The sequence below is a fragment of the Oreochromis aureus genome, linkage group 11 (assembly GCF_013358895.1).
Source record: "Oreochromis aureus strain Israel breed Guangdong linkage group 11, ZZ_aureus, whole genome shotgun sequence".
Taxonomy (NCBI): Eukaryota; Metazoa; Chordata; class Actinopteri; order Cichliformes; family Cichlidae; genus Oreochromis; species Oreochromis aureus.
The window spans coordinates 22529923-22598329 of NC_052952.1; the positions used below are offsets into that span (position 1 = coordinate 22529923).

At 40.2% G+C, this 68407-nt stretch overlaps 7 protein-coding genes across 12 annotated transcripts; 3 read left to right on the plus strand and 4 right to left on the minus strand.

The window, feature by feature from the left end:
• The first annotated feature begins 513 nt into the window (after positions 1-513).
• On the plus strand, positions 514-10613 carry trpv6 (transient receptor potential cation channel, subfamily V, member 6). Its single transcript, XM_031744290.2, has 17 exons — positions 514-605; positions 785-926; positions 1023-1120; positions 1208-1330; positions 1921-2061; positions 2246-2344; positions 5530-5705; positions 5802-5948; positions 6056-6135; positions 6241-6376; positions 7821-7907; positions 8002-8078; positions 8168-8333; positions 8486-8552; positions 8651-8919; positions 9014-9120; positions 10079-10613. Exons 2-17 carry the CDS (start codon positions 796-798, stop codon positions 10308-10310), a joined length of 2136 nt encoding a protein of 711 aa, XP_031600150.1. The 5' UTR covers positions 514-605; positions 785-795; the 3' UTR covers positions 10311-10613.
• Positions 9252-16074, minus strand: si:dkey-26c10.5 (uncharacterized protein LOC563797 homolog). 2 transcript variants are annotated; one of them, XM_031744259.2, is made up of 7 exons: positions 15920-16074; positions 15573-15671; positions 12528-12635; positions 12115-12243; positions 11595-11746; positions 11362-11459; positions 9252-11026 (listed from the first exon to the last, which is right to left on the minus strand). In XM_031744259.2, the coding sequence occupies exons 1-7, from the start codon at positions 16005-16007 to the stop codon at positions 10897-10899; spliced, it is 804 nt and encodes a 267-aa protein (XP_031600119.1). In that variant the 5' UTR covers positions 16008-16074; the 3' UTR covers positions 9252-10896. The 2 variants fall into 2 exon arrangements, with proteins under 2 accessions (XP_031600119.1, XP_031600121.1); XM_031744261.2 differs by lacking the exons at positions 15573-15671; positions 15920-16074 and adding an exon at positions 12716-12910.
• A 3455-nt stretch (positions 16075-19529) lies between these two features.
• zgc:92606 (uncharacterized protein LOC100000242 homolog) lies at positions 19530-23678 on the minus strand. Its single transcript, XM_031744288.2, has 5 exons — positions 23496-23678; positions 22437-22526; positions 21742-21820; positions 20806-20924; positions 19530-20016 (listed from the first exon to the last, which is right to left on the minus strand). The coding sequence occupies exons 2-5, from the start codon at positions 22524-22526 to the stop codon at positions 19951-19953; spliced, it is 354 nt and encodes a 117-aa protein (XP_031600148.1). The 5' UTR covers positions 23496-23678; the 3' UTR covers positions 19530-19950.
• Positions 23679-30127: 6449 nt separating this feature from the next.
• Positions 30128-42129, minus strand: arhgef5 (Rho guanine nucleotide exchange factor (GEF) 5). 3 transcript variants are annotated; one of them, XM_031744163.2, is made up of 16 exons: positions 41398-42129; positions 40292-40856; positions 37435-38866; positions 36635-36680; positions 35871-35920; positions 34809-35170; positions 33778-33938; positions 33285-33437; positions 33031-33160; positions 32862-32936; positions 32635-32724; positions 32323-32465; positions 31998-32141; positions 31835-31905; positions 30928-31032; positions 30128-30828 (listed from the first exon to the last, which is right to left on the minus strand). In XM_031744163.2, exons 2-16 carry the CDS (start codon positions 40832-40834, stop codon positions 30686-30688), a joined length of 3648 nt encoding a protein of 1215 aa, XP_031600023.1. In that variant the 5' UTR covers positions 40835-40856; positions 41398-42129; the 3' UTR covers positions 30128-30685. The 3 variants fall into 3 exon arrangements, with proteins under 3 accessions (XP_031600023.1, XP_039475380.1, XP_031600021.2); XM_039619446.1 differs by having other exon boundaries at positions 37435-40856; positions 41398-42127; XM_031744161.2 differs by having other exon boundaries at positions 38101-40856; positions 41398-42120.
• A 6241-nt stretch (positions 42130-48370) lies between these two features.
• Positions 48371-54407, plus strand: m6pr (mannose-6-phosphate receptor (cation dependent)). The gene is made up of 7 exons (XM_031744257.2): positions 48371-48719; positions 50266-50438; positions 50628-50791; positions 50960-51069; positions 51437-51567; positions 51653-51779; positions 51882-54407. Exons 1-7 carry the CDS (start codon positions 48714-48716, stop codon positions 52002-52004), a joined length of 834 nt encoding a protein of 277 aa, XP_031600117.1. The 5' UTR covers positions 48371-48713; the 3' UTR covers positions 52005-54407.
• A 762-nt stretch (positions 54408-55169) lies between these two features.
• phc1 (polyhomeotic homolog 1) lies at positions 55170-62213 on the plus strand. Of its 3 annotated transcripts, none has more exons than XM_039619101.1 (14): positions 55170-55355; positions 55971-56182; positions 56316-56429; positions 56525-56590; positions 56935-57078; positions 57416-57556; positions 57665-58423; positions 58521-58653; positions 58757-58935; positions 59035-59098; positions 59186-59273; positions 60601-60772; positions 60986-61217; positions 61303-62213. In XM_039619101.1, exons 2-14 carry the CDS (start codon positions 56066-56068, stop codon positions 61452-61454), a joined length of 2361 nt encoding a protein of 786 aa, XP_039475035.1. In that variant the 5' UTR covers positions 55170-55355; positions 55971-56065; the 3' UTR covers positions 61455-62213. The 3 variants fall into 3 exon arrangements, with proteins under 3 accessions (XP_039475035.1, XP_031600037.1, XP_031600036.1); XM_031744177.2 differs by having other exon boundaries at positions 55173-55355; positions 56061-56182; XM_031744176.2 differs by lacking the exon at positions 55170-55355 and adding an exon at positions 55397-55586 and having other exon boundaries at positions 56061-56182.
• A 54-nt stretch (positions 62214-62267) lies between these two features.
• Positions 62268-67229, minus strand: styk1b (serine/threonine/tyrosine kinase 1b). Its single transcript, XM_031744228.2, has 10 exons — positions 66853-67229; positions 66001-66056; positions 65604-65771; positions 64665-65000; positions 64393-64574; positions 64153-64227; positions 63683-63891; positions 63451-63491; positions 63108-63204; positions 62268-63000 (listed from the first exon to the last, which is right to left on the minus strand). The coding sequence occupies exons 2-10, from the start codon at positions 66053-66055 to the stop codon at positions 62808-62810; spliced, it is 1356 nt and encodes a 451-aa protein (XP_031600088.1). The 5' UTR covers position 66056; positions 66853-67229; the 3' UTR covers positions 62268-62807.
• Between the last annotated feature and the right edge of the window lie 1178 nt (positions 67230-68407).

A 68407-nucleotide genomic window follows, 5' to 3' on the forward strand; every position in this document is an offset into this window, starting at 1 on the left:
GAGGATTTTGCTCATTCGTTAAAAAAAGATGCAAACTAAACCACAATGCCATAAAGCGAGGTATAGAACAGCATGCTTGCAATTTCCAAACAGGTTTTCTTAACAGTTCACTACAAGTGGTGTGTTGACTGTCATGATCTTGCTGAATTTTCATAGTGGCCATGCAGGTTTCGGTGGTAGTCAGAGGAATGCAGAGGCCTGGTGATTGCATAGATTTCTGCAAACTGGGGACTGGACCATTGTCACTTTGCTTTTAAGGAGACAAGATCAAGCCAATAATTTTAGATCAGCATGACAAAGGAGTTCCTTGTCAACAGGGAGTTGAAGCACAGCTTTCTCTGTGGCACCTCTGACCAGTGAAAGTCTCCTTGCTCATTACTGCGTCACTGTCTTATTCTTACCTGTCAGCTTTCCACGCATCCTCCTTCTCCACCCATTCGCTCTCATGTCTCCTCCCTCTTGGCTGGGACATATATATATTGGTGATGCCACAGGGATTTCATCTCTCCTCGGGGACATTTTTAAAGGTGGTGTGTCCACTTTTGAGTGTTTCTCTCAGTGTCACCAGAGATTGAGGAGCAGCAGTTTCATTCCTTAAGGGTGAGGTAAGACTGAAAAGATTTACTTTAATTTTATTAATAATAAAAAAAAGCTACCAAAATCAACAAATAATTTATTTCCACCTGTGGATTTAGACTCCATAGCATTTATTTTTCACCCACTCTACTTTTGTCTTTCTTGTGTTTCTTAAAAACATTCCTAACTCTTCATTTCACACTTCCAGTCAAACCTCCAATGTCACCGTCTTTAGCCAGATCCGCTCCGAGCGAGCTCAACCATTGGTGGAGCCAGCTGAAGTTTCGCCTTCAGAACAAAAAAGGATGGAACGAAATGCTGGATGAGACATTTCTGCTCTACACAAAAGGGTAAACTTCTGCCTGACGCCACTTTCCGGTACATTCAGTTCTATTTAAAGTTTTACCATAAATCTGATGTCTTGTTTCTGTCCTTCTGTCCCTCAGTGTAAATGACATTCCTCTCTTCTATGCGGCTAAAAACAACAGTGCTGGTTGCATCAAGAAACTGCTAGGTTGTGCATCCACGAATATCTTTGAGAGAGGTACGACTGAACAAGGAGTTTAAACCTGACATTGCTGCCTTTTTGGTGTGTTTTCCGTGATTTTAGAAGGTGTATCTTCTTGTTCAGGCTCCCTGGGAGAGACGGCTCTTCACGTTGCTGTTATGAATGATAACCTGGATGCTGCTGTGGCTCTGATGGATGGAGCTCCTGACCTCATTAACGAGCCCATGACCTCTGAACTTTTCCAAGGTTGATTCATAACTGCAAAACACCAATGCACATCATGCAGACTGAATCCTGTGTGTAACTGTATAGATGTCAAGTTGTCAGCTTTTCGGTCTGCAATTCAAATAATTCAGCTTATTAGCAAAATCTGCGGGATAAAAGTGCATGTAAAAGCCTAACACAACAATTTAAAAAAAAAAATAATCTAAGGACCTTAGAGCGTATATGAACTGAAGAAGCTCCTCGAATGAGAGTTGAGAAACGTCTTCAAGAAACTTGAAGAAGTCTTAGTCACTTTCTTTCTAAGCTCCCTAAACCATCATGACCTGGATGACTGAGAACCTCCACCTTTTAGAAAATATTTTACTCAGTCAAATCATATCACTGAGGTTTTTTTTACTTCATTATTTCATTCATCTAACAATAAATCAATAAGAGGCAACAAATTCCAATTATGAGGCCTCATCTGCTGCTTTTGGAGAGCAAACCCTGTTGGGGTTACAGTGGTGGATAAAGCAAAAGCAGTAAGTGTAGGTTTTACCAAAGCTGGTGAAACAAAAACCAGTGTGTTGGCAGTGAACTGATGTACACTTTCTCTCTGTGCTCCGCCTCAGGGATTACTCCTCTCCACATCGCTGTGGTGAATCAGAACATCGACCTGGTTCGTCATCTGATTAGTCGCGGTGGTGACGTGTCCACACCTCGAGTCACTGGTCTGTATTTCAGGAAGAGGATAGGAGGACTTATGTACTGTGGTAAGCCAGCATGAGTGAACTTACGTAAAGAAATGTATCAGCCATTAATTACAAGGCCAGTGGCAGGACAATAAAACCCCAAACTGGTCCCGACATATGTGATAAAAACAAGTCAGAGAAAAGCAATAGCCATGTAAATGTATGGTTTTTGTGCAAAATAACAAAACGCATGGCTTTTCATCAGGCGAGCACATCCTGTCTTTTGCTGCTTGTGCTGGGAATATGGATATCATCTCCATGGTAATCGATGCAGGCGCCAGCACCAGGATCCAGGATTACAAAGGTATGAGCCCTTGAGTGAGAGAAGATCAAGTATTATCTTACACTGCTAGTTAATTTGACTGTGTGACTGCTTAAGCCACAAAATATTCTGCAACCCATGTGTTATTAGGGTCTTATTTTTAATTTGATTTATCACAGCATTGTCTAAAATTCTCACCACTAAAGGACAGAACCAACCCCGATCGGTATGCCACTAATTGCAGCTTTCTGGCGCTGGTCTTGTAATTTAAACTCAAAGAACCTCGAGAATTACTGACAGGCTGAAACCAGAAATTATCTTATCTAACCAACAGCTGAAAATGCAAAAAGAAAAATTGACATCAGCCTGAAAAGGTAAAAGTTTCAGGCTCCTTTTTTGTCAAAGCTAAATTATATTGATGAGACTGTTCATATCAAAGACACTACTGAGGCATTATACAATACAATAAAACTTTATTTGTATAGCACACTTAAAACCAGAGGCAGCCAAACTGCTTCACATAATCCAATAAAACAGTAGTAAAGTACAAAGGCGGTTAAGATAGCAGGTGGGAGGCATTGTTTAAACAAGCATACAAGTATAAAAATACGCAGATAAGCAAGCAAGACTTAACGATAAAAACAATAAAACAATATAAGTAAAAGAGAGGAACGGGAAGGGCAAGAAAGTAAAATTAAAAGGCGTGCTCCAGGAGGCCGGGAAGGCTAAGCTAAAAAGGTGGGTTTTCAATCGAGACTTGAAGGTCTGGATAGAGTGAGACGCGTGAATAGTATGAGGGAGGTTATTCCAGAGGTTAGGTGCGACTGAAGCGAAGGCATGGTCACCTCTGGTTTTCAGCCGTGACCTAGGTTGCACCAAAAGTCAGACGATCTCAGTGTTCTACTGGGAGTATACACGCTAAGGAGATCAATAAGGTAGCTAGGTGCAATATTATTTATGATTTTATAAGTAAGCAGTAGGATTTTGAAATCAATGCGGTGTTTAATTGGAAGCCAGTGGAGGCCAGTGAGAATTGGGGTGATAGACTCAAGCCTACAAGTACCAGTTAGAAGGCGAGCCGCGGCGTTATGGACGAGTTGCAATCTATGAAGAAGGGCAGAATGAAGCCCAGTGTATAGGGAGTTGCAATAGTCTAATCTGGATGTGACAAAGGCATGGATAAGCTTTTCTAGATCCTCACGTGGTAAGTATGGCTTGGCCTTAGAAATTAAACGAAGTTGATAGAAACAAGATTTAATAACAGAGGACACATGCTTGTCAAGCTTAAAGGAGCCGTCCTGGTAAACACCCAAATTACTTGCAGAATCAGAAAGATAATCAGCAAAGGGCCCGAGGACACCAGTTAGATGGGCTCTAGGGGTATGACTGTCAAAGATTACAATTTCTGTTTTCTTGTCATTGAGGATAAGGGAATTGCTCAGCAGCCAGTCTTTACCCACATAGCAAAATTGGTATGGCCCGGATCTGGCCCACACAATGTGCTTACACATGGCCCACATACCGCAAAGAACGACGGCCCTTTGGTGGCCCAGATCAGGTTTGCCAGATGTGGCCCACACATGGGCCAGCACAAGGCCAGTTGCAGACACACTGGTGGTCCTGTGCTGGCCCATGTGTGGACTACGTCTGGCAAACCTGATCTGGGCCACCGAAGGGCCGTCATTCTTTGCGGTATGTGAGCCATGTGTAAGTTGTGTGCAGCCACGGGCCAGTTGTAGACACACTGCTGGCCCTGTGCTGGCCCAGAACAGTTTCAGCTCTGGCCCCAGATGTCAGCCTAATGTGTACCTTAATCAAGCCAATAACAACATGTACCGGAACATATTAGTAAGTAACATGAGGAAACTCTGTTCAGACAGTGAATGGACTTCTTCTTAGATAGCACTTTTCTACTCTCCCGGATTACTTAAAGTGCTCTATGCAACATGCCACAATCACCCAATCACACACACTTTCTCTTAACTGAGTGCTTCCTAACTCCATTCATACACATTCACACTCTTAACATGCAGACTGGATGAGCCAGGGATGGAACCACTAACCTTCCGATCACTAGGTAAGCTGCTCTACTGCCTGAGCTACAGCCACCCACTGGCGAAGATGAGTAAACCGTCACTAGGGTTTGGATAAAGTGTGCACTCACAAACCTGTCAAACCTGCATTTGAAACGTTAGCTACAATAGCAGTATCGTATTGCAACATGGCATTTGGGTCTTCTAACTAAAATAGGAAAATAGGAACATAAATAGTGCCACCATTGCCAGACCTAGCCCACATTTGGTTTACATACACCCTGCCATGAAACCAGTCAGGTGTCAGTGGTCAGTCAGAAGTGCCAGCTTGATGCCAGATCCGGGCCAGACATGTTTTCTATGGACCTGGGCCACATAAACCAAACCACAGTCGAGCCAGATATTGCATCCTATCACATAGACAGTGCCATCTATGCCAGGCCTGGCCCATATCTGGATGACATATGTCTTTACATGCCAGAAGTCAGCCAGCAGTGCCGGCTTGATACCAGATCCGGGCCAGACCTGCTTGCTATGTGGGTAACTTCACTTATACAATCGAAGAAGCGAAGCATTGATGAGTATCACCCTCAGTCAATTCAAAATAAATTTGAATGTCGTCCGCGTAGCAATGATAAGAGAGTTTGTACTTTTCAATAATACGACCAAGGGGTGACATATATAGAGAAAACAGCAAAGGACCCAGCACAGACCCCTGAGGGACATCGCAGGTAGCGGGGGCAATGGAAGAGGAGTAGGTACCCATTGTGACAGAGAAGGACCTCTCCGATAAGTAGGAATTAAACCAACCAAGGGCCATACCCATAATGCCAACCAGATGTTCAAGCCTCATTAAGAGGATGTTATGGTCCACCAGATCAAACGCAGAGGACAGGTCCAACAAAACTAAGGCCGCGGGGCGCCCAGAGTCAGTATTAAAAGAAGATCATTGAAGACCCTCGAGAGTATAGGTTAAAAATAAAAAAAAAAACATTTTTAAATGCTAAACTAATTGTTGCCAGTTTTTGCTCACGTAGCTAAATGTTTCAGTCGCAGAGTAGTGACTGATTTCTGGTTGATTGGGACCTTCAGGAGGTTAATCCAGCTGTGCATATCTGAATATGAGCATCTTATTAATAATTAATAGCTTTCTCCTCTCTTCTTCTGCCTCCTGCATACACACTCTCCATCCAGGCAACACGGTGCTTCACATTTTGGTCTTGCAGCCCAACAAGAACATTGCCTGCCAGGTCATTGACTTGATTATGGCACGCGATGCAGAGCTGGACCAGCAAGTGCCCCTTGATATGGTTCCCAACTCCCGAGGCCTTACACCTTTTAAACTGGCTGCAAAAGAGGGAAACGTAGTGGTGAGTAGAGCCTTGGAAGATTCACATGGTGAGAAGCCAACATGAAAGGTGGAACAGATTGTTCCTAATCTTATCCTAACCCCCTGTCTCTTAAAGATATTCCAGCACCTAGTTAACAAAAGGCGTGTAGTCCAGTGGAGTCTGGGCCCTTTGACCTCTCACCTGTATGACCTGTCCGAGATCGACTCGTGGGCCGATAGCATGTCAGTGCTGGAGGTCATTGTGGCCAGCCAGCAGAAAGAGGTACAGAAGAATATGTAGATAGTATTCGGGAGAAAATGCCAATTGTTATCAGGAAGTTAGTTCTGACTCTGAGATTTTTTTTTTTCTCTTCTATTTTTGCTCTCCAGGCAAGGAAGATCCTGGAGGTCACTCCTGTGAGGCAGCTGGTTAGTCTGAAGTGGAACCTGTATGGGAAACATTACTTCAGGTAAGATTTTGTTAATTTTGTTAAATCTGAAGTAAAATACTTGAATTGTACGCATGTCCAATAGTGTCTAACACATCGGGTTTCTTCCTCCCTTTTTGTTGTCAGGTTTCTGCTGTTTCTGTATCTCTTGTACATCGGGACTTTCACACTGTGCTGTATGTTTCGCCCCCTAAAGAAAGCTCCAGAGAACTACACAACGTCAGATGCAGACAAAACTGTCTGGGTTCAGAAGACGCTCAAGGTGGGCCAGAACTATGAATTATCATAGACATTAGAAAACCTTAAACAGATCTCAACATTTTACTCACTATACTGTTTTAAATATTTTTAATGAGATACCTAAAGTGAAATTTTTATGTTCAATGTACTGACTGTTTTTGAACTATCCCAAAAATATAATTTAATTTTTATTACATCACATTTATTTTAAAGTGTCATATTTCAGATTAACATTTTGGAAATAAAATATCAACATTTATAAAGCTGGCTGCCTAGAAGTAACATTAAAGCAGCTCTCACGTGTTAGTACAAATTATTATGATCCAAATAGTCGACCGAATCTGCATAATGAGTACTTTGATTTAGTTTTCCACCCTTTTCTCTTTGTTTAATTTTTTCAGTTAGCACTTCTATTACACGAGTTTTATGGAGTTGATGTTTTGGGTGTAGATGTTTAGGTCAGTCCCCACTACTTATTCACGTTTACAGTAAAGAAGAAAAATAAATATTTTAGTTGAGAAATGAGTGTACTGCAGCAACCAAAAAGAAAAAAGAAAGAAAAGATTTGATTCAATAACAAAAACTAGATATTATACGATAAGGAGTGAAAAATGAATGTGAGTATTGTGGTACGATGTGCTAAAGATTTTTTCTGTTCCTGTGGCGGCAAGTGTGAGTGCTGCTTTAGCTCACTTGGTTGTGGAGGCCACCCATATTCTGAAAGGCTGCAGTTGCCTGGGTTCAGTTCTGTGCTCAGACTATTTCCTGGGTATTCTTCAGCATTTGCATTTCAAAGAAAGCCTGAAAACTGCCTTTAAAACAATTTTTAGGAGAATTTTCTGAGCTTTATTAAGTGAGGAAATGCTCGTCTAATAAAGGGGACTTAGCTCTTAGTTAACAGGAGATAGGAAAGGAGGAAGAAAGAGGGTTTAGAAGACATATGGGTTCACAAGCCAACCCAGGCTGCTGCATTTGGCCTGGTGTGGTGGAGATGTGGTCATCTGATCAGCCTGAGCTGAGCTAAACCAGTGCCCTCCCCCACAACAAATGCTTAGCTGTATGTCCAGTAAAGGAATAGCTAAATAAAAATCAGCACAACAGAATCAATAAAGCTTTCTTTATTTAACTTTGCCTCAAAAATTCAGATTCCTCTAATTGAATCCATTATTACCCCCTAGTTTCCCACTCCCCACCTGCACTGGGGCCTGCTACACATTTTAGGAAGGCAACACTTTCATAGCGTGTCACTTCTACTTTGGTAGTTAGTACTTCCTCAACTACTGCACCACCAGAGGTCTTTTTGCCCAAAATTGCTTCAGCCATAACTTACGTAAAAAATTCAAATGAATATGATCCACTGAATGCATGTGTAAATGCCAAACTGTACACCTACATAAGTTACACAGTCAGACAATAATAAGATTTTAATATTTATAACAGCATTATTTCCTCTTTGTCCACCTCAGGAGAGTTATACAACACATGGGGATAATGTGCGGCTGGCAGGAGAGATCATCAGCGTCATTGGAGCTTTTGTCATCCTTGTGCTGGAGGTGGACATTTAAAATATGCTTTTTGTTTAAAAATATGCAACAGTACATTACTGTGAGCTGTTCTGACCTCATGCATCCCCTGTGCTCCTAACAGATCCCAGACATTCTGAGAGTTGGAGCAAAGCGCTACTTTGGCCAGACGGCACTGGGAGGCCCTTTCCATGTTATCCTGTAAGCACGCACACCCTCTGAGAACCCAAGCAAAGCATAATGTTTGGGAACACTGCCTAACCTTGCTGTTGCTGTTTTTTTTTTACCAGTATCAGCTATGCCTGCTTGGTGGTGCTGCTGTTGGTGTTCAGAGTCTGTGAGGTGCAGAGGGAGGCCGAGGTGATGGCGGTGTGTTTGGTCCTCGGCTGGTGTAATGTCATGTTCTTCGCCCGTGGCTTTGAAATGCTTGGCCCTTACGTCATCACGATACAGAAGGTGCGGATGGGTTTTTACACGAGCTCCATGAGTAACAAAAACATGAGTTTGCTCCGCTCACACACCTGCGCACACATGTTTTCATTTGTTGTTTTGGTTTTTGAGGTTTTACATTTTCAGACTGAGCTCGCTTGTGTCTCATTTCCCCCTAGATTATATTTGGAGACCTGACAAAGTTTATGTGGCTGATTTCCATTGTGCTCTTTGCCTTTTCCACCTGTGAGTATATTGTTGGCAATAAAAATAAACACAAATATCACAAGACATTCTTTAAAGGAGACCTTCCTGCTCTCTTACAAACATTTTTTTCTTCTCAGCCCTCTGGATAGTCTACATGACTCAGGAGGTAGATTCCCTTCCTGCATATCGCTCATATCCCATCAGCCTCTTCTCCCAATTTGAGCTCAGCGTTGGCCTCATCGATCTGCCTGTGGACCACACCATCCCTATACCTGCGATTGTCCATGTGTTGCACTGCACCTCCTCTCTGGTCTCCCACATCCTTCTGCTAAACCTGCTCACCGCCATGATGAGTGACACACAATGGAGGGTGGGCCAGGAGAGAGATGAGCTCTGGAGGACTCAGGTAACAGGGTTATTACACACACATGCGTAATCACCTCTTCAGCATGCGTTAAGCATTGCTGTGTCATGTTTACAGCTGCAATGTTGTTATTCAGGTGGTGGCCACGACGCTCATGCTGGAGAGGAGGCTTCCTCGCTGTCTCTGGCCTCGACTTGGGGTCTGTGGGCTGAACTATGGCCTGAAAGAGTGCTGGTATCTCAGGTAAGATGCTACCTTGTGTCAGGAACAGAAAAAACCCCCACAGAAATCAGCTAATATAGCAGAAAGGGAGGTTATCTTTAAAAATAAAGTCAAACAGGAAGTTTGTACAGAAACTACAGCCACAGCTCATGCTCAATTCTTATTTTATTGTAGTTCTTATATTACTTTCACACTTCCTACAGTCAACAGTGTGGGAAGTCTGTATGTTTTTCTTAGACTTCGATTCTTCTTCAGTCGATTCTTTTCATTTTTGTGTCCGTATCATCAAGGTTAAAGTGGAAAAACAATCAGCCTGGCTAACAAAAGCTGCCTTTCAGTACAAATCTTATCAAATCAATTCAGTCTATTTCTCAAAACATCAAATATTCATTTGATTGTGTTTTTTATTATTTTATCTCAACTGGTGAATGCTCATATGAAAGAAAATATGAAAAACAAAAGCCAAAAGCTTGAACTTCGAAGTGCTGTAATTCAGTTTTTTTAAGTTCTTTCTTCTCTTGACATACAACTGTGACTGCAAGCTCTTGCAGTTCAAAGCTCCTGTTTGTGAGGGCCAACCAATCAGAAGACAAGTAGTATAAAGTGAATTGGACAAATATGAGCTGCTCTAAACCCCAGTATAAGACTAATAAGGATTATTTTTAACTACGAGCTATGGAAAGCTACTGTAGAACAGTCAGAGAGGGAAAATGTGCATAACACACACTTTTAAGTGTAATAGTAGGTTATATATGTATAAGTAGGGGGAAAATATGTAGTATTAGTAATACAATGAGAATGGTGCTTGTCACTGCAGGCACAGCATTACCCATGCGTGAAGTCCATCAAAGGCTTTCATTTAGTGTCAGTGAGCAATTTTTTTAGGTGGGGTCCAAAAAAGCTGGAAACTAAAAAGAAGAGTGTAACATAATTAATTTTGAAACATGTGTGACATTTTCTTTATTCATCTTCTTTGCAGGGTTGAGGAAAGAAATGATTCTATGTTGCAAAAGATGAGGCGTTACGTAAACGTCTTCTCCAAAGAGGATGAAAAGGAAACGGAGGGAGAGGAGAATTCTGACTTCAAGGGAACCTTGAAGCTGAGACTTAAAAACAAAGGAGGATGGTGGGAGCTGGTTCGACACAGCGCTTTAGGTTTGGAGATGGAGCAGGATGAGGCAGAGGAGGAACAGGACATTAAATATGTTTAGAGAGAGATGCCGTCTAACCCAGAAGTTCCTTCCTATCATCAACTTTGAGTCACATACATATTAAGTAGATGTAAAGAACTGCTGAATTTCAGTGACCTTGGGGTGAAAGAACCACACTATCTTGATTTTTCAATATAGTAAACAGTGCAATTATTTCCGCAGTATTATGCCATAGAACAGACTGTGATTTTTATAGAAATATGAAAGATGTCCAGCAGGAATATATGCTAAAAAATATAGAGATTCATCTTATCATGTAGGTAATGAGTAATTTTATATGAGAATAAAACTTTCTTGAAACAGTTTCACTGTCTCTTCATTTGTAAAGCAGGCAGCAGATAATAAAATCCTACAATACAAAGGAGCAAGGCACTTACAAAGCTTTACATCCAAATATAAGAGCAGAAATTATTCCACACAATGCTGCAAGAAAATCTACAGTAATTAAACTGCTAAGTGTCAGACTTAGCAACTGTTACCTAAAAAGCTTGTTTATATTTCTTTGCTTGATACTGGAAAGAGATGTCTTGACATGTTATTGTTGAATTTGATGCTTGCTGGCCGAACAGATTTGCTCGCGGTTCTTTTACAAGAGCGGCAGCTGACAGATGAAGTAAGTGGCGACGTTGCAGGAAGCTTTAATCCAGTTTCTGGTGGATGGTCCTGTGCTGTCGAGGATCCCACAATCCCCAGTTCTTGGATCTTCTGCCCAATAGCTGCAAAACAAAAGGAAGAGTCATTAACTATTGTTCTGCAATCTATATCTGGATTTTTTTTTAATTTGAACAAAGTGTCCACTTTATTAGGTACACTTGCAATTCAATTTGACAGCTGTACAATAAATGTTTTATTTTATAAGCTTACTAACACATGTATATTTACATATAATGTGTTATTATGATGGATCTGTGACCAAAAAAACCCAAACACCAATATGCACAGTGCAATAGTGGCAAATCCCACATAACCCTGATATAAATCACAAACAACTATGTCTAAACTAGTGTATTAGTCAATTGTCTGTTTTAATAACTATTTATAGAATAAAGACCTCTCTTGCAGCTTTGTGCCGTCAACCCAGGTCCATTCAGTGCCTTTTTGAATGGTGCCCATCCAGTATTGGAGATTCCCTCTCTGTGTCAGAAAATCCTAAAAGAAAAAACACCATTGATGCGTAACTATTAGCAATTATTACCACTTCATAAACTGCTTGCTTGTAATATATAAGCATATAGTTAACAACTCAAGGAAGGAAGAGAGCAGCATAAAAGGTATCAGATTCACCTGAACGTCTTTGCTTGTAATAACAGCCAGAGATCCCCCTCTGGAGGTGCAGTTCTGCTGGCTCTGGTGCCACTTCAGTCTAAAAGTCGACAGGAAAAAGCAAGATCGGCCAAAGGTCATCCACCCGTCACCACACAGCCGGCAGCCATGATCTGGAAGCAGAGAGAAATGAATAACAGGAAAAGCATATTTAAAAAACAGGTTAATGAAAAAGTAAAAAGCTGTTAATCAGACCCGAAGCTTCCCACACTCTTTTTTTCCTTTGCATATTCAAGGGTTTTGTTTGTGATTTAATTTTCATCATATTTTCATCTTTATGCATGTATTTTTTCAGTTGCACAGAAATCTAAAATAGTCTCAATGTTTCCTGTTTTATAAACAAAAAAAAGAACACCAAAGAAGAACACGAACTTGAGTCGAGACTTGTTTAAAAACTAATTTGAATCATTATGAAAGCAGAACTATTGCTAAAAACAAGGTGACTAAGAAAGAATCCCCCCCACTTTTTGTGCCTGCTCACGTTTAATGTGAATAGCTGGGAAGCGGGCCTGGCAGGTGTCGAAGGAGCATCCTGGATCAAACGCAGGTACTGCTTCTTTAGCTGTTGCACTTTCCTCTATCACCGGGCAGACTGCGGGTCCAGTTTGCACTAGAAATCAGAGCACAATGGGAGGAGATTTGAGAGAAGGAATAATGCCCTGAGGCTGCAGCAAAGCAATAAGCAATAGTTTTACTCCTTTGTTATGTACTGTTATGAGAAATAGAATTTAAAAAATCCATAGCTGAAAAAACACTGTGCACCATTTTGATCCTGCTCTGCCAGGACCTTCAGTCTTACGTAATCTGCTTTGGTGTTATGAACGTAATGGTGCCAGGAAGGGTTTGTTATCATAGCACTGACATGAATTCAGATCCATGGCTGCAGCTACTCACATTTCAGGCTGAGGACAATGACAACCACCAGAAGGACGATGCACAATAAGGTGAGGAAAAGGCACACTGCACGGTACAGACGCACATTTCCTCCAGTCGGTTCTTTGCCTGAGGAAGACGACATCAGATAAATGTTAATGAGCACAACAAAGACCGCCATGAAGCCTGCAAAAGCTCCGTCTTCCTACCTTTCTTCCCCTCCAGTTCAACCGATAACTTGGGTTGCAAGTTTTCATCAGCCTCATCTTTCTTATCCTCACCGTAACTGCGGCAGAATTTAATGTACATCGAGAAAAATGTCCTGGTATTTGAGAGAAAGCTTGTTTGCTCTGTTCTGCTCCGTCTTCCTCTCTGCTGACTCAAGTCTGGCTGCAACAGTGCAGTTATAGGACGCCCCCTCTGTCTCATCACCATAGCAACTTGACCTTCATAGATTCCTAAGTTATTCATGGAGCACAGTGCCTGGCTTGTCCTTGCATGACCCAAACTTTAATCTCTCTCGCTGTCTCTCTCATTTTAAACATTAGTGTCTGTGTTTGTGACAAAGTTCTGAGAAAAACACAGACACAGCAGACTTTCTCCTTCAAAACAGCAGATAAGTAACTTCAGATCAGTATTAATGTCTAATGCTTTGGAGATATGGAGGATGCACACGTCACCGATGCAGATTTAAAACATTCGTCTGTAAATATCATGTTATAGTACAAGGTTTTGCAAAGAAAGAGGACGTGGGTGACGACTTAATGAAGCACAAGAGAGCAAGACTTGTTTGTTTGTACCTCAGCAATGTAATAAAAATATCTTCCATTAATCTAATTAACAAAATATTCTTGTAAACAAAACCATTATTTGATTTCACCAAATTGCAAAAAAGAACATGACTCATGCTGCGATAGCTTTAATTGGCTTTGTTGCCTTTTTGTGGGTTAGTGATCATAAAAACGTTAAACACATTGCTGTGCCATGTTGTCATGGCACAGCAATGTGTATTTATTTATTTATTTATGCAGCTGTTGTTGTTGTCTTCACGGCTAAACTGACTCACTACAACAATAAAGAACGATGGAAGTTCAACATGAAGGCCAAACTACAACAGATTGTGAATAATGTGGTTAGAGGGAAGTTTAGTTAAAAATTGTTCTCTGTAAAGACACACAACAGACAGACTTCCTGTCAGACCGTTTTCCCTTCAGGGTGCGGGCGAATTTATTCGACTGGGTTACATTAACAGCACAGCAACCTCAAACTACATGTGGTCTTATCGTAATGGTTGCACGCAAATTGGATTAAAATGATGTAACGGATGAAGAAAAACTCATGAACTAAGCTTAATTAACCAGCATAAATTATAGCAGTAGCATTTCGTAACACAGCCCAGATCTTACAGAGTAATTTCACACAATTACGTAAGTAATTCTTCTGGACTTAGGATGTAATTTGATTATCTAAACATGCTTACTTTTAATGATACTTAGCATTTACAGTTGACGTACGTGAAATTTAATTACTATAGGTATTCTGGACACATTGGCCATTGTTTTTAGCTTTCCAGTATATACCTACAAAGAGAAGAGTAAAGAGAAACTATTATTTTCTTAATTTATTTTTTCAGTATTCAAATACCAAAAAAATAATATATAATTATAATGTGGTAAGGGAGGTTCAGACCCTTTACGATATAGCCAGTACCTTTGATACTAATGTGTAGTTAAAAGGTAATTATTAGTAAAATATTCTATATCACATATAACTCTATAAGAGACATGAAAATGAGTGCTAAACAAATCATTAATAAAGAAAATATTTTTGTAATTAATTGTATGATAACATAAATGATTATACAATTAAAAATCTAAACAAGAAGAGGACACAATAAGTTTTTCTCTAAAGTATCCCAAAGTACACAATAAATTAAAAACAATTTCTTCTTTCCATTAAAACTGAAGAGCCTGAATCCCGTGTTCTGCTGAGCCTGCTTATAAGCATTTTTAGAAACTGCAAATTGCACAATTTCCATGTGATTTAGAAGAATTACACAGACAGTTCTTGACAATTACACCATAAGTTGCGAAATAATGAAGCGCTACCAATATATCTAGTTCTATTTTCCTGTATATTACTCTTTAATGGTGAGATTTATTAGCAGTGGCAGCAGTATTAGTACTGCTTCTAATTATATAACAGCAATATTTCAAAGTACCTTATATTTCAGGTAAACTTACATTATTACTCTGCAGTAATTTTCATTTTCTACTTTTTAACACAAATTCTTTTTTTATATATTGCAAGATCTCCATATATTAGTAAAAACGCATTTTCTTGATGCATATCATTAGCATTATAAATGCATGGAAACAACTGAGGGGGCTTTTTATGCTGAAACAATTTACTTTGGACAAAATGGTCAATAAATTCATTTGTTTTGAAAAGCAACAAATAATGTATTGCATCTTAAACAAAGATAATTGTCTTTGTAGAGAAATTTGCCTCTACATTGTAAGTTTTAGTGTAAAACAAGAAAACAACAACAAGAAAACACTAAAAATAAAAAGACGGTCACAGCCCTAAATACTACAAACTGAAACATTTAATACCATATATTAAATGTACAGTACTATATTTATTTGATAATACTACAAAAACAATAAAAAAAAATAGTATTACACAGACTCTACAGTAAATTTCTCTTAGATTTAAACATGCACAATATCACTGCAATGGTCACTATTATACACATTTTACTGTAACTGGTAATGCGGTCTGAAGATTACCAAAAAAACACTTCTGCTTTTTTTTTTCTTTTCTCTTCTCTTTGGCTGAATCATTTTTTGTGAGAAACCAAAATATTTACTTCTTTAATTTATCTCCCAGATGGTAGATTATAAAGACAAAAAGCACATTTATTATTATTGTGTATAATAATGATACTAAATCCTGTGTTTTACTTAAAGCACGTACTGAAACAAGAAAGAGTAAGCACCATAATGGGCAACAAACTGGGCAACCAACCAGCTGAGGACACAAATATTTTGTGTAAAACTGTACCTAGTATTGGTTTTCTTTCACCAGCAGCAGACAAAGCTTCTGAATAGATATCCTCAGATGCAATTTGCAGTTTGGCGTAGTGGTCTTGTTCTGCTTCCTCTAAAGATAAAAATACAGACGGACACATTTTAGCAAGAGAAATGAACCAACTGTGGTCAGCTTTCAAATAATCTGGATTCTCTAAAGTAAACTTTTTTTAAAAAAATCTCAAACCTTTTAGGATTTTTTTTGTTAAACAAGTTTTGAATCTTTTGCACGGTTTACTTTATATATAACATTTGCATGACTTGCACACATAATTTTCAGTTAGACTTTGGTACAATGTAAACAGCTTTTTTTTTTTTTACCTTCTTTCACCTCCAGCATCGGTTCGCTCGGTCCTTCATCCCCTTCTTTGCCTTTTTCTGTCTCTTTGGGGATCTCTTGCATCTCCATGGCTTCCCTCTTCTTGTTTTCTCAAAGTTTCGATTTTGCTGGAGCTTTTCAGACCTGCCTAGTCAACTGACAATGAGCTTATGTAACTTGTCATGCAGTTGCACAGACACTAAGTGACTGAGAGTTGGAGTTGGACTTAGACCTTTTATTGTCATTGTACAGTTGCTTGCACAATGGAATTACGTGACAAGACCAAAAGGTGCAAAAGTAAAAGACAATATACAAAAGAAGAAGAAAAAAATATATATAGGAACACTATGTACACTAGAATAAAACTAATAAATAAGGGTGGAAGGACTATGGAAATTGCACATCTGCCAAAATATTGCACAAAAAATACATCAACATAATAAATACCAAATAGCAGCAACAGAATACTAGTATGATCGCATGGAAGGCAGCTGCTCACACTCTTAATTTGAATTAAAAGTTCTGACAGCCCACGGGAAGAAGCTGTTCTTTAGGCTGTTGTTTTGCACCTGATGGATCTGAACCTTTTTCCAGAGGGCAGGATGCTGAATAGGTGGTGGTTACGATGGAGGTGGTCTTTTATAATTGCCCTGGCTCTGGAGAGACATCTAGAGCTGGCAATGGAGTCCAAGGTGGAGAGTGGACACCTTCTCTGCAGTTTTGATGACCCTCTGGAGTTTCTTCTTATCGGCTGATGTGCATCCAGCGTACCACACGGGGATGGCATGCACCAGCACACTCTCGATTGTGGCACGATAGAAGGACAATAAGAGGTCAGTCTGCAGCCTGTGGCATCTCAGAATCCTCAAGAAATGGAGGAGCTGCTGGGCTTACTTCAGTTGGGCTGATGTATTTGTAGTCCGGGATAGGTCCTTGGAAATGTGGGTACCGAGGAACTTGAAGGAGGACACCCTCTCCACATAGTCACATTTTATGGAGAGGGGACAGGTGGTTTTCCTGTGTTTAGGGTAAGGTTATTGTGGTCACACCATTCTGTCAGACCCTGGACCTCATCTCTGTAGGCGCAGCGTCAAAGTTGGTGATGAGCCCCATCAGGGTGGTGTCATCTGCAAATTTAATGATGTTGTTGCAGGGATGCGAGGGGGTGCAGTCACTGGTGTAGATGGTGTATGGGAGAGGACTCAGCACACATCTCTGTGGTGAGCCAGTGCTGAGTGACAGGGAGAATCTGATGACAGATTGTGATCGGTCTGTAATAAAGTTTTTGATCCATGCAAATGTAGCGGGGGGAGGAGTCTAAGTTTACCAGCTTGGCTATAAGGATGTCTGGGATGATGGTATTGAAAGCCGAGCTGAAATCAATGAAGAGCATCCTTACTGAAGTCCCAGGATTCTCCAGATAATGCCGAGCAGAGTTTAGCAGCTAATCAACCTCGTTGACAGGCTATGACAGCGTCCTTATGTGCCGACACCGTGTTTTAGCTAGGCTGATGTGGAGTGAAGCCACGTTAATGACAACGTGGACAACCATTGGAGATGTGAGCAGGACAGACGGAACAATTAAAGGAAAAAGTGTGGACTTTGTACCAGTTTTTAAATTGTGTTGATAGGCCACTAAAACCAGAGTTATGATTAAAAAAAAAATATATGCACTGTTTGTTTTTTTCCTGACTACTATATTTATTTATAGTCATTGCGGAAAAAACGGTTAAAAAAAAGCGTTATATAAGGAAAGCTCTCGAAAGCACTCTCCACCTGTGAGCAAAACCAACACCAAAAAAACCCCACCCTTTCCTATTGGTGGAAAAATGTACCATGTCGACCAATCAAAAAATGATATGGTAACATGGCATTTAGTTGCTTAGGAAGGGGGGAAGTTTTAGGAGTGACGGCAGTGTTTTGAGATGTGAGAGCTTTTAGCGTTTAGCGTGTTTGGAGTCTAAAGTTAGTGTGTTGCCTTGCGTAGTTAGTGTGTAGTGTAGTCAATAGTTATGTTGTGTGTGTCAGAACAATGAGGCGACTGCTGAATGTTACAGGTGTTACAGGAGTGATACATCTCCTGTTGTCTCTTGCAAGTATCAGGCTGTTGTTCTCCTTTATCTCATAGTGGACAGAAATTATTTTTTGGAGTGGCAAAAATAATTTGTGTGGCATCAAATTTGATGCAGAACACCTGATTGTTCTGTAAATAGTTTGAAATGTTTATTTAAAAAACCGCCTTGGCTGCATTTTTAGGTAAATAGCTGCAAAATACTTTGTTGTTTGCAAAACTCAGTTTTTTGAAGAAGTAACTATATAATTAATTGCCCAACATTGGTCATTATATACTGTATTTTGCAGACAGAGAGTTACAGGACTCTCTCCCAGAGAGTTAACATACTACACAGGTCTCAAACAATTTTCATTGTAAGTGGGCTAAAGCACTTAATTAAAAGTAGTCTAACATAAATGTAAATGCTGTAATTTGATTATTTTAATAAACCATGTAACTTGGATGGATTCGATGCTGGCGTGACCACAGTGCACACGTCTAATGTTGCTTACAGTGGTCCAAGGGGCCGCTCAGGGAATTTGTGTGTTTGCTCAGACACGTGAAAAATTAGAGGGAAAATTGCTCCCAGGTATTCCCTCAGGGCAAGCGGCTTTTCTCTGATTAGTCTCTGATTTCTCTGATTGCCCCATTGCCTTTGTAGTTTGTGATGTGTTTCAGGCCCTCCCATACCTTCTTGGAGTTGTTATCTGAGAAGTGATCCGATAGTTTATTTGAATAGTCCAGTTTTGCTGCTCTGATGCCTTTTTTAAGGTCTGCTCTTTCTCTGCTCTACATATCCTGGTCCCCAGATTTGTATGCAGAGTTGCGTGGCTTTAATAATGCCTGAACCTTACTTGTCATCTGGGGTTTATGGCTGTGGTAGACCCGTACCCGCTTTTACATGGTGACAGTGTCCATGCAGTGCTTGATGTAACCTAGCACTGCAGCAGTGTGAGTCTCTAGGTCGACATGTTCGAAGACACTTCACTCTGTGAGGGCAAAACAGTCCTGCAGCTGAGCCAGAGCTTCCTCAAAAAAGGTGTTGATAGTTCTGATGGTGCCCTTTGTCCTTTTCCTGAGTGGTGTGCATGCCAGGACAACAAGTAGAGAGAGGTGGTCAGACATGCTCAGGTGGGGGAAGGGAACAGATTTGTAGGCTTGGTTAATATTTGAGTAAACATGGTCCAAAGTTTTATTCCCTCTCGTAGGGGATTTCCCATGTTGAACAAATTTAGGCAGCGCAGTTCTTAAGCATGCTTTGTTGAAGTCCCCCGCGACAATGTGTACTCCTCTGAATATGCCCGTTGCTGTTCAGAGACCGACTCGTGCAGATAGACAAGTATATACATATTATAAATATTATTATTAAAAATAATAATAATGTATACTTTATTGATCCCCGTGGGGAAATTACTCTCTCTGCATTTAACCCATTCACTCAGTGAAGCAGTGGGCAGACAATCAGACGCCTGGGGAGCAGTGTGTAGGGACGGTACCTTGCTCAGGGGTACTTCACGGTAGCCGTTCAGTTGCACACAAATAAGAAAAGAACGCACACAATGGATGGCATTTTTTTTTTATTTTCCACAAAAGTTTATGATAATTTACAAAAACAAAAGTACTATTTGCATTAAATACAGGTAAGTGAGGAAAACAGAGAGCTCTCTCAACATAATTGCAATAAGTTCCACTTCTTACAAAGCATTTGTGCTTTCAAGCCTTCCTGTGTTTTTGTTTACTGAGTAAAGAAATCAGCATGACTTACCATCCTTCTCCCCTTAAAATACTGTTGAAAGTTAAAACCATGCCAGCACCACATTGTTTTATACAAAGCTTTTCTTCCACCATGCACGGTAGTTACTTATCAAAACTACTATTATAGAGAATAAAAGGTGGACGTGAAGCATTTCGAAACAGCCCCAATTCTTTCTTCAGCCCATTTCACTCTTCTCATTTGCTCTCTTGCTCTTTCGTTCGCCCTCACGCGCCGTACACGCTCTCATTACTGTAGGTCATGTAGAGAAACAGGTCCTCTTCATGGTGCTCCTGAAACACATAAAAATAGCAGAGAATAATCCACAAATGAGCATGAAAAGCGTGTGAACATGGAGACACAACCACAATGAAAAACAGAAGTTTATTTTGGATGTGAAATAAAACAAGTCAGCAATTTATCTAACTTCCTTCTCTGATGAAGTGTAAAAAGAATGGGAAAAAATGTGTCTTCATTTACATGTTACCTTTAGAGCTAATGAAACCCTCAACTGTATCAAGATGTTCACTTCTCTTTTCTAAATATTCTGATTTTGGCATCACTTTTCGGATGACAAAATATGACTAAGTTCATCCTTACTTCTGTTTACTTTCTGTCAGATGTGTATTAATAGGATTAGAAAAAGCGAAGTAACACTGCTGTCTAAGCAGATCCGCCAAAACAGTTTCAAAATGTGACGACAAATTCAGTATGTTATGCCTGGAGCAGCAACTTTTTAAAGCTTTTTCCTACTTTTTAAGCCACTTAACATGGACCTTCAAATTATTCAAGCATTAAAAAGGCACCAAACTCAAGGGATGAACCAGTGTTGTGTCTATACATACTAGGCAAATTGGCAGAGAACCATTTTTAATTTCTTTAGTTGGATCTATTAAAAAAAACATTCCCGGTTTGTGCCTGTTTCAATAAATTTCTGCACCTATTTTCCTAGAAAAATGTAAAGAAATAAGGGGCTACTCAAGACTATCTCACAGTGTTTTTTGTTTTAGAAAAGGGAAGCAATCTCTAAATGTGGATAACTGTTGTTGTGAGTCTGTGCGTGCGTGCACTGAAATGTTTACCTCATATACTGCAGAAAGAGGGGAGCTGGATGGGGGAAGAGAGTTGTTGACAAAGAAGAAGAGCGCCTCCTCTGGTCTCAAAGACACACGCTGACGGATTAGGAAGCACAACTGGCCGACTAAAAAAGGGGAAGGAGATAAAAGAGTGGATGATCAGTGTGTAGCAGACACAGGAGTTTCATTTCATGTAAGATGAGAAAGGGGGGAAAAAACTGATTGTGACAAGTTACAGATCAGTCTTAAGACTCAGCCAGTTACCGTAAAACAAAACTTGTGTAAAGCTACCAATAGATTAAAGAGACCAATAAAGGAGAACTGGAGAGCTCTCTGTAATTTTATCCAGTTATTATCAAACAGACCTATGATTCTCAAAGTGTAGGCTGGTGCCCCCTGGTTGACAGGGAAGGTACTGCAAGTGGGTTCCAGTAATAGCAGAATTTATGAGTATGTACAGTTACATATTTATGTAAATAGTACTTTTTATTCACTTTTGATTTATATAAAAATTGCATTAAAACTGGTAATGTGAGGTGGTTAGTTTTGTTTTAATTTGTCAAAGTGAAAGGCCTCCTGCTGTGCTGCTCCTCCACTGACACTTGAAAATCTCTAAATATGTTTAAAAACAGGCCCACAAAAGTTTTTAACTTATTGGGGACATCCAGTCTGGCCCAAAAGCTTTGGAAAGTACGTCAGAAGAGATACAGGTGGCTTGTGTGCATAGAGCAGATATTTGCTGTTTAGGCCTTTGTTGGCTGATCACCAAAAACTGCAGAAGAGCAAAGTTGAAACTGGCTTAAAGTAATTTGAAAACAGCTTTGATATTGCATAGTTTGTCAGCCCTTGTTAAAATATAACACGTCCTGCTTACAAACACTCTTCAATAATTCACTTTTTAATTTTTCCTTTGGCTTCAAAATATCTGTAATGTAGTTTCACCTGTTAAATCGGAGGGTACTAAGTATTTCTTCTTGTCCAGTTCAGGAGCTCGTGACCTCGGGGACCTCTCAACAATGATCTGCAAAAACACACCCCGAAACAAAAAGCAATCATTAACGAAGTAAGGCACAGAGAACAATTACCTGAATATAAACAAGAACAAATTCATTTACTTAACTTAAATTAGTCTTAAAAGAATAATAATGTTGTTGTTGTTTTTTATTGCAAACCTTTGAAGTGGATCTATTACACTTTTATTTACTTTCTATCACATATATACTGCTACAATGGTGGGTGCTCACATTAAACATGGCCAGAGTTCCAAATATCGAGGTCAGCAGATGTCCAAATAATCCCTGAGGCAAAAGTGCCACCTTTAAAGTGCCATCCAATCAGATGAAAGTTGTCTTAAAGGTAGAGTAGCTACAACAGTTGCTTTAGAGAGATGATGAACTGAGGTCCAGTAGAAGAAAAACAAGGTTTATTTTGAACCGAAGCTACTCTAATAGAGCCCAAGAATTAAAAAAAATATAAATGATTGAAATGACCATAGAAAGTCCACCTTAAATTACCATTCAGTTGTGCATAATTTTCAAGTGTAAATTGCTAAACTAGTTAAAGTACTTTACTATCAGTGTATTAATTTATAAAAACTAATCAAGTCTACTGGAAAAAGTCACTGTTGTTGTACTCACTGGTATCTTGTCAGGATGCTTGGCCCGAACTCTCTCTCCCTCTGCTCTCCTCACTTCTAGTGGTACTGAGCGCTGGTACTGACTGCCCATCTGAAACCATACACACAGAAACATGAAGTGTCTCACAATAGCTTTATTTATGCAGTAGACAAAGGAGAAAGCACACTGGCTGACTGACTTCAGTGCCCAGTGCATTCAGTTAACAAGTGATATTGACAGCTGGAAGAGCGAATCATTGTTTAATATCAATTCATCTTTAGGTTAAGAGTTTTGTAAAGGTCGTATTAGGAGTTGTGTACATTGTGTACATTGCACATTTTTGTGAGGTGGGTTGGAGTTTTCCATAAAAATAACACTAAATTGTGCCTGAAATCTATCTGTCAACAAACACAATACCAATACCCACTGCCGTTTTTGGAACGGGAAATTTATTTTTGATTTTTGTCAAACTGCAGACCTCACAGTCAGCTCTGCAAAGTTATGATGGGCTATTTTTGTTTTTATTTTAATAGTTCACTGATCCAAACATGCATTGCAAAAATTAACCCAAAAAACATGCGAAAAATGTTTACTGGATCGCCCAAAAGCAGGAAAGAAAACAATGATTACATGTTCATTAACCTCTACTAAAACAGCGCAGGACCATGACAATTAGGATTAAAATGCAATTCAAAACATCATTTTAGGTTCAATCAGGTTGGTCCTGATGGACAAAAATAACGTATGACATTTCTTTGACTGATTTTTATCAGTGTGGAGATTGTGCAGATTGTACAACTGTACCGTTGTGATCACGGTTACACCCGTTTGTGGGTTCACGTAGGTTGGGGTCATTATGAAGTTAGGCCACGTCATTTCTCACAACAGCAGCACCGGGATAAGCTCGCTTCCCGTATTTTAAGCAACCATAAAACAACCAAACCCTTAAAATAAGTCCAAGTACCTCCAACTCTAGCATGCAAAGGTCGATCGTAATTACAGTGGGAGAAATCCGATGTTTACGATGCTAGGTAATGCTAGTAAGGGCAGCTAACGTATCAAGACTGACTGCTCACATACCTTTAAAACAAGTTTTAGTCAAAACAGGTCAGAAAAAAAGATATACTCCAGTGATGCTCTGGGCTTTCAAATTTCCCCCCCAAAATAACCAGAATTCTTTTTAAAAGCTCAAAAAAACTGCACGATCACGGACGAGTCCGCTATCGCTGTCAAAGATGTCGACCGCTCTACTTATTCTGCTCAACGAAAACAACAACAAACACTTTAAACCCCGCCCTCTGTAATCTTAGCCAATCGGAGACGAGCAAGTAGATTGACAGCGGAAAGCACGGAATCTATTGGGTGGATTTCTCGATCCGTGACCAGTTGTCACCACCTCATATTCCTTGAGTGACGGCAGACATAACCAATATGTGGATGTATGTGAGGTTGCACTTGAGCCAGGCCCCACACCCATGATCGCACACTGCCTTGCTACGTGCACAGCGTGATTTTTTTTTTCTTTATCTGAACTGTTCATTTTGTTCTAGAAACAGCTCCTGCAGACACATGCCAGCAGTTTAATGCAAGTGAACTCTTACTGTGTACGTGCAAAACTAAGTTTTTCTTTACAAAGAAACAACATTGATTGAAAGAACTCCAAGCTTTCACAATGTTCTAATACGTTTTGTACATTGTTTTGTTATGTTTTACGCAGCTGTCTGTACATCTTGGATATGTCCTGTAGATTTTGCGTTATATGAGTGCACTCTCCTGCATGCAGGGCCCAATTTCAAAAACATACAATGCACAAAAAATACACCACATAAAGATTAAGATTGCAAGATCACTTACTTAATGCAGTGTACCAGGTATGGAAACTTTGTTGTTTGCTGGATTGTGGATTTTTTTAATAGCTCTAGACAGTTGCATTTCCCAATACGAATCCACAGAATGAAGCTTCAGGCAGTTCAGTTTAGGCATGTTTATAAACCATGCAATTATTCTCATAATTACAACTAGGGAGGTGAGGTTAACATTTTCTGCTGCTCGCCTTCTCATATTTATGTTTTCTGTGTGGCACATTCTGCCTTTTTAAGTGTATTAAAGTTGAAACGTTAACATTTTTGTTTTGTTAAAAATCACACAACACAATGTCTGGCTTTAGCTAGTTGTGTAAATTGCTATCATAAGTTATACATTGTTACTGATAATGCAAACTAAAGAAGTTTTTAATGTTTATTGACTGCTGTGAAGGGAATGAATGGCTCTACTCACGTTTAACCATAAAGTAAACAAAATTCAACATTAACCCAGCATGAAAACTTTACCTTGGGCGACATATATATTTTCAGAAGCTTATCACTCCTGGGAAAATAAAAGAAAGCTGCATTTTATGCAAGCTTTTATAATAAGGTAACCACGACAGACACGACTGCTCTTGTCTAAGTCTCTTATGGTGAATCAGCCCATAAAAGCAAGGAGTTTTGTGTCATTCAACTGGAACATCATCATCTGTAGGCAGCTCTCATACCAGACAGTAACCAATTGCTGTAAATCTCCACTATCTGCAAAAAGCAAAAATACAAGAGAAATGAGATAATGAAAGGAAAACTGTGATAAGACTGAAAAGATGACGACACAAAACTGACTAACAGGATGAAGCAACTGGTAATGAGATATTTCCTTGTGATGCAGATCCAGTGCTTCTGATATGGCATTCTGCAGAGATTTGGGCCACCCTTGCAGTCATTATCTGATCTGCATTCAAAGTCCACCCTTAAACGAGACCAGAGACTCAATACTTTAGCAGATGATTTCATTACTCGAGTAATTCAGAAGAGAAGAAAATGAGAGAAAAAGAGATTTATCAACAAGACGTTGAAGATATTCAGACTACTTTCTATTTAACTTTAATCTTGGTATTTTTTTGTGAAAAAGTTGCTGTACCCAGGGGTCCCTCCAAGTGGGGGACCGGGGGGGGCACTCACTACCCCCCAAAATTAGCTTTTCTTTCTCTCTTTTTTGCCGTATTTTTCAAGTAACCTACTTTTGACAACAGCATAATAAAACCTGTAATTCCGCTTTTAGTGTGCCACCCCAATCTTTTTAGTGGTCCCCATATGGCCACACCTTTGGAAAAATCTGAAGGAGCCCCTGGCTTTATAAAGCCAGGGCCTCCAGAAGTTTTAGATTTAACTTCTCCAGAAGTTTTAGATTTAATGGACTGTGTTGCCTCTGCAGTGCCGCGTGTTGTTTTCTTGACAATATTCTGGTCCGAAACAGCAGGTCACATAACAGAAAACAGGAAAGATGAAACATGCAAAGGCTTATCTTGATAACAGTGTATGAAATCAGGTGTATACAATGCTAACAATGTGCAAAATTTTAAAATATACATTCCTCTACCAATTTTTATCTTAATTTTCCTCTTTTAGCAGCAAACAATTTTACAACAGTTTTCTATATTGTTCTATAAGCATTAATATACAATCCTAAAATATGACACCTACTACCTACCACCAAGACATTTTCCTGTGAAGTCATATGACCCGTGAAACGTCCCTCTTAGATTGACCAGATGCTGCCAAAAACACTCCTTGTGCATGAATGGACTGGGGAAACCCTGGGATGACTTAGCATGCTGATGAGCTTGTGTGGCTGTTTATCCCAATTTAGGTGAAGTGAATCAGAGAATGGAAAGATATCTTAGATAGTTTGAACTTGCTTCATAGCATAGGGCCCAGTTTAACTGGGGATCCCATTTTGTGTTTACATACTCCCTGTATTCCAGTTATTTCTGTACACAGATTCATCATTTCCCACTAACAACAGCAAATTACGTCATAAAATTTACGAGGTTAAAGACGTTGCAGGGAAAAAAAATTCCATGAGAAGCTTGTGCCAAATCCATGTCAACATCACCTTCAGACAATACTGTGAGACAGGATGACAGGGGCGTACCACTGTGCCTCTGTGCCAACAGTCACAAGTGGATGTTAACCCGGTGACACCATTGATTCCTTGATTGATAATTGAGTTTGTGTGCTTTTCACTCTGTGAGCTGTGTAACACCTATGACTGAAAACAAGCCAATTTTAATAAGTGAGCATCACAGCTTGACACATACAGCCATTATTCTGTTCACAATAAGCTACTTTCCTTCTTTTTTTATCAGCTCAGACAATTGTTAGATTTGTCGAGTTTTGTAATTCAGGAAATAGCAAAGATCTAATCAGCAGACAATTTCCTTACTCTGTGGGTGTGTCGCCATAAAATGTGCAGTGGAAAGTTTAGGCTTGCACTAAAGCACACTAACTGACGGTTAAAAATGCAGAATCCATTGGATGCCTACTGATCTACACTTATAGCACACCCATTTGGCACGTGACTGCACTGATAAAAAGTGCTCATTAATAAGGAAGCTTTTTTGTTTTTTGCTTTTTTAACTATCCAAAAGCCATAAAACTTTATTTACTTGAAAGAGATATGTCGACATTTTGAGATACTGCCTCGAAAAATGTCTACTTAGTGCTAGCTGGTTATTTATTTATTTATTTATTAAGGGGGGGAGCAAGCTTCCTTGGTGCTCCTTCTCCCCATTGAATTGGACGTCTGAGATCAAATATATCTTCCCTGTGTTTTCCCAACTCCTTGTATATGTGGCTTTTAATTTAATCTCGCACCCTGCCCTTTATTTTTATCTGTACAGATACAGTACATGTACATGTATCGCTACATTTATATTAATTACTGTAATTACTGTTCCCTTTGGCAACTTTGAAAATTAAAATTAAAAAAGAAAAGAAAAAGCAGTGGATCTCAGAGCCGGTTTACATAGATAGTCCACAGAGAGCATGCGCGATATTCCCGCCGACTGACTGCTTGCTCACGTAGACACTGGGGGATGCTGGAGTCTGTACCCTGAGACCCTTACTGGAAGCTGAAGTCCCACACCTTCAGCTTCCAGTAAGGGCTGAGCTGTGAGCGTACTGGAAGCGGGGAAAATGGACTCGTGCAAAATGAGCGAGTTTGATAAGGGCCAGATTGTCATGGCCAGAGAAATGGGCGTGAGCGTTTCCGAGACGGCAAGCCTCGTGGGCTGATCCCCGGAGGCGGTGGTGAACACCTACCAAGAGTGGTGCGAGAAGGAACCGGAGACAACCGGAGGAAGGAACGTTCAAGAGGCTTTTCTGCGTGAGCGGCTGCCCGGCAAAGAGCACGAAAACACGGCTGCTGAGGAGGAGGAGAAAACAGGAGATGACGATGAATTTAAATATAGTGTGAGAAAACAAGAGACTTAGGATCGGTGTTTTTGTTGTTGTTGGTTTGTGTGTGTGCCTGTGTGCTTTGTATCGTTGGGTTTAGACATAGATTAGATTTTTTTTTTTTAATTTAATTTATTGTTGTTTTTTTCCATAGGTCAGTTGGCTTAATGAATTTTAGATGTCACAGTGATTTAAATTATAAGCTGAGATGAGTTTGTTTAAATGCCAAAATAAAAGGTGGCTTAAAACAATCAACAAATTAATGACATATCGTTTAACTGGGATCGGAAAAAAATAATAAATAAGCGATGTTCTCTAAGCACAATTTCTTTACCAAAGTATGTTTTTAAATCTACCAACAAATAAGTGTTGTAGAGTTTACACCAAAAAGACAACTGTCTTCAATATCAAGGACAAAGGACAACATGCTGCTGACATATGGACTCGGAGGGCACCAGCCGCATGTCTCTGCTCACTGTAGTTTCGCATTGCAAATTCATAATTTTATAATTAAACTGCAGGTGAACTCAACGTCATCTAGACTTGTTAATTGAGATTTAATTTCCTCTATTACTGCGTCACTTGTAATAACACAGACATATTTCTTTATTTTTAAGAAGGCAGTTTTTATGCAAATGCAAGACTCTAAAGTGCAAGCGGTTTTATTGCAGGAGTCTATTAATGGGAGCACAGCACACAAAATTGCGTAATATTTGTTGTCGGAGGACAAATATTCAGATTCCTAGCATTCCTATTAGAGTTCTAATTTACAATTTCCTGTCGTGGAGAGAAAGAGAGGTGCAGCCACTTGCTGTGGCTCCAAAACATCATCAACAGTTAACATGTTAAAACAGGTCAGCAATTTAAGTGTGTACATAAAGTGAAGTAATTCAAGGCTCCACCATTATGCTGCACTGGTGCAGGGCAAACTTTTACAGGCAAGTCTAGATAGAGTAGATTTTTGTTGAAACTTGCCTGCAGTTAAAAAAATATATATATATGTGGTGCAACTGGAAATTGAGCTATACTCTTGTTTATGTTTGAGCTGTTGGCTTTACCCTCTCTGCAGAGAAGACTGAACTCTTAGTGGACATAATGGTGTCTCAATAGCTTCCCTGTCGGCCACATTCCCAAAATCCTCTTTGTTTAGGTGCAGCACCATAAACTAGTCTTAACCCACAAATAACAGTAGCGTCAGCTTGTGTTATCTCACATTATTGGGAACCAACAAGAACACTGCAGCACTCTCCTCCAAAACACGACATGAGACAAGCTTTAAATGATCAAATCAGAGAATGTGAACTCTGACTGTAATAGTGACCTATGTCATGAGAAGGTTTATTGAATTTAGATTTTTATGACTATGCAGTTGAATTGTGATACAGTGCCACTTCATCAAAGTTGACTTGTTTCAAAATCAAACATATTTAAGCAGCAACTGTTGCATTAAAGTTTGTTTGAAGACATAAAAAGACGTTAACGTGCTCGTAGCCTTTGCTGGTAGTGCTTTGACCTTCACTCCAAATTGTTGGACCTCTACATGTCACACAAAAACTTTTACACTTAGGTTTGTATCTTTCCTCAAAAAAGCTGTTTTTCCCTGATGTTTTGTGTGTGAGAGGAATAATATATTGGAGTCAGCTCACAAAGGCTTACATTGAGTCTAAACACTACATTATACTTTACACAAACACGATGAAAAATGTTACAATATTAAGTTTATAACTATGAAAAAAAGAGAACACTTCCTTTGGGTTTTATTCAATTTCAGCTGTGCTTTTGATCGAAGATCACCTGTGACTATCTGATATGTTTTTTTTCTTGCATTTTTATTCAGGCCTTCACATTTATTGCAGTAGGAAAATTCTTTCAGTTTGTGGCTGCAACGAATGGTAACTGGTAAAGCTCATAAGCATAATTCAGGTGTTAACTGGATTTGTGTTAGAGTAAGCTATGAAGTCACTTAATGTAGCAACTACATTTTCTATTAAAAGTAGGAAAACATTTAGAACGAGCAGTTTCTATTGACATTAATTTATGAATCTGTAGCACTGTGAGCTCGCTCTCTCTCCACTGTGATATTGCTCAGTGTAGCTCACCCAGCAGTCTCTTTGTCTATCAGCTATAATCATTTGAATGCGACAGAATCATTGCAATAAGGATCTCGGTGTTTAAGTGAATGGGAAACCCATTGGTCTACAACAAAGACATGAGTGATAGATTGAGTATTGTTTCCTTAATTTGTACACCCACATGTGCCTGCTTGTAATAAATTATGGGTGTTGTATTAAAACCATTAACTTATGTAATTACAAGGCCCAACCTAAAGTACTGTGGCCCACCCAAAATCAGAATCCTGGCACTGTGTCCGTCTGCTGATGTAGTTCAGCTTAAAATTTAAAAGTTCAGCTAGAAATCAGCCTCAATTCACTGTCAAGTCACACACAATGTTCAAATATTTTTTTATTTCAGAAGTCTGCGTTTACTGAAATGTGTCCCATGTAACCTATGTACCTTGTTGTACGTCTTGGAATTGTCTCGCAGATATCTCATGATAGATCTCATGATTTCTCTCCTGCACGCAGGGGCCCATTTTTCAAAAACCGTATATTACAACAAAAAACATAATACAGATTCCAAAAATAATATTTCTTGGGAAAAAGTAATTTCCATAAGAAAATATATATTTTTTTAAAAACACAAATCTACTGATGTACACACAATATTTGTAATGTACTGTGCATAGCAGATAAAAACCATAATACCCACACCCCCTTTCTGGCAGTCTTCAGCAGTTCACTTTGCTGCTTCATGCAGTAAAATGAATACATTGTTCCAACACATGAAACAAACGAGAGCCACTGCTACACTGAGATGCAGTCTTATAGCATTTTGAGCTGCTGCATTGTCCTCTAGAAATGTCACTGAATGTCCATCATCTTTAATCCAGCAGTTCCTGAATCAGATAACTGAGTTTGATCCTTTATAGTGTCCACTCTTGGGTCAGGCTGTGGCTGTGGCCGCTGTCAGTTTGAGAGCATCTGACAGGTTGTGATTCTTGATTCTGGAGCTGGCTATGGTTTCCAGATGGGATTTGGGCACCCATCCACGTTGCCGATCAGAGAGCTTCGTCCCTTCTACCCAGTCTGGAAAAAAAAGGATAGAATCCAACATGAGTGATTTCTTCAAATACTTGTAGGCATTTCTAGTTGGGAATGACAATGAAAGTAATGAGATGATCTTACTGTCACTGCTTTCCTGGTGCACCAGAATGACATCAGCTTTTTCTAAGGACAACTCATCTGGCTGCTGAGCAAAAAAAGCTCGGATACACTGCATCTGTTCGAAATCTGGAAGAGAAAAAATGGAAAGGATAAAAGTTAAAGGAAGTTCCTAAACAGAACAGCTCTAATTCATCAAAAATTAAGTCAACACACCATTGTGTTAAAGTTTCTCCCACTGCTTATATATTTAGGTTGTTTGCAGAATGCTGCAGGATGCTGTCCCCAGTACTGAATGGACTGATGTGTATTTAGAAAAATCATCATGCTACAATGTTATGAATGGAAATTTTGGGCCCAATTTAATGTTTTCCTTTGTAGTAGTCCATCCAACTATGCGTGGGCCGACATTAGGCAAGAGGTAGTTACACCCTCAGCATTAGTTAGAGTCACCAATTAATCCAACAAGCGTGCTTTTGGATTATGGGAGGAAAGCAGAGCACCCAGAAAAAATGCATCAGGTACAGGAACGTCACATTACAGACCGCAATCAAGAGTCTTTTCTCCCTTTAAGACTAGGTCATTTGTCCAGCACTTGTCAATAGAAGATTGTAGACAACCTTGCATCTATAGGCCTCTCTTTCAAATGCTAGACTCTAAATCTCACCACTGCTGTGAAAGACAAATGATTTGATTTTAAACATTTTTTGTTCCTGTTTTTGCTAAAATCCAAATGCTTTGCTTTAGCCGGATGTGTAATTTACTGTCATGTACAAATTCATATTGTTATTGATGATATAAACTGGAGAAGAATCTTTAACACATTGTTGGCTTTATTGACAGCAGTCAATAAAGGGATTTGAAGGGTTTTACTCGCATTTAACTATGAACTAAACAAATTGCAACATCTAACCCAAGGTGAAAACTTTACCTTGTGCACTAGAAAAATCTACTTCAGTATGGGGCCTGGAGAGGGCGGATATCCAACGAAGCTTATCACTCCTGGAAGAACATTTAAAAGAAGATGCGTCTTATACAAACTTTTTGATGCGGTAAAAACTGCAGACATTACTGCTACTATCCAAGTCTCTTACGGTGCATCAGTCCTGAGGAGCAGGGATTTTTGTGCCATATACAACCGGAACAGATTCTTCTGTAGGGAGTGAAGTTTGACACGACAGTTCTCGACTCGCAGCTCTGATACTGGACAGTGATCAATTACTGTAAATCTTCCCCCTCTGCAAACAGCAAAAATCACAGAAGAAATGAGCCAGCGGAAGGAAATCTGATTATCGAAGAGGTGATGACATAAGACAGTAGATATGAGGGTAACAGGATGAACCAAATGATAATGAGAGAGATGCTTAATGCCTGGTGATGCATTACTGTTCATTCACAAAACAACGTGATTGTTCTTACTCCTTTGGTAGTGAAAGCAGCAAGTAGTCATTGAAGAGGTGCAAATAAGCATTTCTCTCCGTCTCCTTAAGAGAGAAATCCATCAGCTGAGTGACAGGACCTTCTCGAACCATCCTCCGAGACTGGCTAATCAAAGGAAGAGTCTGCAATTGAAAAACACACAAAGAAAAAAGAGGAAGATAAAGCAGATATTAAGTTTTAATGATTGTTAATGTCAAACTACTATTTAAATGGGGAAAAATTAACTCCAGAGATTTGGTAGTTTTGATTGTTGGGAAGCATACTGGACACATTTGGACAGTCGTTACCCACCTTGCACTCAAAGTCCACCTTAGCGCTGAGAGAGACCAGAGACTCGATGCTTTTCATTTGAGAGATGCTGTCATTACCTTCTTGAATAATCTAGAAGAGTGACAAACAAAAGACCGATTTCACAACAAGTAGTCTGAGATATTCAGCTTATTTTTAGTAACTGTAATTTTGCTATTATTTGTAAATATTCAGTGAATTTAAAAAAAAAAAAAAGTGTGTCGCTGTACGTTCTCCAGTTGTTTCAGAGCTTTGATGGCCTGCGTTGCCTCCGCCGTGCCGCGTGTTGTTCTCTTGACAATATTCTGGACAGAAACAGCATGAACGTGTTCAGGTGAGAAAATAGCAAAAAGGACCAAACATCAATTAAAAGCTGCTGCAGAGAGCTTTCATACACACCTGGACCAGCAACTTAAGTCTTGTAATCCTTTGGAAGGGAAGCACAAGGAAGGAGCGAAGAGGAAGTCTCTGACAAACAGCACTCTTCTCTATTTTCTCCACGATCATTTTAAACCTTGGATTCTCATTCCTAGAAAGAAAAGAGAAATTTTAACCATAATTAAAAACAAACAAACAAACAAACAAATAATAAATAGATACAAGAAAAATTAGAACCAAACAGAGGAAACACACAGCATGATTCAGTGGCTTACATGAGTCTCTGATAAGTTGCATCCTGATAGGACTGGTTGGTGAGGTAGGGCACATAGGCTTTTCTGAAGAGCGGACACTGCCGATAAATGATGTCGCAGACGGTGAAGTGCATGACGTCTGATTCCACCCGCTCCTCCAGTTTTGACAGAAAACTAAAAATCATAAAGCAGCATTTTTTAAAACCAAAGGCTTCAAACTCTGTGCCTGCAAAGCACAAATAGGCACAGAAAGATAGATGCATGTCAAACTATCACTATATATTACTCATTATAATAATGGTGTACTAACTACAATAAGAAGTTTTTGAGCAAAAGCATATTTTAATTATGAAGTTGATATGTGACACCTGTGCAAGATTTCATGGCAGGTGCTTTAATCTTAAATCTAACAAACAGCAGTAAATGACAGACTTTAGTCTCATAGCTGTATCTAAATGTAAAGGCAGAACTAGTTCAGGTAAATGCAAATGTATAGCCGAGTTATAGTTCTGACCTGTGGCTAATGGCACGAACATCAACCAGCCTTGAGAAGAGCCAGTTCTTGTCCTGAGTGCTCAACTGCGCCCCCAGCTGTTTAGACTTGACAAAGTGGTCAACGACAATTTCCAAACTCCGGCAGTAGGATGCTTCCGAGGTAATAACTTCAAACCTCACCTTGAAACCAAAAGCAAAAGTGAGAATGTTAAGCATGTGTCAGCAGCACAAAAACTGCAGCTAATAACCACACTGCTGTCAGTCTGCTAGAAGCTTGGAAATTTCAAAGACTTGTTCCACAATTTCACAACAAGTCTTTGAAAGTTTACAAGGAAAAATATTTATGCAACTGAATATTCTGGCAAGACACGCACATCTGCCAGTAAAACGTAGATAACCTGGAGGTTTAGTCTGGAATGTGACAAGGAATCATTTGGACAGTTTGAGTGGGCATAAGTGTGATGCAATGATCATGAAAAGCGGATTCATGTAAGTCACACGATTTCCTATAAACAGTTTTTAAAAAGCTGACAATGTAAAATGCAATCCGAGCACTTCTTAAGAAAACCTTAAGAAAAGATCTTAAGAAAACAGGTCACTCTGCTTCAGCACAGGAGGGATTTGTACAGTTGTACAGATAAAATGAGTCTAGAAATTTTAAATACGGCATTTAAGTAGCCGGAAGAGTCTGAATTTCCATTAGGCAAAAATGTTTTGCCAGTTTTTTTCCAGAATTGCAAATACAGACTGTTACACTGATCCTTAACATTTACGACACATAAATGTAACAAATTACAATTAAATCAAGCTCAGAAGCTTAACAGGAAGTCTGTAAGGAAAGTCACAGATAACCGTCATGCAAACAACTGCTAGGAAAACAGACCATCTATGAAAAAATGACTAATAATATTACTTCTATCAATCATCTGATGGAAAGTTACTTGCATAATACTCCTGCTCCAGTGAAGTCTAAAGGAAAATACATGATTTGTGAGGATTTTTATGCAATCAAATGCCGACCATTTCATATGTGGATTAAGTCAAAGTTACCTCCTGTAGCCGCCTCTGGTCCTCTGTGAGCTCGTCTAGCTCAGCACTGTTCCTGACCCCCGGCAGATCTCGCCACAGCGAGGACGACTGTGAGATTGACAGACGCGGGGAAGAAGCTCTACGTTCACCCTTGGGGTGTTCAGGGAGAGGCAAGCTTTGGATAGAGACAGAGCCTGTGTGGGAAAAGGACTGGGCATGTGTTTGTGGGGGTATGGGAGGAAGAGCTCTGCGGGCAGGAGGAGGTGAGGGAAGAGGAGACGAAGTATGGTCCTCACTCACAGAGAGGAATTCAGAGCGAGCCTGGCGCAGGATCTCAAAGTTCTGGGCTGCCTCGCTGTATTGCTGATAGAGCTGTGCGGCATCTGGGTGAGAGGCAGCAAGAGAGACGAATAAATAAAGAGCGCACGAGACAAAAAGAAGGTAGGGATTTTATTATTTTTTTTAATTAAAAGGAGCAAAGGAAAAACAGGCCAGACAGGAACAGCGCTACCCATAAGGAGCTGTTTACATTTGTCTTTGCATTCCAACAAGTAGGTGTGTGGAGGGAAAGTTGAAGTAGCAGCTGTTTTTCCTCCGAACATGTTAGAAAATATGAATGCTTGCAGAAACATGCCCGTGACTTTCAAATATACCAGTATATACAGTGCAGCCAAAGACACATTACTGCCCCATTTCTCCCAATATCCATTTCAAGATATAATTAGCCAAAAGGACCACTGCCATTTTAGATCTTTTAAATCATCATTTGTAAACGTGACAAAGCACTAGTACACAGCACTCAAAGTTTATGGCCTTTACAGTTCTAAGCCAGTGAATCACACGCATTCAAGGGAAATACTCAAGTTGCATCACGCTTTTCCCGACTGCAATTAGAGCAGAGTACGACCTGTCACTTTGTTACCGACAAATTGTTGCCTTCTTCCAGTGAATCATAAATAAAGACACATGCAACAACAAATCATAAGAACTGAGCTGATGTGCTTGACTTGTATGTAAAGTGTATATACTACTACTTTTAAAAAGTAAAGAAGCAAAAAAGAAAGGTAGAGCAGAGATACTCACTGTAAAACCTTGAATTACTTTTCTGTCTTTCGATTGTGCCAAAAATATTCCTACAGCACCAGGAAAGAAAATTAAATATAAGAAATGTGACATGACCTATTTGCATTAATGAGCAAATTATAGGCATTTCTCTTTTATTAATTTACATTATGGCTGACCTTTCACTGAATAATGTACGGTACTTAACAAATTTATTAGACCACCACAGCTCCCCTAATTTAACAGCGTTTGCCCAAATCCTTTTTTAATGCTTCTGTAATATCCAAACCTTTAAAAATTATATTTTTAATACTAAAACGAATTATTGTCGCTATCCACCAATGTTCAAATTTACCGTTTTACGCAAAAGCAGAAAAACAAACAGCACAGTAAAGCATATTATTCTTTGAGATGCCAAATCAGTCATTTAATTACATTCATGAACAGAAAACATATTATATATGCTCGATTACTTAATTGATATTAATTAATTGATAGCTATTCTGACTTCTCAGAGAATTTCAGAGTGCCAGTTCAAATGTGTTATTTGCCCTAATAAATAACAATATAACCTTTTTAGTTTTAAACACAAGTGGTCTAATAAATTTGTTAAGCACTCCCAAACTAAAGCAACACAGCTAAGACAAGACTGTTCTTAATATCAGGTACATCAAATCAAATGTTTTTAAAAATGTGCATATATATGTGCATCTATACACACGCACACACACACGCACGCACGCACACACACACAAAGGCACAGTATATGTGACAGTTATTCTCACCTCAGCCCCACTTCTCCCAAGCTTTTGCTCCGTTCATCCTCATCATCTGCAATATAGAAGTATCCATTTGTTGACACATTGTACAGCAACATAGCTGTATTTAAATAGGCAATAATTTAAATAAATAAACTGGTTAATTTAGTAAACTTGATAAATAACTGAAGAGATTAGTGTTCAAAGCTTAGTTCTTGTGTCTTTTGCCTCAGAATGTGCTCAACTCTGACTTTTTAACTCCTGCTCTGGGCTTTCCCGGGGCAGGAGTTTGTCCGTCTCCACCTACTCTTATCTCCTCCCACTACCTGTATACTCAACGCTGACGCAGTTTCCACTGAAGGTAGCGTTTTGTGCTCAGATCGGGGTAATGATAATGTTCACTGATGTCTGCCTATGATCTGAGGTCCCCGTGACTGATTTTAAAAAATTAAATTAAATTAAAAACGGAGCAAAAATACACTAAGGCTTCAAGTAAGAGGAAATGACAAGATGACTGTAACTAGAATTCCTTTTAAAAAATAAATAAACAAACACAGTCGTGAAGCATTATTTGGTGCATGAGTAAATCCTGAGACTGTTTAATCTAGTTTCCTCTGAGGTCAGTCTATCTTGAAATGTCATTGATTAAATGATTAAAATTTCATGCGTTGCCATTTGATTTGAAAGAGGAAAAGGTTTTTTTTTGTTAAAAAAAAAAAATGAGTAAAAAGGAGGGAGGTGAGGTAATAATGGAGCTTTCCTGGAAACATTAGGACTGAACTGAGAAGACAGCCACAATGTTTCCATCCTCAACCTTCTTTCTTTACCTGTTGCATAAAATACTCTGGTTCTGCGATCCCTTCCAACACCTTCATCTTCTTCCACGTCTATATTTCTTCTTTGAGTTGTTTTACGGACTCCCTTTCTTCGAGATGGCACTTTGGAACCCGGTTTCCGAGAACTGTAGGAGCTCTCCAGATTCCCTACTTTCCCCTCTGCCTCCACCCCTGCCTCTACGCTATTCACCTCAGTCAGTTCTGGTACTATCACCTCCACTGCATTAGCCCTGTCCTCGGGCTCCTTTCCTTGTCTTTCTTCTTCACTTTCATCCCTTCCATAGTCCACCCCCTGGCTCTCACCCTCACTAGAGGGGCACAGGAGCTCAGACTCACAGTCATGATAAAGAATAGGGCAGCTGTTAGGCTTGTAAAGGGTGTTGTTCGCACTTAAATACATCTCCGCTTCCTTCTCTCTGAGTTCTTCTTTTTCGCTTTCTTTCAAATTAAACTCGTCTTCAGTTTCACTGACTGTCACCTTTATGTCTGACTTTCCTAACTGAACTTCACCAGAAGACTCTAAAGTTGTTTTGTCCATGCTGCAATCTTCCTTCTTTTCTGATTTTAGTGCCGTGTCAGCATGAGTGTGTGTATGCGTTACAACATGCATAGCCGTGAATTGGTCAGCATGCATGTGGGCTTGGCTCTGCCCCATACCTCTCGCATCGAACAGCTCTTCCAGCTCTGGCTCTAAGTCATCTTCTTCCATTCTCAGCTTAATCGCAGGCACCTCCCTTGTTTCTTCTGCAACTTCCTCTGGTGGCTTAGCATTGCTGGTCTCAGTCTGGTTGGCAGCTGGTTGTTCTTCCTGGGCCTCTGTGCTTGGTTCTTCCTCTGAATGTCCCAGGATCTCACGGACCACATTTTTAGCCCATTTGAGGTGGGGGGCTTGGGAATGCCGCTTGGGCTCCTCAGACACGCTCCATGCCCCACTCAGTCTGATCCGAAGAGCTTCCACCTCCTCTGGACTCATTCCTGTAGTGTTTATCCGATCAAAGATGGGCTGAAGTTGATCTATCTCTGATTGAGAAATTGGACTTTGCATCTCTTTCTTGTCTGTTGGCCCTTTATTTTTCTCTCTCCATTCCTTGAGAAGTCTGTCAGTTTTTGAGTCCTTTCTTCCCATTTCAGAATACGACTGCTTCCCTTTGCTTCTCATTTCCTTTCCATATTTTAAGTTATGAACCTCTGAAGGTGCTGTGGAGTGGATATTGCTTTCAGTTGCTTCTTCCGTGGACAGCCTCTCCTCCCTCTGAACTTTATGCTCACTTCCTGTGTCCCGGTTGTTTATCATTGGGTGCTCATCATTCCTACATAATCTCCGAAGCGAGTCATTCTGAGGCTGCTGAGTGATGTCATCAACCAACTCATGGTGAGTTTCTAAATTCGGGTTGCTTCTTTCCACTCCTCCGATCTGATCAACCTGCAATGGCAAAATATTGCTGGGTTTTGATCGGGGAAGAGTTTGCCCAACCACACAGAAGAGGTACTTTGGCTGCTTCTCCTCCCCCTGATCCTCCCCGTCAGCTGTTTCCACCTCCCCCATTGTCCGTTCTTCCTCCCTCTTCTGATCTCCCACAAATCCCTGGAAGCCAGCAGGTGCCTGGGTTCCACCTTCCTGGAATTCCTGACAGTCCCTAAACCCTTCTTCACTGTCCTCTCCTCCACTTGACACGGTCACGAAGCCATCCTCTGTGGACGGCATTTCGTCTCTCTCTTTCTTCCACCCTACCTCACTTCCTCCTTCACTCTCAGAGGGTGGCCAGTAATTACACCCATTCTCATCGTCTCTGTCATCTATGACATTGTCTCCTTGTTCATCCCTTTGCCAGCTTTCCTCTACCCCTGCATCACTGTCAGACAGATGTTCCTTCCCTCTCTTCCCTCTCCTGATTTCCCCCACATTCTCCTCATCTGCACTGACTCCCTCCTGTTGCCTCTGTGCGTCTTCCCTGCACTCATTTCTCCCCCCCTGCCTTCTTTCACAATCCGGTTCCTCTTTTACTGGTCGCCCATCTCTTCCTCTCTCTGTCTGTGAGTCCATACTCATGTCTCCTTCTCCCCTTAGCTCTTTCCGCCCTGTGTGCCTCTTGCTGTCTTCAAATTTGTCTGTGCTATTCTTGCCCCTCTGTGGCTCTAACCACATCCTTCTCAGCTCTGGCACACTGCCAGTCTTTTCTCCTTTATCACTCTCTTGTCTCTCATTTCTTACTTCCCTTTGACTTTTGTCAGCAGTTCTGTCTTGATCCCTCCATGTTTCTCTCTCTCTTTTCTTTTCAAAACTGCTGTCTCTCCTTGATTCCCGCTCGTCATACCTGTCCCTGTTTCTTCTATGTCTCTTCTCACTGTCAGGATCACTGCTCCACTCTCCACTGCTGTGAGTTCGTGCTGGCGGACTGGGAGCCCACTCATTCGGTAATCGACTGCTTCTGCCTGTTGTATCAACCATTCTAGTACCAGCTTCTTTTTCCTTCCTTTTCCGGTCTCTCTCAGACTCATACTCTCTTCTATCCCATCTGTCTTCCCTTAAGTCTCTCCCACCTTCCCTCCCCTGCCTGTCAGTTTCTTTCCTTCTTTCTTTGTCTCTGTTTCTGTCTCTATATCGCTGCATTTCACGATCTCTGTCATTTGCCATTTTGCCCATGTTGTCCCCCTCACTTCTGCTGTATTGAATTATCAGCTCCTCCCTCTCTCTGTCCCTCCCTCTTTCTCTCCTCGTCCCTCTTTCATCATCATCACCTTCACTCCTGATGTCTCTCCTTTTCTCTCTTCTTCTTGCATTCTCATTCTCCTTTCTATCTGCATAGTTCTCTCTGTCCTTTCTTCTGTGTGGGGAACCCATTCTTACCTCCCTCTCGTGCATGTCAGGCCTGGGCTTTTCTCTCTGTCTTTCTCTTCTATCCCAAGAATCATCCACCTCTCTTCTGCTGTCTTGAAACCTAATATCAGACAACTCCTGATATCGTCCCCTCTGGCGTAACTTCTCATCTTCTATGTATCTTCTTCCAGTGGGTTTCCCCTCTTCCTTTCCTCTGCCTCTAACCTCATATCTTTCCTTCTCAACCTGGAATGTCCTCTGTCTTTCTTGGTCCCAGACATCGGTCTCTGCTTTTTTGGGGGGCCTGTCATTCCACCTCCTTTCCCCTCTTTCTTCATCCATCTCAGTACCGGGCATCAATCTTCTATCAGGACTTGTAAGACCTTTTTTCATTCTGGGAAATGTGTCACCTTTCTTTGCCCTCCTTTCTAGCTCTCGCTTAAACCGATCAGCCATTGCCAGTCTGGGACTTGGATCCAGGGGGATTTTTCCACCTGGCTGAAGCTTGTGGTCAGACCTGCTTGTGTTTGTTAAAGTGTCAAAGAGGGTCCAACTGGGCCTTTTGGTCCCCATAGTACCATAGTTATTGGAGAACCTAGAAAAGAGCAGTCAGTATCAGTCTCGAAATTGCATTACATTAAGATTCAAGCCAATATGTCAGATAGATGACTACAATATTGACCAAATTAAGTAAAATATAAAGCTTAATAAAAATTTGAATGAATATTAGTGGCATATCAATCATGTGGAGAGCCACAACCTCTAAAATGTTATAACTTGGACAATAATCTGTGCGTTTTCTGTCTGCATTTTTAACACGTTTTGCACTTTCAACAAAAATCAAGACAAGACGAGATCGTTTTTTTAACAACAGAAAATCGAGAGGCAAGTCAGTGGAAGAAAGTGAGACCCTTTTACAGCGTTTTAAGAATGCATTAGAGACCTGCAAAGAACAGCATACCAAACGCAGCCTTTGAGAAAGCAAGGCCCAGTGACACATAGGCACGGCATGTAGCATACAAACCACATCTCGCAGTTTAACCAGATCTAAATATGTCTTCTAAGCAGAAGCAATTTGCAGCGTGGTATTTTTTAATCCATCTAAAATAATAATAATAATAAAATAAACAACTCACCTGAATGTTGTATCCGGTGAAGATCTGGTCTCCTCCTCCTCCCCAGCCCAGCCCAGCTCAGCTCAGCTCAGCTCAAAAACATGGGATTGCACAACACAAAAATTCCCTCCTTGTGTTCATATTATCAGACTGACCCAAGATAAAGTCCTCCTTTTTAAAAGAATAAATAAATTCAGCTTTAAATCTCCTCTGGCTTTTCCTCTGGTGAAAAGTTAATGTTTACGCCTAAAATTGCTTTGCTGCCTCTCCCCCACCTCCCGTCTTCGCTCAAATTCCCAAACAAGTCTCAACAGATTGACACTTATCTTTGCCCTCCTTTTTCTCTGTCTTGTCCTCGCAGTCGCTGAACAGAGAGACCTCTCATAAATCAAGCAAAACTCGAACCGAGTGCGTCCACGGATTCACTCCCTTGTTCCGCCGACGAGATCGCCTCTGTGGACCCCCCGAGAAAAAAAAAAAAAAAGCAAAACAAATCACACAATACACAACTCTCTGCGCACTCCTGCACCATTCCTGTCTCACACGAAGTACAGGAAGCACACCTCCTTGGAGCGCCTCTCTTGGATCAGTGATTGGTTGATATGAGGTAGTCGGGTGTGTCTGCGCAACACACACGGACACATACAGCCAGGTAAAGGCGCTGAAGGAGAGTGGGGGAGGGGAGGAAGAAAGTAGGTTTGAAAATACAAACTTTTTTGGAGCAAAGCAAACAGAGGCCTAGTAAAACTTGCCTGCGTTCCCTGGAGAGGCTGTACAGAGAGAGGGAGGGGAAGGAGAAACACCAACTGTTCCTTATGATTTAAAAAGAGAGCGAGCGAGATGAAGCAATCACAGAGGGAGAAACTAAGGGAGGGGTGATTTGTATAACAATGACAACTTTACTATGTTTATTAACTACTGAGAAAGCCTGACATGAAAGCTCTGAAATGCTGTGACTCACTCTCATTAGCATGGTTAAATAGAAACCCACATGATTACTGTCATTGCCTTGTTTCACAACTTTGTTGCAACTGCGCTCAGATTTTACGCACTTGCTAAGCGAATTTGCACAACACCACGTTTTTTAAAAAGTAATTTGGAAAAACACTTTCTGCCAGACACACACACCTGGCTAACTTCTCTGCAACAAATCCGACTTCCAAGAAGGCTGTTAGGTCCAACTGATGATGTAACTACACCCCATGAGTCAACTTTACTGCATTTTACTGAAAGGTGTTTCTTTACCTTTACCTTTCCCATTTACTTTATAACAAGAAGGAGATCCATTTACTTTATAATCTGTCAAATGACTTTATATACATGGCCACACCTTGTTTAAATGGCTTGTTCAGCACTCTGTCGTTTGAGAAGATTTTATCACTTTCAGATTTGTGCACTACCTGTTACATTAGGCATGCCTGCTCAGCTCCTCTCCAGTGGACTACAGGAATTCATTGCATTTAGGCATGTAGAAATGCTGACAACCTGAAGTTCAAACCGAGCATCAGAATGAGGAAGATGGGTGATTTAAGTGACTTTGAATGTTGGATGGTTATTAGGACCAGACAGGCTGGTCTGAATGTTTCAAAAGCTGCTGGTCTACTGGGATTTTCTCACACAAACATCTTTAGAGTTTACAGAGAATGGTCTCAAAAAGAGAAAAAATTCCAGAGAGTGACACTTCTCTGGATGAAAATATTGGTGTCAGAGGTGAATGGTCAGACAGCTAGGGACAACAGTAACTCAAATAACCACTTGTAATGTTAAAGGAAAGCTCAAGAGGAATACACAACCCTTAAAGCAGATGGACTAAAATGGCAGAAGACCACACCGAGTGCCACTCCTGTCAGCTAAGAAAGGGAATCTGAATTCACACAACCTCCCCAAAATGGGACAACATAAGCTTGGAAAAATGTTTCCTAGTCTGATGACTCTCAATTTCTGCTGTGACATTCAACATGCTGTAAACAACATGGAGGCATGGATTCGTCCTGCCTTCTATCAGTAGTTCAGAGTGGCTGATACAACAGAGAATGAACAAACCAAATAGTAAGACAGAGTTCTTTAAGGCAAAACACCTGATTGGAAAGACTAGTGATCTATAACCTTGTCATTTCGAGTTTGTGTTTGTAATCAGTGTTGAAAATAATGGCACATTGTTTAATACACTCTGATAAAAAAAAATCTCCACAGTTTAAAGGCTGCCCTGTAATGGGATTCATGTTGATAAGAAGCACATGTCACAGTCTATGACATGGCATGGGTATAACTCAACTATCGGTCGAGTTATAGCTCATCCAGCTCATGGTCCATCACTATTCAAAGGTTACTATAATGTGACAACTACAGAAAGCAAATTATAGGATTCCTTGTCGGGGATTGGCTGTATGGCACAAGCTAATGAGGATTAAAATCCACTATAAACTCAAAGACCCTCAAAAACAGTCACATCCGAGATGCATTAATCTCATGTCACTAAAATCTGACCAATAATCTAAGAGAAGTAGTGATTTTTATGAAAGTGGAAACGTATTCATAAAACAACCAATACGCCCTTGACCTTAATTTAGATGCAAGTCCATTAGGTGATATATTGTGTGAAAGGTTAGCTAAAATCTAACCAATACTGCAGGAAGAGTAGCAATTCTCATTAAGTTTGAAGGGCAGCCTCGCGATGATATCAACAAGTGTTTCGACCAGATGAGCTAAAAATGACATTTTAAAAAAGGGTCTCGATAAATGCTCAATAATCCAGGTAAGGAAATCCCAAAAAACTGATTGTGTTCATCTGAAAATGCTACATCCAGATGAACAGAGTCAACTTTCTGGTATTTACAAAAAGATAGTTGAACGAAAGCTGAGCAAGTACATACTCGACCACTAGTACTAAATAAACTTGAACTAATGCATGCCATGTTGACAAACCAGCTCTCTAATAAGTCATACTCTCGCGATAAATATTATGTTTTGGTTATAGAGTGTTTCAAAGAAGTGTTGACTCAAGTTCACGGTAACTTTAGAGGCCATTGTTTAGTTTATGCTTGAGTACTGTGGGGGTTAATCTGCCTTTCAAAACACTGAGTAATGATCATATTTCAGTAACCTCAGTTATGCCATGACTCTTGTAATAGAAATCTGTGTTGTTGGTCTACCAGTCATCCACAAGTAAACATTCTGTGTGAAAGTGAAAGTCCACTCTCTTTCAGCTCTAAGGTTTTACTTATCCCAACATATTAAAAATTACCTGTTCCTTAGCATGTTCTCACATTCTCTAAATACAACCTGACATTAACAGCAACATGTGACATATTCCCCCATCTTTATTTAACAAAATGCAAAAGCAGTTTGTGAGAAACTACACCCCATGATTCAGTCGCTTGTAGAAGCACCTTTAGTGTAAATAACTTAAAGTAATTGTTTTCTGTATGACTTTATCAGTCTCTCATTTAGTTGTACAGGAATTTTGCCACAACTTTACAATGGTGCTTCAGTTCATTGAGGTTTGCAGGTATTTCTTTATGTACAGCTCTATTAAGGTCAGACAGATCTATGGACTGGACCATTGCAACACCTTGATTCATTTCTTTTTCAGAACTGGGATCATGCTTTGTTGTATGACCCAATTCTGGGCAAGATTAAGCTTTTGAGCAGATGCCCTTGTTCTTGACTCAAGAATGCTTTGGCATACAAAGGAGTTCCTGGTCAACTCAGTGACTGCAAGGTGCTCAGGTTCTATGGCTGCAAAATAAACCCAAATCATCACCGCTCAACCACTGTGGTTGACCGGTGGCGTGAGGTTTTATGATAGTTTTTTTTTTACCATAGTGGTCTCACCCTTCTAATACACACTGTTGCAGAAGTTTTTTAGTTTGTGCACTGTTACAATGCAGCCATGTTCATTATTGGGAGAATAAATCATTCCTGTTAACCCTTTTAACCTTGTTGACCCAGTCTTTTTCTAAATGTACTATCATGAACTTTAACATTGAATGTGCTAACTGAGGCCTGTCCAGTCTCAGCTGCAGTTTCTCTGAAGTGTCTGTTGCATGATGTCCACTCCAAAGAATATAGCACCTGTCCTGTCCTCACAATAGAATGGATTTTAAGACCTGTAAATTGACAAAACCTCTGCTTTATAGAGGTGCTCACACTTGCTGATTATCAATTAATCAAGGGCATTTGATTAGCAGGACCTGGCTGCCTGAGGTTGAGAGATACCAGCTAGATGTAGTCAGGCTCACCGCCATTGTCACTGGATTGCTCTTCTGCAGTATGGGGTATCTGGCCCATTGCTACGAGCCATTTGGTTCCTGTATAACTGCAGTTAGAGCTTCGGCTGTATTGCAAGTAATGATTTGGACTCATTTCCAGGGAGTGCTGAACTTTGCCAGGACTGCCCTTTCACATCAAGGGGGCTTTGGGACGAGTTCAGGGACGAGTTCCTGCCCCAAGTGGAGGAGTTTAAGTATCTCGGAGTCTTGTTCACGAGTGACGGGAGCTGGAGATCGACAGACAGATTGGTGCGGACGCTGTACCGGTCTGTTGTGGTAAAGAGAGAGCTGAAAGCGAAAGTAAAAGCGAAGCTCTCAATTTACCGGTCGATCTACGTCCCTACCCTCACCTATGGTCACGAGCTGTGGGTAGTGACAGAAAGAACAAGATCGCGAATACAAACGGCAGAAATGGGCTTCCTCCGAAGGGTGGCTGACTCCTCCCTTAGAGATAGGGTGAGAAGTTCGGCCATTCAGGAGGGGCTCAGAGTAGAGCCGCTGCTCCTCCACATTGAAAGGAGCCAGTTGAGGTGGTTCGGGTACCTGACAAGGATGCGTCCTGGGCGCCTCCTGGGTGAGGTTTTCTGGGCATGTCCCACCGGGAGGAGGCCCCGCTGGAGAGATTATATCTCTCGGCTGGCCTGGGAACGCCTTGGTGTTCCCCCGGACAAGCTGGAGGAGGTGGCTGCAGAGAGGGAGGTCTGGGCTTCTCTGCTTGGACTGCTGCCCCCGTGACCCGGCCCCGGATAAGCGGAAGAAAATGGATGGATGGATGGATGGATGGATGGATGGATGAATGGATAGATGGATGGATATCTGACATATGTCTCTGAATATGAATTCTCAGGAATGTAGCTCAGGCTAACACAGAATGATGGCTTGCTTGAACTATAAATATTTGGATGTCTGATTTCCAACAGCAGATTTCGATGTCTATAGTAACCAAAATTTTGCAGGCGAGGAACTGATATTTTCATCCAACTTCGGTGCAATATTCATCAGGTATGATACTATGCACTATGTCCATAACACTCTTTTTAGAAAGACAAAGTTGTTTTAATTCCATCTATGCGTGCTCATTTCCCAGAAGGTAGTTTTGTTTTCCAGCCAAGAAGGTGAAATGTGCACTGGGTGCTGTCACAACACAATCTTTGCTTTCAATCAAGTTAATTTGTTTTGTTTATTTCAGTTTTGTTTTTAGTGTTAGTGATTCATAGTTAGCAAACAAGTTTCAGTATTCTTTATAGATTTCTATCATAACACTACTGCATCCATGGCAATATTGTGATTCCTGTTTATTTTATTTTATTTTTTTAAAAGGCTACATTTGTTCCCCCAACTTAAGACTTTTATACGATATTTTGAAAAGATAGCTGGCACTTGTATACATCAGCACCAATGAAGCAATCTTTCTTCTATTTGTTCAAATAGGTGTGACACATATATTTTACAGTCTTACAGTAATGCTCTAAATAGGTTTGATTTTCTCTTTCATTTTGCCTTTCTGTTTCAGTTCATTTCAGTTTATTTCTAGAGCAGAATTGCTTTTAAGCCTAATTTTTATTGTTCGGAAATGTTTTCTTAATTTCGATTAATTTCAGTGTTTTTGTCTTTTTAATGATTATGATAGGGAAGTTAATACCACACAAATTAAAATACTTATTGTGGGCAGCTGACTGGCAATCATGTAGAGTCTGAGTCACAGTGAACACTTTCACCACCTGACTAAATACTAAAATTATGAGGACATTTAAGCACCTTGAGGGAATGGTTGTTGTGATTTGGCGCTGTATAAATACAAATGAATTCAACTGCATTTATTTGCCTCTACATTTTTAGATTATTTTAGATATCACATTATCATTTACATTACTTTTTTAGTTTCTAGCCTTTTTTCCACTTAACTGAAATTATTTTTTACACTTGGTCTAAAATTTTTAGCTCATTTTAATTATAACAGTGTTGATTTTAATCAATTCATCTTATTAGATTGTCAAGTAAATGCAGCACAAGACAGTATTATGTATTATGACTTTGTTCTTTAATTATGATTTCTTTACCAAAGTATGGTTTTAGATCTAAATCATGGAAAACAATGTTACATGTGACATTGTTTGAACAAACAAGAATTTCCACCATGTAGTTATAAAGAGAATATGTTATTTATATCAGTTATTAATTATATTTACAATTAACCGATTTTAGTTAGATACATTTTTTGAATAACAGTTTAATTCTGTTTTGCAGAGCACACAAAATTTCATATTATACAAACAAGAGCATCATTTTTATATTTAACCCATCAATTATTTATTCATTTGCTTACTTACTTATTTATTTTATTTCATTGTATTTATTTTAGTTTTATTTATTATTTATTTGTGTATTTCTTTACTTAATTACTTGTACTTATTTTATTTTAATTTTATTTATTAGATATGTATTTATTTTATTGTATTTATTATTTATTTGTTATTTTTTGTTTTGTTGTTTGTCTTATTTATTTACTTACGTATTTATTTATTTTATTTATTATTGCATGCATGTATGTATTTATTTTTTTGTCTGACATAGAAATACCATGAATGGTGACGCTGTGACTGAATCAACCTTTCTGTGACGCTTGCCTATAGCTCCCCTGTCAGCTGACGCGGGTGTGCGTGGCCTCAGCCGCCGCTCATTGGCCGAGTTTCATTTGGACTGTCACATGCGCGTGTGTTTCTCTGTTTGGTTTCACTTCCGCACTCCTTCACCGCTATCTGTAGCCTGTTAGCCTCTTGGGTTGCATTTGTCACATTTGGAGGGGAAGCGTGTTATTTCTTCAGGGCAGAAGTAAAAGGGAAAAAAAAACGTTGATTAAAAATAATAATATAAAACAGACTCCGCGCAGATGAACTTTGTTTTATGCGCATATCTAAAGAGTCGGCTAGTTGCTAATTGAGTCAACCAGGAAGCGACGTTAGCGTGAGGAAGCTCAGTGCAACTGTTTAAACTGTCAGCTTGTATGATAAACTGTTAGATTTCTCACAAAGAAGATTTCCCCGCTGACTCGCAGTGACGGAAATCATGAAGGTAGGTGTGCAATCCAGGCCAAAGTAGCACCTTTGTCAGAGGACATAAACGGACTGTTTCCTCATCAGTAAAACTTATTGCCTCGTGCAAATAGAAGCAGACATTTTGGATGCATACTTTCTTTTCAGGAAAGATGTGCAGACATCTCCTTTCACAACTGAATTTCCTATATCGTTATTGTCTTTTAGTTTAGTGCTATGTTTTATGTCTTTAAAATTTTCCCCCCCATTTTAAATGAATAGGAAAGTGGGCGTCTCTTTATTCCCCTCTCGTTGCTCAGGAAGCATGTGAAAGGTGCTTCATATTCAAAGTTTAACCACTGAGGTTTTGAGTATTCCCTTGTTTTACCAATTTTTATGAACTGTGGTGTTAAAAAACCAAACACTTTGTGAATAGATGCATTAAATGTAAGTACCTGTTAACTGAGGTACTTTGTGTTAATGCAAAAACCTGCAACTTGTAACAAGGTGTCAAAAGCATGAGAACTGCCACAGATTTATTTTAATGTACACATTAAACTAACATAACGGGTTCATTGTGTTTTGAAATGTCAGACGATTATCAAAAAAAGTGCTGCTATAACTAAATATTTAGATTTCTTTTTTCTAGCTAGCAGTCTTGAAACCCAAAGGAATTCAGCTGAATATAACAGATGATGAATATTCAAATTAAATGAGTAAATGTATTAACTTAAATAATTTAAAATATATAGTTTTATTTTTTTGGTTGTGGTATAAAAGTGACTGTGTTACCAAAACCATTGCTCTCTACTTTTCTGTCATATGACTATGACATTACCCAATAGCTCGTTTCAGCTCTTAAAGGGATAGCTACCACACTGCAGTTGTTTCTGCTTCTTATTTGGCTGCACCCTTTAGGGGTCGCCACAGCACATCTGCTTTCAGCTTAAGCTACCTTTATCTTCTGTCACATGCATGTTCTCCTTCACGACATGGATGAATCTACCCTGTTATCTTCCTCTTTTCTCCTGCCTGGCAGCTCCATATGAATCCCAAATCCCTCCTCTGAGCATCACAACCTTGCCTCTCAAACTTTGTTTCTAGACACCTCAACCTCAGCCGTCCCTCGGATGTACTCATTTCTAATCCTGTCCCTCCTGATCACACTGACTGAAGATCTTAGCATCTTCAGCTCTGCTACCTCCTGTCCGCCTGCTATTTTAGACCCACTGTCTCCTTTACCATCTCACTATAATCTTGTAAACCTTCCTGTTCAATCTTGCTGCTATCCTACAGTTACAAATTACCCCTGACGCTCATCTCCACTGACTCCACCCTGCCTCTGCTCTCTTCTTCACCTCTCTTTTACACTGTCTGTCGCTTTGTATGGTTGACCGCAAGTATTTCAATAATGCCACCGTTTATATTACTGTAATGTAAATGGTATGAAACAGTCTTGCATTAGACAGTTTGTATGGTCTCACAATAAACGTAATCCTACTAACATGAAACAAATAGCGAGCAATCACATTTGAGAATTGCCAGTTTTGATTGTCTTTTTCTTTATCATCTAACATCTGTTCCAGGTGTTCAGTAGCTGCAGAGGAATCTCTTTCCTCGTGTGGATCGTGGCATTTCAGCTGGTGCTCTTTGAGAGTGGGGTGTATAGTGTGAAGAGTACCAAAGACTGCACACTGATATCTGAAAGTCCATTACAGCGGAAAGTTCTGGAGCGACTAGAGCCGCTTGTAGGAAAGAAGTAAGGAATGAGTCACTTGTGTACCAGAGTATTCAGTGCTGGTTAGGAGATGATATGTTTTTGGAATCCCTGTTGTGTTCCCAGTAGTCACTGGGAGCATGTTTAATAATATAATCTTATGTTAAAGGAAGAATCTTTATGGGCCATCTTAATTTTATTTTTCTTCTGGGATTTGTTCTCTTTTGACAGCTTTACAGCTGAGGACAAGGCTTCAAACGAGAGCTACACGTATGTGTTCCAGCTATGTGGGGATGCAGGGGGTGTTCGCAATGCTGGGCTTATTCAAGTGGAGAAGAACACGCAGAAGCCAACAGTGATTGGCAAATACACGAATACACAGGCCATTGGAGGAAGTAAGACTGCAAAATCTGAAAAACATTCTCTTATTAGTTCAGACTGAAAGGGCATGTGCATGAATCTTAACTGTATTGGAAATTGAATAAATAATTCATAATTGCATCATAGCCTGAGGCAAACTGTGAGGAGTATAAATCTAAATCTTATCAAATGTGTCCTTTCAGGTGACTGGGTGATGCTGATCTACAAAAATGGTGAAAAATATGATTCACACTGCAATAAGGAAGAAAGGAAAGCCATCATTATGATCTCTTGCGACAGGAATGTAAAAGCGGTAAATGAAATGTGCCAAGCTTCTAGCTGAGCAGATTTGAGTTTGAGGAAAAAAACTGAGCATTTAGAAATAAAAGGAAAAGCAGCGATGGTGGCATGTTGCGTCAGGTCTGTGAAAATGAAATTTGATCCGTGAGGGCTCTCTGACTAATGTTTCCATGACGCTCAAGGCTTTCCAGACACCTGAAACCCAGCAAGGATATTTACAGTAGAGTGATGAAGACGTTTAATACAGTGGAACACAGAATGAGCCTATTTGCATTAAACAATAGAATTATTGAAATAAAAACATGTTATACACATGTTGCATGTATAGTGACTTGCACAGAGACACTTTGTATACACCTGTGTCTCACTCTCTCTCCCAGGGTACGCTGGAGGGGATTCTGGAGGACAGGGAAAAGGAGGAAGACTGTTTCTACCTGTTTGAGTTGGACACCAGTTCAGTGTGTCCAGTAATTGAGTCCAAGCTTAGCACTGGCTCCATTATTCTCATCATGTATGTAAAGCCATCTGTTAATTCAATAAATGTGAGAGCGTGTAATATCACAGACGATCAATAATCATAACCTCTCACGTTTCAGTGGTTTCTCTCTTCTGGCTGTTTACCTTGTTGGAGGTTTCCTCTACCAGCGGGTGATTGTTGGCGCTAAAGGGGTGGAGCAATTCCCCAATTATGCTTTTTGGGTGGAGTTTGGAAACCTGGCAGCGGTAAGCTAAATCTAATTGATGAACAGCGTCAGTGAAAGGTCAGACTCTGATGAAATAAAAATAAATAATTGTTTTTGTTTTTTTTCTTCACTGTCCTTACAGGATGGATGTGACTTTGTGTGCCGGTCGCGCAAGCGAGAGGAATCGCCAGCTTACAGGGGAGTGGCTACAGACAATTTACAGGAGGAGCCAGAGGAGAGAGATGACCACTTGCTGCCTATGTGACCTTAGTATGTTGGGACTAAAATCTTCACCGTGTGATGCAGTTTAATCGGTTACAGCTTATCAGGCTGCTTGTAGACACAAGTCTGTTTTCTTGGGGGGTTTGTGACTGAGTTACGTCAGTACCTGTTAATTCTGTGTTTATTCCAGACTTGTGCCTAGGGCAATAAGCCTTTCATCTCCCTGTCACACAGGAGGGCGTGTTACTCATAGGGCTGACGATCCTGTCCACACTTTTTACCCCGTACATTTCAAACAATTGTTTGATGTCAGACAAATGAGTGATTCCTCCAAGAAAGCTATTTCACAATAAAGACTCTTCTGTGAAAATCTGGCAGAAAAGGGAGAATTTGAAGAATTTCTAGCTTGCGTTAGCTAAATGCCACATTGTGTACAGCTCTTTTCTGCTAAACGAATGATTTTTTTTTTTCTTCAAATGTTGTTGGTTTGTCATGAGCAGAGGGGTGTACTACGAAGCAAATTCAATATAATTTTTTTTTTGGGGGGGGGGGGTTGTGTTAGCTGGCTTGATAAAACCTAGAAGCCCCGATAAGAGATAAGGGGTACAATGGTGGTTATCAGTTTTCTTCATTAACTCGGGCTTTCTGCTTCATGCTCTGTGCAGTTTTAGATGTGTCATTTAACTCTTTGACTTTACAAAATCGATCATTTGAGCTCCGTCTAATCCAATCAGAGACAATTCCAGGAGCAGGTGATACAGATCTATAAATAACATGCAACACTGGAGCTGCAAAGGAAACGAGAGTAATGCTGCAGAAAATTGTTAATCTTGTGAGGTCACGATCATTACAAGGACACCTGTCTGTAAATAAATAGTTTACTTCATAAATATTTATTTCACCTCTGCTGTTGATTTCTAACGTGACAAATCACAGCTCTTAAACTTTAACACACTCCCACAGCCTAAAGAAAGCTTCATTTCAGTTTGTCGTCACTTCTAAGATAAATTACTTGGTGTTGCAGTTCTAAAATTTTGTTCCAGTAGGTGGAATTCTAGCAGATTAGGACCAAAAATAAAAACATTTATAAAAAAAAAAAGAAGAATATTCCAGTTAGAATCTGGACTGCTGTTTTAGAAGCGTCTCAACAGGTTTTATATGTCTGTATAAATGACATTCCTACAGCAGAGAATCTGTATTGCAGCTAAAGCTTACTGTAAATAAGACAATCAGTGAAAATGTTGCACTTCAGTTCGATTATAAACCAAAAGTCTGCGTAGGACCAGTTTACGTGTTTGACATAAGTTAAGATGCTAAAAAGAGAGTGATACCTCGTTAACCCGTTAATCTGGCTTCATAGTACACCCCTCTGTGTTTATTTGGGTTGAGCTTGCTTACAGGTTTACTGGCATACAAATAAATGCGTGTGCAGTTTAAACAGTTTATGTTTAGGTTAAAAAGTCAGATTTGTAACATGTGAATGTAAATGTTTAAGTACAGGGACTGTACTTACAGCCTTACCACGCATTTAGAAATCAGTGCAAACAAACCAAAGTTGAACTTAATTTGATTTTTAGCTGGGCGTCGTCCTTTCTCCCATGTTGCAGAGAAGCTCAGCGCTAAGATCCCAGTCAGAAGGTCGGCTGCTTGACTGAAATCTGAGCTCCACGGTTTAATTTTTGTCCGAAAGGTCAAGGGTGCTGACGCAATACCAACGAAATTTGTGTCGAGGAGCAAAGCATCCAACTAAAATTCAAAATTAAATTCACTTAATGTATCTTTTTTCATTTAAATGTTGCCTGTAGTGATGAGAATTTGAAGGCAATTATATCTGAATTCTGCTGTTTATACTTATTCAGAAATTGTCTTCTGTGCTTTTTCATAAAATAATCAAATATCATAAAGGAATATTTACATTTTAATAATCACAAAACAGTTTAATAATGAACATTATAGTGCTTAAACACTGACCTGCTTCTTGATGTGGTGAAATTGACCCAAAGCGCAGAAACAGTGCTACATATACCCACCTTACTACTATAGTCTCATGTCCAGGCTGCAATAGGAGATGCATACAGCAGCAATGAGGGTACTTCATTTTCAGTACTCTAGTTGTAAAAATGTTACACTTTTAAACTTGACAGTAATGGGATTTGTAATATTTTTACATAAACCTAAACATCAGTGCTGCTAAGGACTGAACCAGGCTTTTTTTGAACAGGATGTGAACGTTATTTTTCTGTTAATTATCATTGAGTTATGCTACTTGTATTCACTGTGAGCACTGATATTTGGTCTTTTTCACTTTTGTGTTAACACTGAATTTTCTTTGCTTAGTTCACTGGTCTGAGGGTTCATATGCTCTAATGTTATGTTTGGCTAAAAATTGACACAAGTCACAAACCTGTTTTTTTCTGATTCTATTAAAAATAAATTATAAAACTAGTTTATGCTGTGATAACTCCATAAACCTATGTGCACTCATCTTTTAGGATTTGATGGAATAAATTTGGTTTTATTAGAAATAATGGATTATATAAACAACTGCATTCATAAACTAGAATAGTCATAAACCTTGTCTTAAATTAGGTGCAATTAAGCGCTTATAGTGATAAACTGCTGTTAATTAACATGGAGAAAGAGGCTCAGACATGACCAGTGTTTATTCTTGAACGCACATCTTTTAGCAGCTTTCTTGTAATTTTTAAGTAGCCTTCAGGAATAGTCCTCCAGGCTTCTTGAAGACATTCAAAGCTCTTCTCTAGATGTTGGCTAATTTTTGTTCCGTTGTCAAAATGATCCCGCACTCCTTCAGTAAAATTGAGGTCCAGGCTCTGGGGAGGCCAATCCATGACTGATAATATTTCATTGTGTGTTTCTATCCAGGTATGTTTTTACTGTACTGACAGTGTTTCTGGGAACATTGTGAAGATTTAGGCTAGGCGCCTTTTTATGCTTGAATCATTCAAAGGTCAGTGTATGACTCCTAGAAAATATAAAGAAATGAGGGGTGTCTTTTGCAGAATACTGTAGTTATAAAAAGTACTTATGTTCATTGCAAAAGTTAGCTCGCTGTATGGTTTTTTTTTTTTGGAAATGTATAAAAAACTAATTGCACAAATCCCAGTTTGTTTGCCAAAGTACACAAATAGATTTCGATGCAGTTTACACACTGAAACGGTAGGTGGCTCTGTCCGTCTGTTAACAGTGGTTTACAGTCTTCCACAGTATCCAAAAAAGAAGACGAAGAAGAAGGGGAAAAGAAGTGCTTTGTGAGGGGCGGGGTTTTGTTGGAGGCAAAAAACCTAGAAAGCCCTGTCGTTGTTGGCAGCTACAACCAACATCCGAAAAATAACTCAATTTAACTGTGAAAAGGACGGAAAGCCAAGAAGAGGTAGACACAAACGGACACCGAAAGGCATTACGCTCTGACATGTAGCAGCAGTAATAGTCAGCTAGCTGCTTGCTTTCTCTCTGCAGAAAACAGCTAGCACTGCTAATTAGTTAGCCTCTGTTTATGTTTTTTAGTTAGGTGTTTGCGTCAAACAAACGACTCATCTACTTTCATTTTCTATTTCTGCATTTGGAGTTTTGCTGCACACGGGAATGCATTTTTTTAACTATGGTACATTGTACTAGTGTCGAGAGATCGTTAAACCTGTGTAATCCTTTGTAGTTAGCCATCGCTGGATAGCTAGCTTCCTTTGCTGTTTTCAACTTTTCCTCCATGTTGGTCTTTCTTTCCTACCCATCTATCATCTTGACAACAGGCCTGCTGTAGAAAATACCACAATGCTCCTGCTTGCCACGATAGTAAAGACTCCTGATATGCCCACATGAGAGAGAATAATCTGCTGCACTTTAAAAACATAAATAATCAATTGTAAACTTTGAGGGTGCAGTCCAACAAAGGACGTTTAATAATCCGCCTTTGTTTATATTTAATGACTAATCATTTCATTTGTCGCCTATTAATTATTGTTTTCTTTATTTCTCTCTGTGCCCACAGTGAGAAGTAGCAAAAACTGGATATAGATCGTTTATAGTTAAAACTGTTGACACAGCTACTTCTGATGATTGGCCTTTTCGTTTTGAGCAGCAAACATGGATGCAGGTGAAGACCAAAATACAGGCACCAACAATGGAAATTCTCAGACAAGTGGCAATTCTCATGCACCACAGATAGCCCGCATGTCTCTGTATGAGAGACAGGCTGTACAGGTGAGTGATTGTGTCCAAATGTTAACAAAATCAATGCCTTACATGTCACAATAACAGTACCATTTAAATTAAAAATGAAAAACAAACTTTTGAATTCGTCTTAGCCAAATAAGTATGTATGTGTTTTTTTTAGGCTCTGCAAGCTCTGCAAAGACAGCCTAATGCTGCTCAGTACTTCCAGCAGCTCATGCTGCAGCAGCAGATCGCAAATAGTGCTCAGTTCCACAACTTAGCTGCTGTGCAACAGGTATGACAAGAATGTACATGCACAACAAGAAAAAGACTCAAATAAAAACAAACAGACATGTCCCAATCAAACCTTTTCATGTCTCTTTAAAACAGGCCACACTTGCTGCTAGTCGCCAGTCCAATACTCCAAGTAACAGCATCTCCCAAGTGCCCACCACTGTAAGTTTTTGTAAATTATTATTTAATTATATCTTACAGATAATTAGAAAGATTTGAATCTTCTTTCAGCTGCTCCCTTTAGGGGTTGCCACAACGGATCATTTGTGTTCATCACACTTTATCCCTTGCTCCCTCTTTTGTAACACCAACAATCTGCATGTCCTCCTTCACTACATCCATGAACCTTCTCTCTGATTTTCCTCTATTCGTCTTACCTAGCAGCTCTATATTCAGTATTCTTTGTCTAATATGTCCACTATCAATCGTCTGTACATGTTCAAAACACCTCTGCCTTGGCTCTCTTAAAGTTTGAGTTAAAATATAAATATTTCTGTGCCTTCCAGGTCAATCTAAGCACCACCTCTGCGGGAGGGACTATGTCCAGTCCTCGTCCTCATGGTCCGGCCACCTCTGCAACCAAAACTGCTATCAACCAGTCAGTGCTGCTGGGTGGAAACTCAGCAGGAACGGGACAGATGTATCTTAGAGTGGGTTAAAAATGATTATCCACAATATCTATGTTTAATCTATTAAATGCATATACTTTGAATTAATCTATGTAACAAATTGTTATGATACATTAAGAACGGTTGGAAACTTTTGTGTAAAAATCACACTGACAGACAGTCCAGAGAAAACGCAGGCAAATCATTAAATCTTCCATGCAGTCATTAATGGTAAATGGCCTGTATTTGTATAGTGCTTTACTAGTCCCTAAGGACCCCAAAGCGCTTTACACAACCAGTCATCCACCCATTCACACACACATTCACACACTCGAGAAAGAGAAATAAAGGTTGGCCATCTCTGCTGTTTCCCACATAGGTCAACCGTTCTCAGCTCATCTTCATGCCTGGTGGTCCAGCAACTGCTACTGTTGCAGCAGTTGCTCAAACTCAGCCCCAGCAGCAGCAACAGCACGAAGTTGCTTCTACCGGTGCTAGCACCCAGTCTGACAATGATCAGGTTTGTGTGCTTTTACCCAACGCTCTAGTCATGTAATGTTGAAGAAATGGTTGTGAAAGAAGAACTATTAAAATTTGGTCACACACTGCTACTTTCTTCATCTCTCAGGTGCAGAACCTTGCCTTACACTGTGCTTCCACAACCAAAGCAGTTGCTGTTAAATCTGAGCTTCCAGAAAGGAAAGATGCTTCTGGCTTTCCTCTTGGTCAACAGCAGCAACAACAACAGAGTTTCCCACAGACAGTTCAGCAGCAACAAGTGCAACCACAACAGCAACAACAAATTGCCAAGAGCAGCTTTACACAACAGTCTGCCACAAATCCACTGACTGTAAAGACTGGAAATCAGGCTGCCATGACTGTAACTCCTGCTTCTTCTGTAGCTCCTTCATCCACTTCCTCTCCAGGACTCCCTCTCTCCCAACTCCTCCTGACCCCCTCTGCTGCACCGGTGATCCTAGTACCCACATCAAATGTTCCTACCTCCACCCAGGGCTACCCTATTGGCTCAGTGGCACCAAAGCCGAATGTTAACACTCAAACTCTGGTGGTGCAACCCCTGCAACAGTCCAGCACTAATGTAGACAAAGGTCCTGTTCCAATACAGCCCAAGACAGCTCAGGGACACCGTTTACCGTTGCAGCTGCCCCCTCGACACCCACCACCCATTCTACCAGCTCCACCTAGCAATAATCAGTCCACTGCTGCAGGTCACAACCCTCCTCACATCCCTGTCCAGCTCGTGGGAGCCAGGCAGGGCTTAGCAGGAAATGCGCAAGCTGTGGCCCTTGCACAGGCACGAAATAGCACAGCCCAGGAAAGTCCATCTGGTGGGAATGTTGGCACGGCCTCCAGCAACAGTACTATGGTAAGATCAAAGGATTTACTGCTTTGGTTAGGTGTAGGGAGAGACGTCTTTGTACAACGGATTGTAACAGGGCTTTTTTCCCCCCACATGCTGTTAGACAAAAGCTCCTCTTGGCTCTCTCAAGAGGAAATATGACTGTGATGGCCTGAATGAGATGACAGAATCTTCAGACTCAGCACCCATGAAAGACTCGGCTCCTCCTTTATCTCCTGCACCTACAAAGGACTCGGGTACGTCAGCTTGTCTCCTACAATTCATGCATAAAACGTTTGTAGAACGTCTTCAAAATTCTCACTGTAAGCTCATTATTTTTTCTTTTTCATGACTCACCAGCTCCTCCTTCAGAAGCTGCCTTCTCATCTCCTCCCACGCTTTCTTTGCCTCTCCCATTGTCAAGAGTAGGGCACGGGGACAAAGACAGAGCACCTGTTCCCCAGGCTGTCGTCAAACCACAAGTTCTCACTCATGTTATCGAGGGCTTTGTGATTCAGGAGGGAGCTGAGCCCTTCCCTGTAAGTGTGATAACACACGCACAGAGTCAGATAATAAATGTGAAGGTTACCATGTGAGGGGGAAAAAAAACAGAGTGTCTTACTATCTTGATGTGACAGGTTGCTCGGCTTCCCAAAGACAGAGATTTTGCCCTGGTTGGCTGCACAGAAAACGGACCTCCATGTAAGTGGTGGTTTATTATTCATTAAGCATGGTACCTTTAAGCTGTGTTTATGGTCAGTAGTGTAAAGTCTTTCTTTCCCTGCTCAGTGTTAAAGTGTGAATACTGTGGAAACCTTGCTCCAGCCAGCCAGTTCAGAGGATCAAAGAGGTTCTGTACTAATACTTGCGCCAAAAGGTACAGTTTCGTTTCTGTGTCAGCTTTCACATTATGTGTTGTTTTGTTCCTTCTTAATTAGCCATAAAAGCTCAGAGGTTCAAAGGACAGGCATTCATATCTTATTAGGAAAACAGCTAAAGCCTTTGCAGTTTAAGCCACTGACTGCAGTATTTGGTTAGAACATGCAAGCTCTGAAGAGTAAAATTCAAAGCAAAGAAACAACTCGCCTGCAACTTGCTGCTGGTGACGGGAACCGCACAAGAGAAAGCGGAGCAGTAGATGTAGCTGTCACATCTGGTGCTCTTTTGGGCGAGAGCTGAATGTTTCTCTATGTCTGAAACTCAGGAGCCCGATCCTTGTTTTGCTCATTAATTCTTGGCATAAAAACAGAGATACATGTTTTCGTGAGTTTGAATTATGTTTTTGGTATTTTTGCCTTTATTTGCTTGAAAAATGCTTTAAAAAGAGAGCAAGTTTCTTACTAAGTTCTGGCCTGCCTAGTTGAAGCTGTGATCTGCGGGCCTTGTCTAAGGGCTAAAATAAGATGATTTACCCACTTACAATGAAGTTTGAAGCTAACACGCTAGCTAACAGGGTGGCACGACAGATTAAAGCAAATGATGAAAGTAGACAGATTCAAAGGAGGTGGAAGTACTTCTTTATCTAGAGTAAATACAGGCTCACGTAGCCCTTTGTCAGAGACAGTCTCTGTCATTTTAAAATCCTGCAATTAGCATTGTAATTTTGAATCTACACAGCTGCAGAGATACAGAACCAGAGAACAAAAGCTTGAGAAAGTTAGTGCAGTAGAAAGTGATGTACATCGTTGAAATGTTTTTTGAGCTAAATCTCAAATTGATGGTGCTTTGAATGCAGTTTCCAATTTGGCAGAATGGCACAGATAAAGCTGTTTCATGTTCAGGCTTGTGAGAAATGCTGTGTAAGAACAAAAATATTCTGCTTTAACATCAGGAAGCTGCTTTTTTTTTTTTTTTTTTTTTTTTTTTTTTTAAATTCAAGCAGTAGCTTTCATACTCGGGCTGTTGTGAGTTGGCCCCACAGTGGCCTACTTTTATCAGAAAATATTTTTCTTGACAGAATGATGGCTAAACAATATGTTTGTCGATTTGCTATTAATTGGTTAAAGGCTTTATTTGAGAAGACTAAGCAAGATATGTGTACTGAAGACATCTGATCCTTAATGTGATTTTTATTTTACCAGTTTCACATTTAATGAAACTAAGTTTGACCCCCTTTTTAGATAAGCAACATTGGAAATTTACTTAGGGGAGGCAAACAAACGAGAATGTCTCTCTTAGTGCTGACTGTGCTTTTCATTTTGCAGGTATAATGTAAGCTGCAGCCAGCACTACAAATCCAGCAGAGGGAGAACGGCTGCAGGGCTGGCACCAAATCCAGCACCCACAGAGAGCACTGCTAGGCGTAGGGGTTCCACTCGCAGGAGCGGTTCTAATATCACCTTTAATAAAATATCAACTAAGCATCTACCTGTCAAGGTAAGACCTGTAGGTTTTAAAGGATGTCTCATGTGTGTTTTCTGTTGTTAACAAAGTCTTAAAAAAGAAAAAAAAGAAAAAAGGCCATTATATTTGTAAACTAACATTCACAGCTGTTTTGGGAAATCCTTTAGTATTTTTTTTGTCCTACAACATAATAATAGTATAAAAATGCTGCTGATTGTAGCTTAATCTCTGCTGTTTTGGGTGCAGTTTAACTCAGAGTCCAGTCGTTCAGATGAAGTATCCAGCGACGGCGAAGAAGACGATTCTCCGTCACTGTCCCCGAGTTCTTCCCGCTCCTGCTCAAGAGCCGAGCACAGCGCTCTTCAGTCTGACAGCTCAGCTCCTGGAAGCCTTCCACTAGAGGGGGCTGGCTTCCTGTCTTCGACTCCTTCCCAGTGGAGTGTGGATGAAGTCTACAGGTTTATCTCCTCACTTCAAGGTTGGTGGTCCATCTGATTACAGTTCACTTGTCACATGTTGTTTCTCTTTGTCTCCTGCATTAACGGAGTCTCCTGGTCGATCAGGTTGTGAGGAGCTGGCTGCCCAGTTTCAGTCTCAGGAAATAGACGGGCAGGCGCTGCTGCTTTTGCGTGAGGACCATCTCATCTCCACCATGAACATCAAGCTGGGTCCCGCTCTCAAGATCTGTGCCTCCATCAACAGCCTGCGTGAGTAATGCTGCCAGCGTTCCAGAAGGACTCCAGGATTGTGTTGTCATAGCCAACTTCTCACTGAAATCAACACTTGGACTCTTAAAAAAAGACTGAGAACTTTGGGATTAATGAAGAAGCTCCATCGGTCTTGTGGAGACAAGAAGATGGAGAGTTTACTTTCAGGACACTGAATGTGCAGAAGACATGAATGCATATGTGTGAGTGGTTCGTGAGAAGTCAAGTATACACGTCAGTAGTGTTTTTGTTTTGTTTTTCTCTGTCACTGTGAGTAGAGGCGTTTTTACGCGTGGAAGGAGAAACTGTGCAAATCAGGCAGCATAGCGACATCGGTGCTAGGACAGTTCACCACTTGGGTGCAAAAAAAGAACCTTGCCTTCTTGCTGTATTTCAATCGGTGCTTTAACTTTAGCGACGTGATTAGCAACAGTCCATTACGTTGATATTTCCGTTCTTTTTGTAGTTACGCTTATAGTTTGCCATAGATGTTCCATCCAGGCTCCAATCATATCACGGAAAGGACACTCAGAAAGCCTGGGCTTTTTTAATTAGGTTATTAAAACAGTTATTGAAAGTTTAGTTTTGTATCTTTTCCATTTTATACTACAATCAGAATTATTTTTTCATGGATACTGTAGTTTTAGTGGCTTTAATCAACCTGACTACCTGAAAATAGGTTTTCCTCATGGTTTGCTCTTTCAACGACTGGAAGCGCTCTCTGTGCGTGTATGCAGTACTACCAATAAAAAGTACCTGTTACTGGAGCTTTGTGTGTTTTTGTTTTTATCTCCTCCACTCAATGAGAGCCGCATGAAAAATAAGGTCATCTTTATTTTATTCACATTGAGTTAATGTAAACAGAGATTTTAATGTTCACATAAACTGAACTTGATCAGTAAACATAATTTATAATGGAAATAATGGCAAAATTACATTGGTATGTCCTTCATTTCCACACTTATGTCTGATGCGAAATCATGAAAAAATGTGGCAAATATATATATATCTTAGAACATAGAATTGGCATCTTCAAACAAAACTTGCAAACCATCATGTATGGACAGTATTTAGCACAGGTTCAGGTTGAAGCTGTACGTCGGTCAGGTTTACGGGTCCAAATGTCGAGTCGGAGGTTTTATTTCTCCAACTGAACATTAGAGATATTGGTAAAGGCAAGACACAGAATGAAATTTGAAGAAAAAAACCCCCCAATGTTTCCCAACGTTAACTGTTGAAAGAAGGAAAAAGGAGCAATTTCAATCCCCAGAGTGATCATACCCAGAGTTTCGAGCTATTGTATTGCATCTGAACGTCATTTTTTTGTTTTGTAAAAGTGCTTTTGCTGAGGATAACTACAATCAGAAAACAGTGTAGCTGTTGGCTTCGCCGTATCCAGCTTCTTGAAGATACTGCTCAATGTTAACTGTCCCAGGTCCCTTGATGACCTTGTCAGAGGCCGCCTTCTCCCCTGAAACCAGCTTCTTGCTCACTTCAGCCAGAATGGGTCTTTCTTGGTCCTTCCACTGGCAGCAACCTTTAATGATCGTGTACCTGTGCAAAGAAAAGATGAAGATATTTATCTGACTTTTGCAGTGATTAACGAGAGGAAGTGTAGCGCTTTATGTTTGGCGTTTCTGGAGTATGCAGTGGACACTCACAGTGCGTTGGAGCAGTTAGATGGTTTTTTAAGATTTTTTCCTCGCTGATGAAACTGCAGAAGCTCATTAGCCGGGATCTCTGCAAACGGAGCTTCACCTGGACAAACGCAAGAGAAATTAGTACACACACCATAGCGTATATATGTGAAAACACTTTGATGCAATCCTTTTCCTATTGCAGTCACTGAGTTAACGGTAAAGTCCTCTGTATACCAAAGTATTCTAGAGTCAAATGTGAGGCCATCAACCTATTATTATTCTATTATTCAACTCTAGAAAGATGTATTAAAAAAATACTTTTTAAAGTTACGAGTATATTCTAAAAAGTAAGAATTGAACTTACCCAAAGTTGTCATTTCATACAATAAGATACCAAAGGACCAGCTAGAGAGGGACAGACAAAAGCAACTGATGTTACAATCTTCCTTCCAGGATCAAAATGACAAGTTTATAGACTATACATTTCATGTAGCAACATCTCTATCAGAGGAGATTATGGTAAACAAAGCACCAAGACATCTTTTATACACATGACACATAAAATTAGGCACAAATGAGATCTAAGAAGAACTCACACATCGCTTTTCTCACTGGCAGGCCTCTTGGCTAGCACCTCTGGTGCCTGCCATTTCTTCATGCTCGGATCCTCCTTCTGCGTGGCTCCTTGGTTCTTTCGTGTATAGACTCCATGCAGGCCCCAAAGCTTGGCTGTGAACTGCTTACTGATCAGTACACTACGGGCACGGATGTTTCCATGGAGAAGATCTTTACTGTGAAGGAAAGCCTGATCGGGCAACACGACACGGAAGTCAAAATTAACCAGACGAGCATGTGCAGCTCCTGTAAATATTCAAAGACTGCCCTCAAGCATTAAAAAAGAGCCAATAAGAGGCGGTAACAAATAAAAGCAGCTTTTTCTAATGTTGTGGGTGAAAAAAGAATATTATAAATTCTTTGTGTTTAAGTTTCAAGTGAATAAACACAATGAAATAAAGATATGGTAGGTGAATAGTTAAAAGAAAATACTGTATATTTGCATACTAACCAGTGCACTGGCCACCTGGTTTGCCATGATAAATATTCTTCTCTCTGTCATTTCACATGGAGGATCCATATTGTCCTGGAAAAGCAGTCACAAATACGTCGAAATAAGTCTTCTTTTACATCTTGATTTGGAGATTTACATTTATATTTTATCATACTTTAACTTTGATTGGTTGCTTGAAGGAGAATCAATGTAGCACATGCTGCATCTTTGAAGCTCATTAAAAATGCATCTCCCTACCTCTCTGCATCTCCACAAGAAGCTGAGCAGGTCTCTGTTTTCCAGTTCTTCCACAACTGTAACCAGAGGAGCTCGCAGTGACACCACACCTAGGAGCTCAGGCAGGAATGGATGTGGTCCGAGCTGGGCCAGGAAAGAAGCAAAGCCCAGGAAGTTGTGCCTTTCTGTGGCATTAGCCGAGTCTGCCAACGAGAGAAAAAGTAATTGCTGAATCTTGCACTGAAAACCAAATGAGATGTGCAAAAGTCACAGACAAACGGTCAAAATCTCACCATTTAGCACCCGCAGTACCACATTCCTGTTTTCCATACGGGCCCTGTAGAGGGACACGGAGGAGTCTGTGCGCAGGGAGAAGGTGCCAGAGAGAGGCGTGACCAGGTTGAAGGATTCGGGGAGCCTCTGGCGGGGCAGCTCTCTGGGCTGCGGCGGGAGAGTGAAAGTGGGCTTAAAAGTCTCCTGTGGCGGGGGGCTGGGTTGTTGAGGGAGTGTCTCCACAGAATGGGAAAATGCTTTATTGAGGTAGGTGTGCGGAGGATGGAAGGTGGAGTAGGAATTGGGCATGTCCAAAGCAATGCTTTCATGCTCCAGAACATTAATACCTGATGGAGCTGCAGAGAGAAGAAATACGATCAGTGATAGAAAAGAAAAGTTTAATAGAGGCTTGTATGAAAACACAGGGAGTAAATGAGACCATAAACAGGGTAATTTAGACACTATATTTCAAGTTATTTAATATTCATAAAAAAGTTGAGAAGCAGCAACATGCATGTGGTTTTGAACACATAAAATTGTAGTAGTTGCTTGTATAAGGATACTTTCAGTACTTATTAATGCACAGTATTTGTAAACTCCTTCACCTGAAGTGACATCTGCCTAACACAACATTACAATGTGTTACATGCCATTTATGAAATGTTCATGTTTGCTTATAAGTGTTAAATAAATGAAACAGTTTCAGAAAAACAATTAAAATTTGCACGTCTCACAGCAGTGAGCAAAATTAAAAGGACACAAAAGCTCAGAATTATTAATATTATATTATTTTTATTCATTTAGATTAAATTTATATAATGTTTCATGAACAAGCAAATACAGGCCACAAATTTGACTTAAAATATCAATATGACAAAAAACATTCAATTCAGTTCAATTTTATTTACGCAGCGCCAAACCACAACAACAGTCGACTTCATTCTTGTTTGTGTTCTTACCATCAATGCCATGCAGTATCCTCCTGGTAGTGATCTTTGATTTTGGACGGATACGATCGACCTTCTCTGGGCAGAAGCGCAGCAGTAAAATGAAGACCAGAGTTACCAGAAAGCTGGCAAGCAGGAAGACGGGCACGACGATCACCTCCTGTTCGTACACTCGGATCTCTGCAAACAGGGAATGTACACAAGGAAACGTCCGTCTTTACTGTCAAAGTACTTAAAGTAGCACATATGGTTATGCAGTCTATGCTGATATTTTTGCTGAGCTGACGAGCAGAGTTTATCTTCCATCTTCAGACGAAGACAGAAGACGTTGCTCTAACAAGGGTTAGGCTCGTCAAGCCCCATAAATGGTCAGACCTGTTTAGTGAGCAAAAGTAGCCACGAAACTTACCACAGATAGTGTCTCCAGTTTTGCACTGAGAGTATGCAGCTGATGCTGAAGACATCCTGTCACATATTTAAAAGAAAATAAAAAGAGATGAAGAGATGCAAGAAGCTCACACAACCAGACTTCATACTGAGGAGGTTTTAGCGCTTTTATACACTTAAAAGTTGTCCGGATATTTTCTCAGTAGGAAAACCATTGAATTCTTTGTTATGGATGAAGTAGTCAAATTAAAATGTATTGCCTGACAGGCCTGTTGTTCCTGGAACAGAATCTGTTAATAGTAATGTGACTCTTACAGGTAATCGGTACGGCAAACAGGTAACTGAGACCAGAAACGTCAAATGTCATATTGCTATCTGTGAGGTATACAGAGCATTTTCCTCCTGCTACAAACTAGTTATAAATATAAACAGCCCATCAGAGTTAAAGTCTGACACCTTTATTTTTGTCACGGAGGCTTTTGGACTACTTTAATCAAAGATGTGTATCAGAAAAGCCTAACAAAGCAGTCCTAATGATCTATGTCTAAATTCAGAGAAGCTCAACTTCATGCTCATGCGTTTACGTCACAGCCAAGAGCTCCAAACCTGTTTACCTGCATTTTTTCATCACATTAGTTCCAGTGATGCACTACACACCCAAAGGCCAAATATGATTGGCAAAACAGCACCGGCTCATTCACCCAGACTAAAAATAATACATTATGTCATAAAAATCACTAAAAGGCTCCAACCACACTGCAGCCGCTTTTATAAAGTTAACATAGCGTGCATTAATCAGCTCACTCTTCCTACATGCTGCCACAAGGACAAGTCAACAAAACAGATAGAAGAGAGATAGGAGTCAAAGCCTTACCTCACCGCCTGCAGTTTACTCTTAACAAACGAGAAATAATCAAAAGTGAAATCCTGTTATTGCGGTCAGGCACTTCTCATACATCTTCCCAGCTGAACGAGTCCGGGCTCAGCTGCGCTGTTCAGAGCTTCATTGTTTTGTTGTTCTCAGGTGATTTGTCAGGCTCAGGGGATCAATGTGCTGCTCTCTACTCGTCTTCGTTCAGCCTTCTGTGTTTTCTTAACTCCACCCTCACCTGCTTCACCATATCCTTCTCCTGTTTACTCCTTCCTTCTTCCTCCTTTCCACCTCCCTCCTCCTCAGAGTGTGCTGATGTGCTCTACCACATTCTGTAATGTGCTTTTCCCTGAAGTATAGCAGCGACTCGTGACCATGCCTTCCTCGCCTTTGTGTAAGGAAACTGGTACTGCTGCTCCTTGTAATTTTGTTTCAGTCCCTGGCCCTTTGTCAAACGTGTTTGGTAGTCTTTTGCTCAGAACTGGTATAACAAGCTCGGCCATCTCTGGAGTGTTTAGTGAAAAGATTATCTTGGTCCAAAGAATTCACAGCAACCACATAACTGGAAAGGGAATAAAATATCTGTTTTGTGTTTAGTGCAAAATATTTACACTTAAAATAGGAATGTAGGGGGTAGAAGGAGAGTCTGTAACCTTCACTGTATAAAGACACGGTTACTTACAGTATGATATTTACAAGTAATTATTCATATGACAGCAATACTTGATGTTTGCAATATTACAGTTATTGTCAAAAAACCCGTAGTTCAAGATAAACACTGGAAATGCTGAACACACACAGACTTGTGTTACTTTACGAAACACTATGTGCTCACACACCACTTTATATTTAATTTTGTCCCGTCTTCCGCACTTAAACTCCCAACTGATCACAGCAGATGGCTGCCTGCTTCTGCTGGAGGTTTCTTCCTGTTAAAAGGGAGTTTTTCCTTCCCACTGTTGCCAAGTGCTTGTCCATAGGGGGGTCGCTTGATTGTTGGGGGTTTTCTCTGTGTTATTATAGGGTCTCTACCTTACAATATAAAGCACTTTGAGGCGACTGTTGTTGTGATTTGGTGTTATATAATTAAAAATGAATTGAACTGAACTTTATGCATTAATCATTTGATTTTTTTCAGGAGTTTAACGGCCGAGCTGCCCTGCCGTTTGAGGCGAGGCATACAATCAAAGGGGTACGGCACTGTAGACACTGCGCCAGTGCTGTCGAGGTGATTTCAGCTATGTGCACAACAGCAAGTTTGCAAAGTATTTCAGTATACTGTAGCGTCTTTCTTTCCACTTTATGTTGTGGCATTATACATTTGTGACATATCAAACATTTAATGCATTTATCCATTTCCACATCCTGTTCTTACCCAGACCAGGGAAAGAGATGATATTCACGCCCACGACAGGTCATCAATCTGACACAAACCTAAAACAAACAAAAAGCCACATCCTCTCTAACATTAATACCTGAATGCAGTTCAGCTGAGGGAGGATATAAAGGCCTCTGCTTGCCTGTTTGTGAAAGGGTTGAAATTCAAAACCTGCTTGGG

What these genes read in the sequence shown, in the direction of transcription:
- trpv6 (XM_031744290.2), top strand. Translation starts at nt 796, where the DNA reads ATGTCACCGTCTTTAGCCAGATCCGCTCCGAGCGAGCTCAACCATTGG. An exon ending in ATGAGCTCTGGAGGACTCAG is followed by an intron (nt 8,920 to 9,013) that starts GTAACAGGGTTA and finishes GTTGTTATTCAG; the next exon opens with GTGGTGGCCACGACGCTCAT. An exon ending in AAAGAGTGCTGGTATCTCAG is followed by an intron (nt 9,121 to 10,078) that starts GTAAGATGCTAC and finishes TCTTCTTTGCAG; the next exon opens with GGTTGAGGAAAGAAATGATT.
- si:dkey-26c10.5 (XM_031744259.2), bottom strand. Translation starts at nt 16,007, where the DNA reads ATGGAGATGCAAGAGATCCCCAAAGAGACAGAAAAAGGCAAAGAAGGG. An exon ending in CATTGTCCTCAGCCTGAAAT is followed by an intron (nt 12,244 to 12,527) that starts GTGAGTAGCTGC and finishes TCTGATTTCTAG; the next exon opens with TGCAAACTGGACCCGCAGTC. An exon ending in CCCAGCTATTCACATTAAAC is followed by an intron (nt 11,747 to 12,114) that starts GTGAGCAGGCAC and finishes CTCTGCTTCCAG; the next exon opens with ATCATGGCTGCCGGCTGTGT.
- arhgef5 (XM_039619446.1), bottom strand. Translation starts at nt 40,834, where the DNA reads ATGGGGACCAAAAGGCCCAGTTGGACCCTCTTTGACACTTTAACAAAC. An exon ending in ACCAGAGGCGGCTACAGGAG is followed by an intron (nt 33,939 to 34,808) that starts GTAACTTTGACT and finishes TTTGGTTTCAAG; the next exon opens with GTGAGGTTTGAAGTTATTAC. An exon ending in CTCCTCAGGACTGATGCACC is followed by an intron (nt 31,906 to 31,997) that starts GTAAGAGACTTG and finishes ATGTTCTTCCAG; the next exon opens with GAGTGATAAGCTTCGTTGGA.
- phc1 (XM_031744176.2), top strand. An exon ending in ATGAGAGACAGGCTGTACAG is followed by an intron (nt 56,183 to 56,315) that starts GTGAGTGATTGT and finishes TGTTTTTTTTAG; the next exon opens with GCTCTGCAAGCTCTGCAAAG. An exon ending in ACTTAGCTGCTGTGCAACAG is followed by an intron (nt 56,430 to 56,524) that starts GTATGACAAGAA and finishes TCTTTAAAACAG; the next exon opens with GCCACACTTGCTGCTAGTCG.
- m6pr (XM_031744257.2), top strand. An exon ending in GAGCCGCTTGTAGGAAAGAA is followed by an intron (nt 50,439 to 50,627) that starts GTAAGGAATGAG and finishes CTCTTTTGACAG; the next exon opens with CTTTACAGCTGAGGACAAGG. An exon ending in GCGACAGGAATGTAAAAGCG is followed by an intron (nt 51,070 to 51,436) that starts GTAAATGAAATG and finishes TCTCTCTCCCAG; the next exon opens with GGTACGCTGGAGGGGATTCT.
- zgc:92606 (XM_031744288.2), bottom strand. Translation starts at nt 22,526, where the DNA reads ATGGGCAGTCAGTACCAGCGCTCAGTACCACTAGAAGTGAGGAGAGCA. An exon ending in AGCATCCTGACAAGATACCA is followed by an intron (nt 21,821 to 22,436) that starts GTGAGTACAACA and finishes GTGTTTTTGCAG; the next exon opens with ATCATTGTTGAGAGGTCCCC. An exon ending in CTCTTTCTGCAGTATATGAG is followed by an intron (nt 20,017 to 20,805) that starts GTAAACATTTCA and finishes TATGTGTTTCAG; the next exon opens with GAGCACCATGAAGAGGACCT.
- styk1b (XM_031744228.2), bottom strand. Translation starts at nt 66,055, where the DNA reads ATGTCTTCAGCATCAGCTGCATACTCTCAGTGCAAAACTGGAGACACT. An exon ending in GATACTGCATGGCATTGATG is followed by an intron (nt 65,001 to 65,603) that starts GTAAGAACACAA and finishes TTCTCTCTGCAG; the next exon opens with CTCCATCAGGTATTAATGTT. An exon ending in TCTTGTGGAGATGCAGAGAG is followed by an intron (nt 64,228 to 64,392) that starts GTAGGGAGATGC and finishes CTGCTTTTCCAG; the next exon opens with GACAATATGGATCCTCCATG.